General features: G+C 32.5%; 4 protein-coding genes across 4 annotated transcripts; 3 read left to right on the top strand and 1 right to left on the bottom strand.

Annotated features, from left to right (window-relative positions):
- The first annotated feature begins 1519 nt into the window (after positions 1-1519).
- On the top strand, positions 1520-14219 carry LOC139512587 (uncharacterized). The gene is made up of 3 exons (XM_071300310.1): positions 1520-1817; positions 3917-4063; positions 13539-14219. The coding sequence occupies exons 1-3, from the start codon at positions 1583-1585 to the stop codon at positions 13964-13966; spliced, it is 810 nt and encodes a 269-aa protein (XP_071156411.1). The 5' UTR covers positions 1520-1582; the 3' UTR covers positions 13967-14219.
- A 5727-nt stretch (positions 14220-19946) lies between these two features.
- LOC139510944 (uncharacterized) lies at positions 19947-23323 on the top strand. The gene is made up of 3 exons (XM_071297499.1): positions 19947-20135; positions 20355-22968; positions 23261-23323. Exons 2-3 carry the CDS (start codon positions 20647-20649, stop codon positions 23321-23323), a joined length of 2385 nt encoding a protein of 794 aa, XP_071153600.1. The 5' UTR covers positions 19947-20135; positions 20355-20646.
- A 61-nt stretch (positions 23324-23384) lies between these two features.
- LOC139512588 (uncharacterized) lies at positions 23385-27797 on the top strand. The gene is made up of 2 exons (XM_071300311.1): positions 23385-27507; positions 27727-27797. Exon 1 carries the CDS (start codon positions 23437-23439, stop codon positions 27217-27219), a length of 3783 nt encoding a protein of 1260 aa, XP_071156412.1. The 5' UTR covers positions 23385-23436; the 3' UTR covers positions 27220-27507; positions 27727-27797.
- A 29325-nt stretch (positions 27798-57122) lies between these two features.
- Positions 57123-68943, bottom strand: LOC139510945 (uncharacterized). Its single transcript, XM_071297500.1, has 4 exons — positions 68796-68943; positions 63130-63287; positions 58626-58768; positions 57123-57327 (listed from the first exon to the last, which is right to left on the bottom strand). The coding sequence occupies exons 1-4, from the start codon at positions 68941-68943 to the stop codon at positions 57123-57125; spliced, it is 654 nt and encodes a 217-aa protein (XP_071153601.1).
- Between the last annotated feature and the right edge of the window lie 3146 nt (positions 68944-72089).

Raw genomic sequence — 72089 nt, forward strand, 5'->3', positions numbered from 1 at the left:
GTCCGAATAGTTCAGCGAAGCACCCCGACAGTTATGTGCGTCCCGTAAAGCTGGGGTCACACATTCACGATTTTTACTGCCGTCCTTGACAGGACCATTCCCGATTAAAATTTATTAAAAGTCTGATCAAGATCCTATGAATCGTGGATGGAAATTCAAACTTTTAATTAAAATTTGAAGAAAAAAAAATCTAATCACGACAACAATCAGATATTGTTCAGGAAGCGTCGATATTCAACCGTTTCCAAGCAAATTTATCCCGATAATCCCGTTCTAAATCCGCTTCTAATCCGATTTGTATCTTTCGCCAGGTAAAATTCGACCGAGTCTGCCACGACTGCGTCCCGATTCTTCCGAATGTAATCCGACAGAGATCAGATAGTGACAAGACAGTGAACCGACGCTGACGGAAGTTATCCGTTCGAAAACTGTCGGCATCCTCGGGATGTTCAGGTACTGTCGGAACGTAATCCTATCTATCGCATTGCATACGGCTTTGTCTGGTCTCAGTCGTATTGTATTCTGTAATTGTCGGGACTCTGACGTGGGTATCATTGACGAATTTAGAATTAATAACGGGACTGTTTCGGAACGGTTTCGGCAAAAACGGTTCGCAATCGACAAGATCTGGATGCAATCTGGACTCAATCGGCAGAAAAAACAGCCCCGCATTAGATAGTCGATAGTTTTCGAACAGACTCGGTCGAATTTTACCAGGCGAAATATATATATTGGATTAGAAGCGGATTGAGAACGGGATTATCGGGATAAATTCGCTTGGAAACGGTTAAATATCGACGCTTCCTGAACATTATCTGATTGATGTCGTGATTAAATTATTTGTTTTACAAATTTTAATTAAAGTTTGAATTTCCATCCACGATTCACAGGATCTTGATCAGACTTTTGACAAATTTTAATCGGGAATGGTCCTGTCAAGGACGGCAATAAAAATCGTGAATGTGTGACCCTAGCTTAACAGAATTATTAAGTGGACAATAGAAATACTTTAAGGGTTATTTTCTTACGGCAAATTACAAACATCTTTTTTCTTTTAAAAGATAACAGTTTATTTAATTGATTTCTCAACGTCAGATTAATTGCTATGATCAAAAGATCTCTAGAAATAAGATTAACTATAATATTTACAAAAAGAGGAAACTATTTATAACTTAATCTTACGTCATCTACTTTGTCTTGGAGCTTTAGCAATGCGACTTAATTCAATTTTATTTATTTATTAGTTTATTCATCTAAGATTGTCTGTCGAACGTAATGATATATTATGAGTTTAACTTATATTTAGTTCTAAATCAAATAACTTTTAACGATAATGGTTCCTCTTAGTTGTAATGAAAACATTGGCATATGTGTACTTCTTTGTTGGGTAAAATTGTTCAGCTTCTATTTTATTAATTTATAAATTCTGAAATTAAGAAATACAATCCCAGAAGGAGTTTTCAATTGAATGGGGTTGAAAGGATAAAATTCAAAATTAATTCCATTTAAAGTAAAAAAAAAAAAAAATAGAATGCTAAATTATATATATATTCAAATGGTAAGCAATCGTTAGGAAATAATTATGACAACTGTTATAGAGAAATTAAAGAAAAATTACATTGCAAGAGTACGCTACAGAAAATGTATTTTATTGATAGAAGTGCTTGGATTCAGCTTATATCTAGCAGGATTCGCAACACCATACTGGGTATCATTTCTATCCGAAAATTCTAAACTGGATTCTACTAGTGGCCTGTTCGCGACATGTGTAAGAACAGCCGGGAAATTGAATTGTGCAGATATTCCAAAGTTTTCAGGTAATGTATTCATTTGAAAATCGTTCCCGTTTCTATAGGTATGTCCTACCAATGTTGATAGACTTTCAACGACCAATTGCCATTCGGAAGTATTTCTGACTTAAGGTTTAAGTTAAAGCCGATGGGTTATGTCACAGATTTTATAAGATTTTGCAATTTACTGCCGTATGTTGAACTAGGGGGGGGGGGGAGACCAAAACATAATGTCTTTTGTAAAATACAAGTGAATAAAATCCTTTAAAAAATGAATATTTGTACAGAAAGCACGTAATCTAAGTAAACGTAATGTTTTTTTCTCACTTCTTGTAATTTATACATTAAAACGAATTCGATGGCTGTGTTATCATTCAAAGGAAATATAACAGACAACAAGAAGTAGGTTTTTAATAAATATCTATGGACTATATTTTGGAGGAAGGAGTTTTAAAGATGACTTTGACATAAAAATATATTTTAGAAAAGCAAATCTTTACATATATTATATATTATAATAAATTATTTAATTTTCAATTAGAGATCAGGGGTGGTGTTCTCGAAGCTACCTTATGATAAGAACGTATCCTAAGACTATCTTATGACAAGTCTTTGTCTTAAGTCGTCTTTAGGACACCTAATTAGGAATTCTAAAGTTAGAACATATACTAAGGTAAAAGAGCTTCGAGCACACGACTTAGAACAACATAAGATGGTCTTAGGACACGTACTAATCCTGAGATAGCTTCGAGAACACCACCCCAGATTTATGTTTTAATTGTTTTGAATACGAAAAAAATGGTGATAACACATTTCGTCGCATATTTCTCAGGAACTGCATTACAAGGATTTCTGAAATTAAGTTTTAGTGTTATATGAGTCAGCTATACCGGTTGATGCACTTTCGGATTCACCAATCAACAACTTTCTGTTTACTTTATACCTTTAGCGGGCCGGAGTATCATTAATGAGCAGTAGCTCACAGATTCACTTGTTTATATAGATTAGACCGTTAGTTTTCCTGTTTGTCATTTTAGGAGCTCGATGATCGGTGTGAGCCAAAACTCCGTGTTGAAGGCCGGACAATCTAATTAAAATTAGTTCTCTGCACTTTCTCCTCGTTATTTATATGCTGCGCGACAAATAAACAACGAGGAGCAAGTGAGAGGAACTAATTTTAATTAGATCGAAGGCCGTATTATAATGTTTACTTTTACACATTGTGACTATGCTCTCTTACTGCATCTTCTTATATTTATTTGAATGTTATTAATAATTATGTTTCGATCGAATTCAAAAACCAGTTTTTTTATAGAAATTAAACCGAGTATTTCTCATTGAAATGAAAATAATTTGAAAATTACCATGATAAAGTACCGCTTTCAAAATTATACTTTTTTATTATTTTGATATAAATATACATGTGCAACAAAACAATAACACGAAACAACATTTTTTGTGACAAAAATTTACCTTAAAAGAATAGTGGAAACCATTCATGGTCACAGTTGTCTGAGAGTAGAGGTAATTGGAAGCTTAGTTTGTTAAAAGATTCTTAATCTCTAAACGGAAAAAATGTTATAAATCATGTCAATTTCGAAACACTGAAAAGTTTATGGATAGGAAATGTATCAAATTTGAAAGCTAGTGCCTATCGGGGAAAACAGACGCCACTTTCTTCACTCCCAAGACAAGAGTCTGTCGTTCAGTAATTGTCGTTCACTTGGTTCATGTTTGTCATTATTTGTTTTTTGTAAACTTTTTGTTGTAAATAAGGGTGTAACTTTTCTCAATTGAATTGTTTCATATTTTTCATGTCGGTGCCTTTTTATAGCAGACCATACGGTATGGGGTTTTATCATTTTTGACGACCGTACGGTAGCCTATTATTGCTTACATCCACTTCATTTAAACTTTGGTGTATAGTTGTCTCAGCATACCACATCTTATCAACAAAATGTAACGTTTGCGTACAAAACTGAAAATAAATGATCATGGGACAAAGTTAAGCAAAACAAATAAGCCTACATAGCAACAGGGTTTATGGAAGTAAAATAATTGTCATATTTAACCTAAAGATTTTAAAGTTAAAATATACATTTGTACTTATTTATTTTAATTTGCAGAAAAACTTATAATTTGTATAGTGTTTGCGTGTCTTGCTTTGATATCGTACATCGTAATGGTGGTGGCTTCTCTTCTTGTTATTAACTGGTTAAAGGAACAGCGAAATAGATGTACAATTGTTTCTATTGTTTCTAATGTGGCTACTGGTAAGTATGTTTATAAATGTTTCTGACAGACTACATATTTTTTGCCTATAAACATTGGTAAATATTTTGAGGTTAAAAATTGGACCTGAAACACCCTTTGTCAATTCCCGATTTAGAGATTTATAAAGTCAATCTGAAAAACGGAAACAATATCCGGACACCTATTTTGTCGTTTTTCTCCCAAAATAACTCAATCTGAATAATCATAAGAATGGATGACAAATGCGACTATGCAAGGTACATAAAGAACACAGAGGCATGATGATTGATTTATTGTGGAAATAGTATAGATAACACATTAAGTATGTACTCCTATAAGGAGACAAAAATTTCTAGAATCAAACTTTTTTTCTTAGATATAGGAAGATGTGGTGTGAGTGCCAATGAGACAACCCTCCATCCAAATAACAATTTAAAAAAAAGTAAACCATTATAGGTCAATGCAAGGCCTTTTTTCTTAACCTGATTTTTGGATTTATATGACTAAAAAGATAATTGGAAGAAAAAATCATATGGTGGCGCACTTCTTTTTTTTTCTACGGCCCTTTGAAATTACCCAATTTTGATGATTTTTTAATTTTTCATCAATTTTTACTCATTTTGGGACTATAATCTTGAAAAAATTCACAGTTCCACACTAAACTTTGTTTCATACTTTTAATAATGATGAAATGGACCAATCTGAATAAATTTAACTGAAAAAAACTAGAGTTAGGTGTTAATATAAGAAAGTTTTATCATATCTTGATGCGTTTTCGTGTAAAATGTATATAACCGGAAGAATAGTGACTTAAGGAACTTTTACAATAATTCGCAAAGTGCTATATATTAACTCTCGTTTTTATTTGAATATTTATATGAACTCTCATTTTGATTTGAATATGTATATGAACTCTCGTTTTTAATTGAATATTTCCCATTTTAGTTTTAATTTGAATATATCCCATTCTAGTTTTAAGTTGAATATTTCTTGTTTTAAATGTGTCTTTTTTCTTAAATATAATGTTCCTTTTATTTTAATTACCAAAAGAAATTATAGATTTGCTAATTTACAACTTAATCCGATGGCTGTCAAAAGTGCGAGCTAATACATGTATCTAACACTCGAACTACAAAAGCAATTATCGCAATTTTATAAAGTTTAGCCGGAGGACAATAATCCTATTATTATTGCATAGCATTGGACAATTATATTTATATTTTATGAGAACCTTTTATATGTTATACCCTTATCTTGGACTATTAGAAAAAGCAACAAAAGCTATGTACAACGTTATTAAAAAAGGGAGGCAGTGTAATTTATCAATTGAATGCCAATTAGAGTTATTTGACAAACTGGTGAAACCAATTCTTTTATACGGATGTGAAGTATGGGGATTTGAAAAAATGACATTATTGAACAAGTTCATCCCAAATTTTTAAAGCATTTACTACACCTCAAGAGATCTACCCCAAGCATGATTGTGTACGGTGAAACTGGACGATACCCATTGGAAATAAGCATTAAATTTCGAATGATATCATATTGGTGCAGGCTGCTTATAGATGAAAATAAGTTATCATCAATCTTATATAAATTTGTATATTCCCGATATCATACAAACAATGATGATATTTTATGGATAAAGAACATTAAAAATATATTGGACAATGCCGGATTTTCAAACTGATTTCATGTGCAAAATACAGACCTCACCAAATGGTTACCAAAAAGTATCAAACTTAGATTAATTGACCAGTTTAAACAAATTTGGAATTCAGCTATTCAGAACACATCAAAATGCATTACTTATAGGCTCTTTAAGAAAAATTTTGAATTTAAGAATTATTTTAACATCATAAATGACCGAGATATATATACACTTTGTAAATTCCGAACATCGAATCATTCACTGCCAATAGAAAAGGGGAGATGGCATAACATTGACAGAAGTGATAGAAAATGTTCAATATGTACGAAAAGAGATATCGGAGACAAATACCACTATATTTTTTTTGCCCGGCTTTATAAGATGAAAGAAGAAGATTTATTCAAAATAAACTAATACCAAGACATAACATTATTACATTCAACATACTGTTTAATTAACAAAAAAAAAACAAAGACACTAAGAAACCTTAAAAAAGAATTTTATAAGATGTATTAATAGTAAGCTCACTCCTTCTTAACAACCATAATTTATTTACCATATTTATACTTATAGAAAGTATTTCTTTGTACAATTTTAACTTTTACATTTGACTATATAAGTCTATATATATATATTCTTTTATATGTTTTGATTTTTGAATTTTATTCATTTTTAATGCATTTTTTATTTTTATGTACATTATTTTTTAACTTCTCTGTAACCTTTGTACTTGCATGGTTTTATGAGAATAAATTATCTATCCTAACTTAAATGTTTATTTTCACGGTAGGTATAGTAAGTGTCCGGCTAGGATCGAGGTTTTTCGAGTGATTCCGGCCATTTTTTCGAGTGTAGTTCGGGCTTTTTCGAGTGATAACACATGCGATTAGTTCAATTAACTGCTATTTCGTAATTATAATAGTTTTTTTTTACATTACTACCCATCTTATATTGAATACTTTACATGTTTCGATCAACAAAGAAGCACAATATCCTTGTATTTAAACCAAAAATTCAGTGTTTATTATTGTCCAGGTTTTTTCGAGAGTAACTGTGAAATCGTCCGGGTTTTTAGACAAATGGTCCGGTTTTTTTAAAGAAAATTTGAATAAGAAAAAAGGTATTCTAGACTTTAAAAAATGACTTTTCTAGTTTATACCTGTAATTTAATGAATGAAAATATTATCTATTCTCAATAAATCATAAAACATAATACTCCATTGATCAAAACTAACCTTTTTGAATTAAAGTTTTCTGTTCGGAAATCGTTCTACCACAACTTTCCAGTATTAAATTAGAATTTATTAGATCCTTTATAAAAGGTATTTACAACAAAGTGCAGGAGAATCATAATCTTTTTTACTTTCGTAGCTTTAAACATATTTATTAATATAGTTGATTGGGAAACAAGTTATTGCAACTTATATTAATCCCTTTCCACTTTAATACTTTTGTTGTCAAAGTAAATAAAAATTTCGTGGTGAACCATGAAGTTTTTATACGGGACGTATTATGGTACCCCGGTGTCCATTCCTCCATCGCCAGCATATCGTTTTACGTTTCCGAGTTATGAGATTTTCTTAAGAGCCTGTGTCACTCACCTTAGTCTATTTGCTGCAGTGCATGTCAAACAAAGGGAACTCTTCAACATTAAAGAGAAGTCAGAATAGAATTCATGCAAAATTATCTGTTTTGGTGATTGTGACTTGTTTGTAGATCTTATTTTACTGAACATTCTTGCTGTTTACAGTTATCTCTATCTATAATGAACTTGGTCAAGTAGTTTCAGACGAGAAGATTTTTGTAAAAGTTTGTAAAAGTTAAGTTTTTGACATTGAGAAATTATCTATAGGTGTCATAACGAGTGAGAATATAATTTCAATATAATTACTATTTGAATTAAATAACGAGAGTTGATATCAAGCGATATCCCATTCTCACAAGTTATTAAACCTAGTTGTTTTAAGACGGCCAACAATCTCATTGCGTTAAACTTAAAGGTCCGAGAATCGTTGTTTTAGCATTTTGCACACGAAATGTACATCGTCGTAACCTTTGAAGGTCATCAATGACCTAACGAATAGCCAGTGAAAATGCCGTAATATGGTCTTATGATGATGTATAAGGTGTCAGACCACCAATTAAAATTCCCTTTCTGTTCTACCAAATTTTGCAATTTTCACAGCTTTCTAAATATCTTACCCTAAGTTTAACTTCCTAAAAACCAGGTATATCCTGATATGTTCATGTATCATCTTTCTACGTGCCAATGAATACCCGTAAAGCCTTCTTCAAATAGAGGTACTCCAAAAATAACCCCTGGTTTTCTCGAAATCGTTAATTGGTATACCGTGGAGCGCAATAATCCTTAAATTTTTAATTCTAACTCACAGACAAGTAAATTTTGACTCCAAATGGTCTAAATATATTTCTTTTTCACCAAAAGTTTGATTTTTGAAAATTTGTTGGTTAGTTTAAGTTAACAAGGACATCGAAAGCACTATTTTGTGTCAGAGTAGGGCTACTTTTACATACGTTCTACATTGAAGGGAGTAATTGATGGTGTGACACCAGCAGATCAAATTAAGATTCTCGTATTTTCATATCACACTCTGTGATAGTGATGATACGAGAAATTTCTATTCATGCAAGAAATAGATAACAAGACACAACCATGCATAAGAGAAATGAACTTTGAAAACGTGACAGGTGTATCATGCGACCATGGCGCTGCTGTCTATCAATAAACGGAGTAAGCAACCTCAGTACTGGACAGCAAAGAAGAATCAGAAAATTGCTATGTATTAAAACACATTCTACTAATGGAGGCCTGACCCACGCCCCGACACAAAAAAAAAAAAAAATGAAAAATATAAATAAAAACCATAGACACAATTAGTCCGCTCGATTTTTTTTCCCATTTGACAAAAAATCATTTGAATTAGATTTTATACACAATAAACAATGAATTGAATAGCTCATCAGGAATACAAATATATGTATGTACGTCTTAATCCAAATTATTTATGCGTACAATATATTGTTGACATCACGAATATGTACTGTACACGAAAGTTATCAAATATGACAAACAGCAAAATATATACAAATGAACGAATGTTATAACATATAAGTGTTAGAACACCATTATCAAACTGACGAATGCATTGGTTCATGTCTGGAAAAGTGCTTAATTTGAAACTTGGTTTATTATTTTTAATCGTAAATACACTGACAAATAGAATTTTAAACTAAAAACAATTTGTATAATCACTCGAAAAATAATTGACACACTCGAAAAAGCCCAGACTGCTCTCGAAAAAACCCGAACATAAATAAATGAATTTAGTCTAAAAATGTCGTTTTCAATGCAAAAGAAGAATTTTTGTAAAGTGTCTGTATTTCTAAGGATATATAGATTCCATGTATGCATTTCCTTCAACATTATCAGTGTTATATGTATAAAAATGGCTTTATACTGTATTTTGGAATTAAAGCATTTTAAGGCTTATTTTAACTTTTTTTAACGGAAAATAATGTCGGGTTAGTAATATCTTTCTATATCAAATACTATCATACATAATATAACTTTGTATATTAAACACAAGCGTCTATAGCACGTCTGGTTAGAGATGAAGTCTGTTTGTTTACATTTTTGTTCATATTCACTCGAAAAAAAGTGGTCACACTCGAAAAAGCCCGATCAATTCACTCGAAAAACCACGATCCTAGCCGGACACTATACCTACCGTGATTTTGTAATTTGTTGCTCGGGCAGTCTTCCCCTAGCTTTCAAGCTGTAAACTTGGGTTACTAAAATTGTATATATTCTATACGGTCTTGCGTTTCAAGCAGCCATAGTGTCAATTGTAGACCTGATGACTTAATGTAACTCGTGCCGAAGTTCACGGAGTAAGACCGGAAATTCACGGGGTTATATTTACCATGCTGTCAATTTTGTATATTTGTAATTTTTATCTGTTTTAAGAACAAAATGCATATTTTTAAAACTTTTTTGTTATAAATGATTGAAAAATACATATCTAAGAAATTTGAAAAGTGATATGGGATGTACATGTTCCCGGTAAAATCATTTCTGGTACCTCTCATCCATTTTCACAAAATTTTGGCAAAAAAGACTGACTTGATTTGTAAAAAAATTTGAAAATTTAATTACTCAAAAACTGTTTATTGTAAATACACAATTTTTTTCACAGATTAGATTTTAGTTTGATTACAATATTTTTAAAATTCATTGATATTTTCCACTTGTATCACATGTTTTGGAAATAATTCTAGAATGAGATTTCAACGAGACTGAAACGTCAGAAGAAAACATCCTTATAGAACGAATTTGTAATAAATTGACCAATGCCTACTATATTTACTCTTATCAGATCTTATATGAAATAAAAGTAGCCAGTTAATGGGCATTGATTTTCTTTGGCATATTTTGTAGTTAAGTTGATTTTGTACTCCTGATATTTATTCTATACACCCATGAACAGTATAGACTTCTATTTGGCACATCATACAAATCAAAAAGTCTTTATTTACTGTGAAATGGTATAAATGTAAAGAAACTAGATTTATAGGCAAATAAGGAATTTATTGTTTGTCAATATTGATTGTGTATAATAATAATATACTTCATTCACTGGTGTTAAATGTAAAAAAAAAAAAAAAAATCAGATTAAAAATAATAATAGGTTCGTACAATTCTTTACATCCATTTTATTACATTTATGTCAAATAATCAAGACTTTAGAAGTACCTATTAACGATATGTAGTCTTTTAACTTATGTTAATTTGAAGTGCATATTCAACGTTTTCATTTGTTTTGTCCTGGGAAGGAATAAGAGTTCATTTACCAGACCATAGTATACATGTTAAACCAGTGCATACATACATTGTATATATGTCAAAAGGGGACCCGATTATTTGAGCAAACTATCAGAGCAAAACAATTGAAATATAATGTATATGTTGTAATCGCTAAAATAATTAAGCAACTAGAACCTGATTTTTTAGCAACGAAAATATGATATAATATAAAAAAGAAATTCTGGTATGATTGCCAATGAGACAACTCTCCACAAGAAACCAAATGACACAGAAATTAACAACTATAGGTCACCGTGCGGCCTTCAACAATGAACAAAACCCATACCGGATAGTCAGCAATAAAAGGCCACAAAATGACAATTTAAAACAATTCAAACGAGAAAACTAACGGCCTAATTTATATACCAAAAGTGAACGAAAAACAAATATGTTTACTACAGTTTGTACACAAATCCTTGATAGAACCACAGAACATGATTTTGAAATTTCTATAATTACATCAAAGTTCAGTTTAGCATTTTGTGTAAAAATTTATTTGTCTAATACTTTTAGGAAATTAATAATCGTACAATTGTTTTTTTTTTTTTACATTACTTCACTTATTTATTTCTGATTAAATTTAAAGAGACAAGTCCTAGTATTTTACTCCCATGATCGAAATTATAATGGTTTTTTTTTAATCTTTTTAAAAGTCTAAAAATATTAAAGAGTGTATACAATATAAAATGTTATTAGGTGCTTCAAAATTGGTTTAAAGACAGTATAACATATATTTTAATTTAATTTTTTTTATTGAATTATTGGATACTTTTGAATAAAACAAACTTAATATATTTATATCGAAAAGAAATTGTAAAATTATTTCAAATAGAATTTGATTTTGATTATAAGATTGCCTTTCTGATACATCTTTGGAGTACTCAAATTCCTACTCTATCAAAATAGATTTTTTTGACGGTTATCTTTCTATAAGTAAATTTTGGATGTAACGCGTCTTCTGATTGGCTGACGTTATTTTGTTTGTCAGCTCATATTAGGTTGGTCCCCTCCGTGAAATACCCAGTATGCCTTCGGAATATACAAATATTAACAAAAATTTCAATAAGTTAACGGGCGGGGAACAGACTAGCTCTTTCCTGTCTATTCGAAATAACACACTTTAAAATAATTTAATTTTGGATGCTACGCGGGTTATTCAGTTTGTACCACATTGTTTATGTTATTTCTTCATAGACAGAAGAAATATTACAGTCATTCCTTAAGTAGTTATAATTTGGGATAACGTTTGAAAATACGTCAAAATGTAGGTAAAACCATAACGCAAATGAAGATTAGAGGACTTGAAATAATCTCGAGAGTAACTAGCTCTATAATATTATGTATCTCTTTGGAAAAAAAAAAAGCTTCGTTATAAATATGTACCAGTTTTTATACGCCCGTCAAAATTTTGACGGGACGTATTATGGTATACAAATGTCCGGTGTCCGTCCGTCTGTCTGTCTGTCTGTCTGTCTGTTCGTCTGTCTGTCCGGCGTAAACATGTTGCACCGTAATTTGAGAACGACTTATCTAAATTTCATGAAACTTAATATAGTTGTTTTTTATGATGATCAAATGATCTGTATACTTTTTGGTGAAAATAAGATTAAAACTTTTTGAGTTACGGCGCTTTGTAACTAAAACAGGGGTGTGTTTTTTTTCACATGTCGCACCGTATCTCAAAAACGATTCTTGATTATTGCTTAAAACTTTACACACTTCTTAGTTATATTAATCTTAATATCTGTATACTTTTTGGTGATGATTCAAAATTTCATTTTTGAGTTATTGAGTATTTTGTAAAAAAGGGGGAGGGTTTTTTACATGTCGCGCCGTATCTCAAAAACGATTTATGATTATTGCTTAAAACTTTACACACTTCTTTGTTATATTAATCTAAAGATCTGTATACTTTTTGGTGATGATTCAAAATTTTATTTTTGAGTTATTGAGTATTTTGTAAAAAAGGGGGAGGGGTTTTTACATGTCGTGCCGTATCTCAAAAACGATTTATAATTATTGCTTAAAACTTTACACACTTCTTTGTTATATTAATCTAAAGATCTGTATACTTTTTGGTGATGACTCAAAATTTTATTTTTGAGTTAGTTGTAAAAAAGGGGAGGGTTTTTTTACATGTCGCGCCGTATCTCAAAAACAATTTATGATTATTGGTTGAAACTGTACACACTTCTTTGTTATATTAATCTAAAGATCTGTATACTTTTTGGTTTGATTCAAAATTTATTTTAGTGATATTTGTAAAAAAAAAAACAGGGGGGGGGGTCACATGTCCCGCCGTGTCTCAAAAGCAATAAATGGTAATTGCTTAAAACTTTCTCAGGCACTATTTATGATTATTGCATAAAACTTCCACACAAGACGTCGGGCGTATCATGCGCTCATGGCGCAGCTGTTTATTTTCTTTAATATCGTTCGATTATACAGTCAGTATTATATATATATTTCTTTAAATAAACGCAGATGTAGGTTATATCTCAATGAGACAGCAACCTATCAACATAGTTTTAAAAAATCGAAAAGACGTCTACATCTTCCAACCAATAGACAAATGTCTTTCCTGGATGACTGTAAGACGAGACTTTTGGTGATAGGTTAACGCCGACTATCAAAAGACAGAAAAAATTCGAAATTCTCCATGTACTAAAACATTAAGATGTGTTAAATAAAATGTTGAGATGTTATATGGTTGCCAATGAGACAACTATCCACCAGAGTTCAAATGAGGTGGATGTAAGCAATATTATACTAGGCAACTGTACGGCCTTCAACAATGATGACTACCTACACCGCATAGTCGGCTTTAAAACCACCAAATATGAAACATATAAAACTATTTAATTGAAAAAGTTAACTGCCCAATATTTAACAAAACAATTTACAAAAAACAAATATATATGTATTTATTTTAGATTAATCCAAACCAATTTTGTTGTAGGGATACTTATACCAGTTACTCTTGGTTTATACGTCGTGTACATGGAAGATAGAGGGTTTTCTTTAGAAGTGGTATATTTCTTGATGATCGTTAGTAATGTATTGGTGGTAATAACTGTGGTCCTGCGAATTTTCGACTTCAAGCTTCCGGAACCAAAGAAGCGAGGGATACCTTTCATTATGCCACCACTAACTACAATTAACCGACAGGTTAAAACACCGATGTCAAAGATTCAAAGGAAAACTGAAAAGAAGCTTAAGCCTGCAATTACACAACAACGATATTTCCCTAAACCTTCGGAAAAAAGACACACTCATCCTTTCTACAAAAAAGATGTGGATCCATTGTTTGTTAAAGTGTTATATGCAAAAGACAAAGATTCTGATACATTGACAGCAGTCAGGCCTTTCAATGTAAACGTCAAATGAAAATGTAGGACATCAATGGAGAATCGACAAAGGTTTTCTTATTTTAATAGATTGTTCAATGATCGATGGAGAATATTTTAGCTGAGATATTTTTTCGGTAAACGGGAGATAATCATATTTTAAATGTTGTTACTGTAATTTTACAATGTAGGTTATGCACTGTGAGGTTATGCCGCTTCTCTGAAGACCACAGGCACTTGTCTCAACAACAAAAAATCGTCTATACCTTAATATAACGAAGACATGCAATATTTTTTTGGTCACCGTACGGCCTTCAACAATGATAAAGCCCATATTACATAATCAGTTATAAAAGGTCCCGAAATCACAAGTGTAAAACAAACTAACGGCCTAATTAATGCACAACAAATAAACTAATAACAAATATGTAACACAGCAACAAATGACAACCACTGAATTACAGGCTCCTGACTTGGGACAGGCACATGGATCTAGAATTGGGCGGGGTTAAACATGTAAGCGGGATTCCAACCCTCCCCCTTATCTGGGACAGTGGTGTAACATTACAACGTAAGAACGAACTATAGAAATCATTTGAAAAAAAAGCTGAACTCATCAGATGGATACAAATAGAAATACATATACATGTTGCAAATAAAATGTGGACGTGACAGGGTATTTGTACATCACAAATACAAAAAGCCACTAAGTACGTAACAGTCAGAAAAACATGACCTTGTGCAATGCCAAGATATTATGTTGAAATAATACAAGTATTATTCAAACAAAACAGGCGTAAAATGCATTGTTTAGTGAGATATCTACCGTATCTACGATAGGAAAGAAAGGGGTATCCATCAATTACACATAATCAGTATGAACATTTCAAAAACTGAAAAATAAAAGGAACAACGCTTATATAACTGTTTTTTTTTACCTCAAAGTCACAGTGAGGCCTCCAACACGGAGCAAAACAAACCTCTTAACTAAAATTGTCCGTTTTTAAATTTTGAAATAATTAAGAAACTAAGGTTTCAACTCCCTCAGGCAAAGTTGGTTTCAGATGGATTTAGCTATTTATTTTAGGTATTTTTGACATATAGATTTTCAACGGTTTCGGTACTTGTACATCTTCGGATTTCAAATGTTTGGCTTTGAGCGTTCCTGATGAAGGTAAATCCAGAAAAGCGCTTCGGACGCAGAAATTTTTAAACGTGCTGTTTTCAATTTTTCACACATTGCAAGTTTGAAGTGACCTTATACTAGTATGTACATTCACGGCGCTTCAATTTGTCGATACTTATGTTTTGGCATTGTACAAGTTCGAGTATTTCTCTGATTGTTAATGATTATTGGGTGTGTACTCTCAGAACTGTACTTTGTGTATTTTATGTTTTTGTTACTTTTTGGTTGCCATGTATCGGACCTTTTCAACATTTCAATAATTTGTTCTTATGTAGTATTGTTACACCACTGTCGAAGATAGGTAGATATTTGGCGCCATCAAACATGTTAAACCCCGCAAAATTCTGTATGTGCCTGTCCCAAGTCAGAAGGCTGTATTTCAGTGGTTGTCGTTTGTTGCTGTATGTAATATTTATGTTTAAGTCTTTTGTACATAATTCTGAATTTTAGTTATCTCGTTTGCATTGTTTAACATCATTCTGTCCATTGGGTGCATTATGTAGCTTACTGTGCAGTATAGGTTTGCTCATTGTTGAATGTCTTACGATGACAAATAGTTGTTTTAAAGTGTCAGTCACTGTAAAAATCAGGACATTTAGAAGAATTCCAAAACATTGCCGAAAAAAACCCGCCAACCCAATCATCCTATTTGGATATTACCTTCATCCTGAGTTGGAAAAGGAAGGTCTTTCGTTTCTGCGTCTGGTAATTCGAGACATCTCTAGATAACGTTTGGCTAGAATAATATCATACTAGTTTTACTCTGTTATCTCCCCTTAATTGTTAATTTCTAGTGTATTTCAGCCAAAATATATCTCGTAATACCAAACCAGGAAAAGGAAACGAATATTATGTTCGTGCATGATCATACATTTGAACTTTAATTATTAATGTCAAATATAGCGACTTTTGTTTGTCATGTTTACTGAACTCCGAGGAAAATTCAAAATGGAAAGTCCCTTATCAAATGGCAAACACATCAAACGAATAGATAACAACTGTCATATTCCTGACTTGGTACAGGCATTTTCTAATGTTGAATGGTGAATTGGACCTAATTTTATAGCTAGCTAAACCTCTCACTAGTATGACAGTCGCATCTTATACCATTATATTGACAACGATGCTTGAACAAAACAAACAGACACAATAGGTACAAATGTCAGAAATAAGGGTCCAGAAGTCAACATTGTGTTATAATCTCAATCACTATAAAAAAAAACATATTTAACAAAGAAGTACAAAAAAGCATTTACCAAAATTAACAACCTCATTCTTTTTTTTATTTTCGATTTTATTTATCTGTGTTAAATCCATTCATAAAGGATTGAAAACATTTAAATACTGGGACCGAAAACTATCCTTAACCTGACAGGGACATGGTTAACTCTGACGTAGAATCGCCCGTTCGACGAACATCAGCTGATCATAATGTAAACGTTACACAGGCAGAGATATACAGTAATTTTATAAAAGACTTTTTCTATGAGTGGAAGCAAACAAATTTGAAACCATTGTAGATTTGATACATATCTGCTTATGTTAGCCTTCTAGAGCACACGAGAGACTACACCAGTTACAATGAATGTGACGTCATTAGTTTATTCAGCTTTATTGTAGTCTTCTGTAGACTGTAACTGTTACAGTTGGGTTTTATTTTATTTATTTATTTGTCAAATAAAATTGAGAATGGAAATGGGGAATGTGCCAAAGAGACAGCAACCCGACCATAGAAAAAAAAACAACAGCAGAAGGTCACCAACAGGTCTTCAATGTAGTGAGAAATTCCCGCACCCGGAGGCGTCCTTCAGCTGGCCCCTAAACAAATATATACTAGTTCAGTGATAATGAACGCCATACTAATTTCCAAATTGTACACAAGAAACTAAAATTAAAATAATACAAGACTAACAAAGGCCATTAAAATTCAGTTCAAGAGAAGTCTCAGTCTGATGTCAGAAGATGTAACCAAAGAAAATAAACAAAATGACAATAATACATACGTAACAATAGACTACTAGCAGTTAACTGACATACCAGCTCCAGACTTCAATTAAACTGACTGAAAGATTATGATTTCATCATATGAACATCAGGCACAATCCTTCCCGTTAGGGGTTTAGTATCATACCATCATAACATATATGAGAAGAACATAACCCGTGTCATGCCAACAACTGGTTTTTGAATAAATGTGTTTAGTTCCGATGCAAAGACCCTATAAGTGAATCAATATTAACGCCAAAATATGCAATCTTTAATGACCTGACAACAGTATCGTAACTACAACTGTTTTTTTAGGAACTAGTTGAAAGCACTGAAAGATTAGTCGAAGAACGCTTACTGCTGCACAATATAACAAGATATTGTATATACTACAGCTTGATATAACACACTATTGTACGTTCTGTGTGTGAAGTGTTGGTAACCAATACCAGAAACATAAAACAACATTGTATTAATTAAAGCGGGAGGTTTGGCATGCCATTAAATCAGGTTCAACCCACCATTTTCTTAAAATGTCCTGTACAAAGTCTGGAATATTGCATTTGTAATCAAACAGTTCGTTTTATGTGTGTTCGCGTTTGTTTTTGTTGGACTTCGGTATTCCTGTTATTCCCTTTTCCCTTCTTTTAGTTGATATGTTTCCCTCTGTTTTGATTTGTAACCCGGATTAGTTTTTTTCTCAATCGATTAAGAACTTTTGAACACCGGATTACTACTGTTGCGTTTATTTACAACCATTTACAAAACTTTAAAGACAAAATTTTGAATCGTTTGAATAGTCTCATGTTATCACAGCAGTTAGTACGGCGGCTTTGTGAAAAATTGTGCACATCCTGCTACAAGCATGAAATTTGGCATAGACCATCCTCAACTATTTCTGCTTTATTTCAGATAGGGAGGCATAAGTTAGTCCAGTTAATAAGAGTTAATTCCTGATTTAACCTACTCGTCCGTTTGGACTCTCGTACTAGAAAAAAATGGAACTTCAAGGTAGATTATGCAATAAATGTTGCTATGACAAAATATGATTTATGATCAATACAGACATTAAAAAAACATCCAGATTAACATAGACTTATAGTTTCTGGTACATATCATTAGGAATGTAATTTTTTCAAAGGTGAAATAGAGATTGAAAATATATATGCGATATAAAGTAATACGTTCCAACAAATTAAGATACATTAAATCAACCAAGCTCCAGATTCTTAATATCGTTTTTGTTATACTGTAACGCAAATACACAGTACAGGAATTAAAAGAAATATTTAGTGATTGGTCCATGTACACACCAATAAAATGGAAAGTTTACTATTGATCAAAAACAATAAACAAACGCGCATTAATCATTTGTCAATAAAATAAACATTAGTAAAGTTTAACTTTTTAAAAAGATAAGCTTGTTTACTGAAAAAGTCGCGACGTCATGTTACACTTGTATACATGTAGGAACATCGCGCGTAACGTCTATGTCATTTCAAAATTTCCAACAATTATATTAATTTATGCCAAATATTTTACATTATTATGGAATAGCGCACTCGCTTAATGAGTGGTTAAACACGATCAATATTGAAGTAAATGAGAACAAAATTCATGCAATACTACCTTTTAACATAAGTATCTTTTTTGAATCAAAAAAAAATTAAAGGAAATGTACAAAGTGTTGAATGAAAAATGTGTTACATTTGCTGCAAAGGAAAAATTGGAGAACCATCTTAATATGACTGGTATTAACTGGAAAAAAAATATACACTTCGTGTACAAAATATAGTAAAAGCACTAAGCTTTGATGGTTCCAATATAGAATTATCCATAGAATTTTGGGAACTAATTCACTACTTTACAAGATGAAAAGAAATAGTAACAACATATGTACATTTTCTAAACAAGGACCAGAGACCATAGAACATTTATTTTGTAGCTGTCCGATGGTTGCCAGTCTCTGGCATGCACTAAACATTTGGATTTTTGAAATCACAAATATTGAACTGCTTTTGAATATTATGATTATTTTATTTGGTATCTACGAAAATGTTAAATTGAATTTTGTTGAAAATAAGATTATTCTACTACAAAATATTATATTTACCGAACAAAACTACAAGAAGTTTTGCCAAATTTAAATGCTTTAAAAAAAACTATTTAAACGAACACTTGAACTTAGAAAAATATATTTCATTTAAAAATCTCTACGTAGAGGAATATAACAAATACTGGAGTCCCTGGGCCCCTATCATAGAATAAATAATAAATGTTAAAATGTGATTGAAACACCACTTATGTATATTGCAAGAACACATACGATTTCAATGTTATAAGATATTTATTTATTTTCAACCTATTATTGCACCATCATATATATTCAATTGTTATTTTATTATTTAATACTTCCTTTGTGTGAAAATGCCGTTCTGTACACCTTTGTTCATACATGTTGAGCTAGTCTATTTGTTACAATAACGAAAATTCATTATATAAAAAAACTATTTCAAATGTGATTATAAAATCACATATCCTTCCCTTACTACCTGTTATTTTTATTAAACAAAAATGTCTTTGATATCTATATAACCATGAAGTGTAAGACGTACAATTACTTTATAAGACCTACAATAATGTAAAATCCAGATTACAAAAACACTCAGGTAAAAACAATTCTTTAGATATGTCAAAAGTTTGTCAGTTATAGGAAGAATTAAATGAAGGTCTTTTACAGTTACTACTCAAGGAATGAATATATAATTGATGTGAGTAAAACAACGTGGAAATTAAAATTATTTCGTATATCATTAGATTTTATGAAAATCTTAAGTCCAAATATTCTGGATCACATACGCAACTGTATTTACTATAAAGTCTATTGGATTGAATTTTCAGACATTCATATTTTCCGGAAATAATCTGGACTTATCCGTATTTTCACTACCGTTTACTTTCTCTTCCTCACCTGTCTATTGCAAATGGATGCCACGACAAATCTGCTCCTGTGGATATTGTGACAAATCACCGTCAAGTACGTTTCAAATCGATTATAAACTGTTAAATATATATACCGTTAATTCCGTTAACTTGAATTCCACGTTTATTCAACAAATACGAACTGTAATTGTTTATTTCTATGAATTGACCTGAGAATTCTACTTTCGTTTTTGACTTGATATTATTATTGCATTGAACATTCATATATTTCTTTCGTACATATTGTAAAGTATTGTATTTTTATTTCTTTCAGTTTACCAAACAATACACACTCTGTAAAAACTCCTGTACCAATTCTGGTGGAATTATAATCTACAATCTTCACACACAAGTTGTTATTCTTTATAATTTGCCGAGATTGCGATACAGTCCCATGGTTATACTAGCTGAGTCAGGCTCAGCATAGTAAATTGACGACAACCTGTCTTTACATATCCAGACAAGGAACGACAACGTAGCAACGTACATACGTACATACCTTTACACTGACAGTGGACTACATATCTTGTGTGAACTCGACAGCAACCCAACAACGTTGAGTCAACATGGATCCCAGTCATGTAGAACAACAAGAAGAGATTCAGCCCCAAGAAGGAGATGTCCCTGAACTATTAGAAAATCCGTCTAATACATCACAGTCAGATGAAACTCCCGAGGCTAGGCGAGTACGTGACCTCACGGAAAAAGGACAAGGGGCTTTCACTGAAAAACGTGACAAGTTCTGTCAGGAACTAGAGGCTCTCTGGGCAGACATTGAATCCCAGTTATTGGAAGTAATAACGCCTCCTAACGATCTCCAGCAACTCCTAACAGTCCAGGACAAACTTGTTAAAGCCTGTAATAATTATCGTAGGCTCACAGATGAATACCTAGACTTTCTGAAAAGGACCCGAACATTGGAGAGTCAAAAAGAAATTGATGCATGTAAACTCTCTTTGGATTTACGTCTGTCCAAAGTGGAGCTAGTTATGGAAAAACTACACGAGCATCGCCTCGCTCTAACAAAGGCCAAATCCACTAAAACAAAGACCTCAAGGGGTAAGAAAACCTCTCACAGCGGTAGCTCTAACGTGTCAGACATGTCAAGCCTGGCACGGAGAAAGCGAGCCAAGGCAGAGGCTGCAAAGTCTAAGATAGCATTTGTCGAAAAACATGCCCTTATCCTACAACAGGAAGCAATGTTAGAAGAACAAGCCCTGTTCAGACAAAATGAAATGGAACAGGAAGCAGCACGCAAAAAAGCTGAAATGGAACAGGAAGCAGCACACAAAAAGGCTGAAATGGAACAGGAAGCCAGTCGTAAACAGGCAGAAATGGAACAAGAAGTCGCTCAACGTAAACATGAGGCCGCACAGAGAACAGTTCAGCTAGAACAGGAGGCTGCTCACAGAAAAGTGCAATTAGAACAAGAGGCCGCTCACAGAAAAACGCAATTAGAACAAGAAGCTATGCGCAGGAAGGCTCAAATGCAACAAGAAGCCGCACGAGTAAGCCGGGAAAAGGCCGAGCTTAAAGCCAAATTTAACCTTATTGAAGCACAAAGAGAAGCTGCAGCCGCAGAAGCCGAGGCTCGTATCCTGGAATACGATGATAGCCAAGCGTATAGCGATCTCCCTGACGAAAAGGAAGACCCGCTCCAGCGTGTGCAAGATTTCGTCAATAAACTTCCTGTATCAACTGTTGTTAAGGAAGTAACAGGACCTCAAAAGAAAAAACAAATTCCTGTTAAGATCGAGCTGAGTCACGAAGCACCAGCGTTCGTGCCATCCGTGGCATCGAACTTGCTGTCACAGACATCTGCCGTCTTGCCTTCCGATAAGTCACCGGAAGTTACCTTTATCCCAGATCTGGGATTAGTAACCGGCATACAAAAACTAGGTCTTTCAGATGAGAGCCCTACTGAACACCAAAAACAGGGTGTTAAAGAAGCGATCCCTGTCTTACGCACAAAACAAGACGTTATAGAAGAGATCCCTGTTTCGCACAAAAAACAAGACGTAATAGAAGAGATCCCTGTTGCACACCAGCAACAAATCAACCTTACATCAGAGATAACTAGATTCCTCTTACGCAAGGACCTGCTTTTCTCCCGATTAACAAGCTTTAACGATCGGGCAGAATCCTTTCATACTTGGAAAGCAAGCTTCAAGAACGTGACTGATGAGTTACAAGTCTCTGACTCAGAACAGATCGATTTACTGATCAAGTGGCTCGGTCCAGAGTCTGCTAAACACGCCATTAGCATAAGAGCGTCGAACGCCAATAATCCTTCAATAGGTATACAGAGACTATGGAAGAGGCTTGACGAGCGGTATGGTGCTCCAGAAATGTTGGAAGCCTCTCTCATGAGTAAACTTGCCAAATTCCCTACATTGACGAATAAGGACAACGCACGTCTCTACGAACTATCAGAAATAGAATATCACAAGGAAAATCCCAAGCTGGGATGTTTGCTAGCATACTTTGACTCTTCGTCCGGGATAAATCCAATTGTTGAAAAATTACCGTACGGACTCCAAGAAAAGTGGACAACGAGGGCTACAAGATACAAGTCTAAATATGAAGTTGCCTTTCCACCTTTCACAGAATTCTCTGCCTTCATCAGGGAAATAAGCAAAACAAAGAACGATCCTGGGTTCATCTTTGGGTCAAAAGTCACACCAAATACAAAAGGTGCTGCGCCAAGGTCTACGTCTTACCCTAAGACTAAAGTTGGTGCTCATAAAACAGCAGTTGAGCAGCAATCTGGTGAAGCCAGCAAACAAGGTCTTTGTATTCTGCACAATACAAAGCATTCCTTAAATGAATGTCGAGCGTTCCGAGCCAAGTCAATAGAGGAGCGCAAAGGTCTTTTGAAAGAAAACAATGTATGTTACAAGTGTTGTGATTCTACCACACACAGGAGCCGGGAATGCAATGCACGCATAAGTTGTAAAGAATGTGGAAGTAAACAACACACTACCGCACTTCACATCACTAGACCACAGCAACCTGCAAGTTCTCAATCTAGCCCGCTTAAGCAAGCCTACGGCGGGGAGCCTATAGAATCGGCTGAAACTAAGGCAACCTCAGTTAACTCTACCTGTACTGAGATCTGCAAAGATACATATAGCGGGAAATCTTGTGCTAAAATACTGCCTGTGAATGTTTATCACAAAGATAACCAGGACAAAGTTATTCGCATGTACGCCATCATTGATGACCAAAGCAACCGGTCACTAGCATCGCCCGAATTCTTTAATCTTTTCGACGTCAAAAATAAACCGGAGAACTATACTTTATCAACATGCTCCGGCAAAGTAGTCACCTCCGGGAAAAGAGGAAGAGGTTTCATCATGGAATCAATCAACTGTAATGACAAGTTTGACCTTCCTGTACTGATTGAATGTGATCATATTCCAAATAATAGGGAAGAAATACCTACTCCTGAAGTAACAATGCATCACCCTCATTTAAAAGAACTTAGGGGTAGCATTCCACCTATAGAGAAAAATTGGCAAATTCTTCTCTTAATTGGCAGAGACCTTATAGAGGCACACCATGTCCTCGACCAGCGCATAGGACCATCCAGAACTCCATATGCACAACAATTGAAACTTGGTTGGGTAGTGATAGGAGAAACCTGCATTAACAAGCAGCATGTTCCTCTTGAGTTAAATGTTAAAATAACCAACATTTTACCTACAGGACAACCTTCAACCTTTCAACCATGCACAAGCCAGTTTGACATCCGGGAAAACTACACAGACCCTGTAACGAAAGATTTACAATCGCCACTCTTTGAAAAAACAAGGGACGATGATAAGCCTGGACAGTCATATGAGGACAAAATGTTCATGAAACAGATGGACAACGAATTTGTCAGAGACTCGAAAGGAAGTTGGGTAGCACCGTTACCGTTCCGAGTGCCAAGACAGCCATTGCCAAGCAACAGACCCCAGGCTCTTCACCGTGCTAACATGTTAGACGCCAGTCTGAATAGAAACCCAGTGAAGCGGGAACATTTTCTTACTTTTATGAGTAAAATCTTAGATAATAATCATGCAGAGCTCGCTCCACCATTGCACGAACATGAGGAGTGCTGGTATTTGCCATTGTTTGGTGTTTACCATCCGAAGAAACCCGATCAGATAAGAGGTGTGTTTGATTCTTCCGCCAAATGTAACGGAGTTTCACTTAACAGCGTCCTGCTTACAGGTCCAGACTTGACCAATGATCTCTTGGGAGTATTGCTGCGTTTCAGGAAAGAAATGGTCGCAGTTACTGCAGACGTTCAACATATGTTTCACTGCTTTGTTGTCAGAAAAGACCACCGTAATTATCTGAGATTTTTATGGCATAAAGACAATGACCTACAGAAGAACCTTGTCGAATACCGCATGAGAGTTCATGTTTTCGGAAATAGTCCGTCACCTGCCGTTGCTACGCTTGGACTCAGAAAAGCAGCTCAAGCATCAGAACAAGAGTTTGGCAGTCACGTGACTAGCTTTGTTACAAGAGACTTCTATGTCGACGACGGTCTAACGTCATGTCCTACTAAAGAGGAAGCTGTTAAGCTCATGAAGGATACACAGCAAGCATTAGCAAAATATGGAAACTTACGCCTTCACAAGTTTGCCTCTAATTGTGCGGAAGTTATGTCTGCATTTCATGCCAGTGATTTGGCTTCAAATCTTAAAGATCTAGACTTAGAATGCGACAGCAAACCCCTACAACGTAGTCTTGGTCTCAGCTGGGACGTAAACACTGATAACGTCTTATTTCAATTATCATCAGAAAACAAACCGATCACTCGGAGAGGAATTTTATCAACGATAAACAGTCTCTACGATCCTCTGGGATTTTTGGCTCCGGTGATTATACAAGGGAAACTCCTATTAAGGAAAATAGTATCAGAAACCGTCGATTGGGACCAACCTCTCACTGATGAGACAGCAGATGAGTGGAAATCTTGGAGAGATACTCTTATTGCTATCGAAACATTGCGCATTCCACGTACCTACGTGCCGTATCTTAGCAAAACCACCACAAAAGAGTTACATGTCTTCTCTGATGCATCAGAAAAAGCCATAGCAGCTGTTGCATATCTACGCACGACCGATAGTAGTGGTGAACCAAACATAGGTTTCATTCTTGGGAAAGCTAAAGTTGCACCAACAAGTGGTCATACTATTCCACGCCTTGAACTATCTGCTGCAGTATTAGCAGTCGAGATAACACAGACCATCATGGATAATTTAGATTTACATATAGACACCGTAAAATTCTACACAGACAGTAAAGTAGTCCTAGGCTACATCAGTAACGAGACAAGAAGGTTCTTTATCTATGTCGCCAATAGAGTAGAGAAAATAAGAAAATTTAGCTCTCCAAGTCAATGGAATTATGTACCAACTAACCGTAATCCCGCAGACTTGGGAACAAGGTCCGTACCTGCTCACGAAATTCATAGCAGCGAATGGTTATTAGGACCAAGACAACTTCTTTTCTCAGAACAAAAGAATTCTGAGGACATATATCAGCTAATAGACCCAGAGGAAGATGGAGAAATACGTGCAACTGTTAATGTTGCAAAAACATTTGCCACACTTGAGCATAAAGGTATCGGAACTGATAGATTCAACAGATTCTCCAACTGGACATCACTTGTGCGAGCGATAGCCTTTTTGGAACGTTTCTCCCGTTTACACGGGTCTAAACAGACAGCACCAGTGACTTCTCTGGAAGGCTTTTCGAATGCCGAAAATTTCATCTTAATATCTGCTCAATATGAAGTTTATGGAGATGAAATAGATTGCATTAAACGTCAGGAACAAATTCATAAGCGGAGTCCGATAGCTAACCTTAATCCGTTTTTGGACAAACAAGGACTATTACGAGTAGGAGGCCGTATCGCCAAATCTGACTTAAACCTCCGTGAAAAGAAACCATTGATCGTCCCTGGACGCCATCATATAGCGACATTATTAGTTCGACACTACCACAACAAGATAAAACATCAAGGTCGCCATTTCACAGATGGAGCGATTCGATCCGCAGGATTTTGGATCGTAGGAGCAAAACGCTTGATCTCATCTATTATTCACAAATGTGTGACATGCCGCAAACTCAGAGGAAAAACCGAGTATCAAATCATGTCTGATTTGCCAGAGGACCGTCTTGAACCTTCACCTCCGTTTACTAACGTTGGAATAGACACCTTTGGACCCTGGACAATTGTTTCACGTAAAACACGTGGTGGATACGCTAACTCAAAGCGTTGGGCAATTTTATTCACATGCTTAGTGACAAGAGCTATTCACATCGAATTAATCGAGGAAATGAGTTCTTCAGCCTTCATAAACGCTGTCAGGAGATTCACCGCTATAAGAGGCCAAGTTAAGATTTTCCGATCTGACCGTGGAACGAACTTTATCGGCGCAATCGACGATTTAAAGATTGACTCAATCAACGTTGAAGATGGACCCTTCAATAACTTTCTGTATAATTCTGGTACAACTTGGATCTTCAATCCGCCGCATTCGTCCCACATGGGTGGAGCCTGGGAAAGAATGATTGGTATCACTAGGAGAATTCTTGATTCTATGCTTCTTAACGCAGCCGGAAGAAGCCTAACACATGACGTGCTCAACACACTAATGGCAGAAGTTTCAGCAATAGTGAACTCTAGACCTCTGGTACCGGTATCAACAGATCCAGAGAATCCGTTAATATTAACTCCGGCTATGTTATTGGCGCAGAAAACCGACTACATTTTCACTTCAGACCATCTTGGGGAATTCGACAAACGAGATCTCTGTCTTGCCGAATGGAGACGAGTACAGGCTCTAGCCAGTGTTTTCTGGTCCCGTTGGAGGAAGGAGTACCTGCCGTTACTACAACAACGACGAAAATGGACCGAAGATCGCCGTGATCTCATCGAAGGAGACGTCATTCTTCTAAAGGACAAAAACATTTGCCGTACGCAATGGCCCGTTGGAATTATAGTGAACTCTTTTAAAAGTTCAGACGAACATGTCCGAAAAGCAGAAGTGCGAGTAATCGTTAATGGAAAAGCCACAACCTACACACGCCCTATCGTGGACATGATTCTTCTCATAGAGAACAAACCTGTGTAATTATATGTATATATTTTGGATTAATATAGTGACATTCACATTTGGAATTATACTTTCTGGAATAGTGATATCAGGTAGATTTCAGACGGGGAGTATTCTGGATCACATACGCAACTGTATTTACTATAAAGTCTATTGGATTGAATTTTCAGACATTCATATTTTCCGGAAATAATCTGGACTTATCCGTATTTTCACTACCGTTTACTTTCTCTTCCTCACCTGTCTATTGCAAATGGATGCCACGACAAATCTGCTCCTGTGGATATTGTGACAAATCACCGTCAAGTACGTTTCAAATCGATTATAAACTGTTAAATATATATACCGTTAATTCCGTTAACTTGAATTCCACGTTTATTCAACAAATACGAACTGTAATTGTTTATTTCTATGAATTGACCTGAGAATTCTACTTTCGTTTTTGACTTGATATTATTATTGCATTGAACATTCATATATTTCTTTCGTACATATTGTAAAGTATTGTATTTTTATTTCTTTCAGTTTACCAAACAATACACACTCTGTAAAAACTCCTGTACCAATTCTGGTGGAATTATAATCTACAATCTTCACACACAAGTTGTTATTCTTTATAATTTGCCGAGATTGCGATACAGTCCCATGGTTATACTAGCTGAGTCAGGCTCAGCATACCAAATGATTTTTTTGTGCGAATTTTGTCACTTCGTCTGGCAAACCTTTTCAAAAGAAGATATCTGCATTATAACGTTCAGACGATATTCTCTATAAACCCATCCATAATTCTATTTTTTCAAATTATCAAAGATCTTGTTAAATATTTTTTAATGTGTCAAAAGAGAGATTTTTTTTTTAAATAATCCTGAAATTATTATTCTCTTTTTATTAGCTCCAATGATAATCCTTTGTGACTTTTTATATAATTTTGATTTTTATTTTGCTCATTATATTTATACAATCACAAAATGTCTTGTTGCACTTTATTTCTGCTAGTACAGTGTACACTTAAATGAATAATTTTTTGGTGTAATATTTTATAATTCAGAACATTCCATGGAATTGGTTGGCTTTTAAATTCACCATTGTCTCTAAAAATATTTTTCGTGGCCGTGCTGTCTTAAAAAGTAAATACCGTTTAATTGGAGTTGTTCTGTTTGTATAAACAAATGTCGTTTAAGCATAGTTCGTTTCTTTCAATGGTATTTTTTTTAATTGATAAAAAAGATAATTGTTCATTGATCCGTTTGATTGCAGTTTACACACGGTCAATTTGTTCAGTAGTAAAGATTTCATTATTTTTTTTTTCAATATATTTTTTAGCAAAGCTTTCGTACGTTGCAGTTCTGTGTTACAAAAAAAGAAAAGATGTTTTGTAATAATTTTTAGACACATCTTGTTTCATGAATTCTTCAGAATTGAAGTGCGATTGAAGGTTTTTTACAGTATTTTTTGTTAACCCTTGTTTATATATTGACTGAATTTTTACCTCATCGAGGAAATATTTCACTTTATACGGTCTGTACTATCTACGACAAAAACTTTTTTCTTGACGTCTTTTTTTTTTTGCATCAATTTTAATGCTTGCTTGATTTTTTTGTCCGTTGTGTTGTTTGTCACTGGTTGTATTGATTTTTTTGTCCGTTGTGTTGTTTGTAACTAGTTGTTTTGATTTTTTTGTCCGTTGTGTTATTTTTCACTGGTTGTATTGATTTTTTTGTCCGTTGTGTTGTTTGTCACTGGTTGTATTGATTTTTTTGTCCGTTGTGTTGTTTGTCACTGGTTGTATTGATTTTTTTGTTCTATTGACTGAGAGCGTTTGATTTTTTCAATTTCATTGACCATTTTTTTAAAATTTTCCTTGGAGTTCGAGTTTTGGTCATACTTTTTTCTTGACCTTTACTTAGATTAAAACTTCAAGTGACTTATAGGCCAATATTTCCATGCTTGAACTATATCGTTTTAAATTACACACTCAACTAATAAATCGCATGTTCTGCTCTAAACTTTTGTAATTTTTGTGTGTCAGCTGAAGGAAATGTACTATAAAGAAAAAACAACACTTAAACGTAATATTTTGCACGAAGAAAACTTTGATGACGTCAATTGTTCCTCGACTTTTCAAGGACATCACTGTGAAATCTATTCTGGCGCTTCGCTTGCATCTTGAGTCTCATTTAGATTGCAATTCACAAGTAATTGCTTTTGTTTTTAAAGGGGGAAACTCCCAATTATAATTCATCAGGTAAGAATTCTTTTTTTTATTGATTGAATTCATGTAAGATTTAAAAGATATTAAGAAATCATAAAAAAGGTATTCTTCTGGTCTTTACATTTTGCAACTGTGTCAAAGAGGACGAAACACACTTACATGAATGAATAGTAAAAAAAATATTATTGAGGTTAATGAAATGTGCTTTATTAATTAAAAAAAACCACATATTTGAATTTTCAAATTTTGTACAGGTGTAAACGATTTACATGCAATATTGTGTACATGATATCAAATGTACGAGGTATTTTTTTAACATGTTAAAACTTGTTTATTTTTGTCATTGTACAAGACATAAAAGAGGGACGAAAGATACCAGAGGGACAGTAAAAACATAACATGTACACTAGTTTTGTAATAGATTAAATAAATTGCAACGTGTACACGACATATACATTAGTATGTTCATGATATCTAATGTCTGAAATACATTGTATATCGAAAAATTATGAAGTATGTCAAAATTTGATAATAAGGCTAAGTTTACTCATAAATAAACTGATTATCGATGTCAGAATCCTAATTTTGAAGACGCGCGTTTATGCTTAAAAAAACTTCGTTAAGTAAGCATCATTACTAGAAATTAGACTTGCGGAAGTCTTTCTTGTGATTTTAAGATAAAGAACAGTAATATTAGCACTTTAACTTTGGATTTTGTTTGGGTATTGTTGTTGTGTATGACTGAATTGGTGTTTTGGATAGATACCTAAAATCCTTTCTTTTTCTATTACATTTACGGAGGAGTATGTCTCTCGTGCTGTGCTAAAGTCATACAACGTTTCCTAGTGGTTGAGGTGTCCGTTTCTTTTGTTGAAGTTGCACAATGATCACCAGGCCTTTACCTTTCATTTTATAACCTAACTACCAAAATATATTCTATATAGAAATAAGAAGATGTGAGAATTATTAGGAAATGTTACAACCTTCAATAATGAGAAAACCACATACCGTGTGATCGGCTGTAGTAGTTTACATAATTTGATATTTGCAACTATGTGTGGGAACAATTTTGTTTTAAATTTGAACTACAATACAACGTTCTTTTTGACCGCGCCCGATTTTATTGTAATTCAAAGTCTATTCGAGTTATGTTGCAAAGAATTCAGTTCAAACTGGTGATAAGAGCCGTCATAACTTGCAGGTGGGTGAAGTTGGTAGTTTATTTTTGTCTGTGTTGAAGGCCTCACTGAGATCTTAAGTTGAAGACCAACAATTCAAGCGTTGTTCCGTTGCTTTTGTGTTTTTATGATTACAGTTATTGATTTTGTGTCATTAACGGATACCCAATTTCCTTTTGTGTTTTTTTTGGAAATCCTGTCATCATTGTCTTTCATTAAATGTATGCAATATTTTAATAAAGATATCATGTTTTCATCAGATTTGGTAAGAGTAACATTATTTCTTCTTTTAATTGAAAATCATGTAAAACTGTTTCATATCAGTAGACTTGCAAAATAAACACGAACAAATTTTTATAAAGTAACGACTATATATTAATGAATAAACATTGTAACCCGAAATTATTTTTTTTTTTTTATATAAAGATGTCAATATTTCTTTTTTATTGGAACAATGAGGTTCAATTTGAAATCACTAATCTTTTTAACTTGTTGCATTATTGGCTACTTTTTTGAAAGGTCATTCGAACTGAGAGCATGGTATCATTGTAACATGGCTATTGAATATTGTAAAGATGTATACTGATCACTTACGACTTTATGGCTGTTGTTTTGTTTTTATATACTGTCTCGTTTTACTTTGTTTTACTTGGTTGTTTATTGTTTGTTTAAACTTCCATTGCCACACACATTGTATATGTTTTATGACAATACAATTTAATTTGAATATGACTGTATAACTTGTACAACAAACAGTTTCAATGTCATAAATAAAAGATGCAAAATGCGTTTGGTTCTTTTAATCAAAAATAATTTAATGGTATTATAAATGCGAATATGCATGAAATATTCAACACTGATCGAAACCAAAACCATCCATCACCAATCTGATTATAGATCTGGGAAAATTAAATTGTGGTGCTTTCTGTTGAAGTCGGATAAAACAATGCAATTTATTCTCTGACAAAATATGTAGTAGAGGCTTTAGTGGCATAAAATGGCCCCAGATGTACAAAATAATAACAAATTTAAACTGTGAAGATTTTTCTCCATGAATTGTTAGAATATGAGTCAATGATTATTTTTTATTGCACAAACATTGTTTAATGAAGTCATAATGAAAAGTGTACATGATGTAATGATTGGCGAACCCCCCCCCCCCAAAAAAAACCAACAAAAAATAAAAAAAAAAAACCAACAAAAAACCCAAAGGAAATAAATTGGGATGGTTTTCTGCAATTTTATTCTTCTAACAAATTTATATAATACATTATTATGCCAAGACGGATATTACTTTTTTCAAAGTTTTTTTGTTGAAAATATGAAAATTTAGCTAGATATATAATTTTAAAAAAAACTGGGATCCTTTCGTTCGTTTCTGCTAATCTTAATTCAAAATGTGGTGTTCTTCGTAATTGGATAAACTTCTCTAAGTAGTAAGGTCGGATTCAATATTTATGAAAGGAGGGAGAATACCATTCTATAAATGATAAATAACTAAAAAAGATTTTTATGTTTAAAAGTAACATAACAAAAATACCGAACTCCGAAGAAAATTCAAAATCAAGAGCTGTAACACATCAAACAAATGGATAACAACTGTCATATTCCTGACTTAGTACAGGGATAATCTGGTGTAGAAAATGCTGGATTAAACCTGGTTCTATAGCGTTCTAAACCTCTAATTTGTTTGACAGTCGCATAAAATATTATTATATTGACAACAATTCGTGAACAAAACAAACAGACTTATTAAGTAAAAATATGAAAATAGGGATACAACAGTAAACATAGTGTTATAACCTTAATCAATATAAAAACATACAAATATGTAACAAAGAAACACAGAAGGGCATATAGACAAAGCACATAAGCAAACAAGAAAGGCAAAAATAAAAAATATAATACCAGAGCAGAATAACACAATGAAGGGTTGTACAAGTACCGAGTCACGTCAAATGGATATCACAAATAATACACTAAACAGAAAAGGTAATCTTCAAAAAGACAAAAAAATAAATAAAATAGAACACGTTATTAAGATGATAAACAACGTCAGTACCCATTATCTACACTTCAAGCCTATTGTGTATTATTTATTAAGTTAAAAAAGGAACATTTATCAACAAGGTTTAGGTATCTTCCGATGAACTTTGTTAAAAAAGGACGAGACGTATTCTGCTTCTGCTCAGACACTGTTAACGTTTTACAAAATCTGAGTAGCAACTACAAGCTCTTGAATACCGAATAAGTTGGGAAATATTAATTTACATAGTTGGTGTGAAACATGAAATTGATTTTGTTAGCCATTGGTTGTTGATTGTGACAAAGTTAAGTTAGAGAACGGAAACCAAATTAGGACGTACGGATGGACAATGGTAAAACGTCATACCCCTTTCGCCATGGCAAAAGTATTGCAAACTTAAAAAGACTTCATCTGGCACTAGAGACAAAATACGTTAACCTCGTGAAGCCAGATATAAAGGAAAAGAGAACAACGTATTGACCCTGTTAAAAGATGATACTATTTGGACGTCGCCAGTGCCAAACTCTTAAGAATTCGACTTTCAACAAATGTTATATACTTAACCAGTTGTTTTTACATATGTTAACTGCATATATTTATACAAGATGTGACCAAAAGAAAATTTTGATAGTGATAAATTGACTGATTAAATTGTTTCTATACAATTCTCCGAAACGAGGAATGTGACTTGAACTGCTTCAAATAATGTTGCATTTGGGGATTTAACGTTTTTCTAGCTGTTTATTTCACATGTTTATTCTTTCACGTGGTAAGTCTTACCGAATTCATCATGTGAAAGTCAAATGCCAAGCCAAAATACAAAAAAGTTCTTTTTTTAATTGCAAGATAATATTGTAAAAGATGGTCGAAAGATACCAGAGGGACAGTCAAAGCTAAGTGATATGCAATACGTATTTGCCACCTACAATTGAATATTTCAAGTAATAATAGTTTTAAAAAAAATATTACGAGGTCGCGGATCATAACAAACCATGTGTTTAAGGACAAAGAAATGTCAGAATTATATGTTTTTTTAGGTTATTATCGTGTCTTTCACTGTTCCCTGATGTAAACTTATATAAACGTATAATAATATTTTGCGAACTTATTTGGTTTTAAAAAATATGAAATATATAGCAAATTTCAGGATAAATTTAAGTAATTGTGTTTATATCATTAGTAAAAGAAAATTCTTCACAGATATTTACATTTAAGTACGTCTAAACAAATGACAACTCTACGCCAATATATCCATTGGATCACTTGTGAAGGTGATACACTGCTGAAAACACATATTATATTCATTATTACAAACACATTAATGTGATAATTTTGCTGCTATTAGTACCAAACTGATTGACATCCAACTATATATAATAAATGTCTTCATCAGATTGAATTAAAAACGTAGTTTTGTATGTAATACCTAGCAAAAAATTGTGCAGAACGAATACTTTTTCGCCACGGGTTGTTTTTTCTAATGGTAAATATTGATTAGGTATAACTTCAATACACTGGCTAAAACTTATTTTGAATCTTTTTTACCCAAATCTCTTACTAAATGAAGTTTTATAAAGAAGCTTGCCTATTGTTTGTCGACTTCTACAAGTATAATTTTATTTATTTATTGTCTCTTTTGATAATTGATGTCTCGTTGTTGTAGGCCTATACTTGGCACTTTATTTTACCTCAACTGGGGTCTTGAAAATAACTAGTTTCCTTACGTGTATGCATCTGAAGAAAAACTAATAAGAAAAGCAGACCAAAATTTAAGCCAGTAAAACAAAAGGTATTCTCCGTATTTATATTATGATCGGGAACTATTTTAATGTCAATGCCTCCCCTTGTATCATCTGAAACACCCCGTATATTATTTTAAAATGTTTTCAAATACATTTGTTCCACTAGAGTGTGACTCCTTTAATCTTTTAGTGAATTCTTCTAAAGAACGAAAAAATGGAGGTTCATTTTTCAATGTTTTCAATGTGAATCATGGCACAGAGAAATACACAATACAAATCATTTTAAATAAACGAAAAGAATTTCTAACATGTAGAAAACATTATTTGATCATTTCATTCTCTATAACTTAATTATAGATTCTGTGGTATACGTTTCGGAAATTCAGATCATCAGAATGACTTCTGTTTACCCCGAAAAAGGCAGACTCAAAGTATAAAGCACTGTTTCAAGTTAAAAAAATATCTGCAAAGGGTCTATTAGAAATAATCTGATTCCTAAATGCTTAAAAATATCACAATTCAAGCAATCATATTGAAAACAGTCGTAGAGAACCGAGAACATCTAAAAACATACAAAATAAATCTCCCATTCTTATTATATTCGATAATTAAACAGTTTAGTGCAATTCTTGTACACATGTATGAATCTACTATATATATAGATGTCATAAATTAGGCCGTTACTTTGCTCAAATGAATTATTTCACATTTTTCCTGCCGCGGCCTTGTACAGCCGATTTCACTATACGATGTGAGGTTTTCTAATTGTTGCAAGTCGTACGTTTGCTTATAGTTGCTTACATCCACTTCATTTTAAGTTTAGTGGATGTTTGTTCTAGCGCCTATCATATTATATTTGATACTGTATGCATAAAATATGTGTCGCTGAACTAACTGACATTCAATTAATTACACGTAAATTCATTTAAACTTAGGAGGTAAAATCATCAACAGACTTAGGTTAATATTTATTAGTTATTTCGTCCTTCAACTATACGAAGACGACGTGAACTGCTTGCCAATAAGGCAATATACCTTTGAATATGATTTTTATTGCCTAAATAATGATTTTATTATCACTAGATTCAAACCATACTAAATAATAATGTAATACACATATACAAAATTTAGTCCTGGTATTTATGATGAGTTTATTTACACATATGCATTTTCATAGAACTCTATTTTGTGGATACAACTGTATGATGACAATGCATAAAATGAGTTTTTTTCTGACTGTTAATGATGTTTTCACACTTAATCCGTTAGATGTTGGAATGTACTTTTACTCTTAGATACATGTTTTTGTATTACTTTTTGTTGGTTTTAACAACTTGTCAGTTACTGAGACTTTCTGATGTGTTTTTTTGTGTTTTTGTTGTTTTTTTTTATGTATAAATTCCCTGTTCTGTGTTTTTTCAGCTTTTTGTAGATCTGACTTAATTGTTTTCACTTGATTTTTATAGTTTGTTCTTATGTTATACTGCAACACCACTGTCCAAGGTCACGGTTGTTTTGAGCGCTTACAAATATGTTTAACCCCGCGACATTCTTTGTGTTCTGTTTAGTCAGGACCCTGTAGTTCAGTGCATGGTTGTTGTTGTTTCATGTGTGTTGTATTTGTTTTTTATAAATCGTATTGTTCATAACACAACATAAGAAAAAACTATAAAAATTAGAAATACATGACTTGAATCAGTGTATCGGCACGAAGCATAAATAAACCAATTTCCATAAAAACAATAGATACTAAGCACAAATACAAGAGTACTAAAAGCTAGTTCAAAGCCAATTACAACTTGAAACAAATCATATTTTCAAGAACACAAGTATCAATCAATACAACTACAACAGATTTAGTGTACGAATGTCATAATCAGTCTGAGAAACGCATGGCCTTGTGAAATGCAAATGTTTAATTGATAACCTTTAAGAATGGGTGTATTCAAAAGATTTCTGAGATTACACGGATCGAAATATCGTAATATGGGATTCATTAACAATATAAAAGTAATATCCCGTTTTGAAAAAGAATCCTGCAGATACAGTCAAACTTCAGAACCACATCTTTGCATCGGCGGAAAAATTAAGTAACAGTGTACATTTGTGTTTTTGTGTTTTTGTATGGTTGATTGTTATTTTTTCTCCAGATGACACTGTCGGTTTCGGTTCGAATGTTTCTTTTTCATTTTTCTCTTTCTATGATACCATAACAGGGAAACTTTAAAATTTATTCAAAAGGGCTTTACTCGTAAAAATTAAAATTTAATCCAACTTATCAGTTTAGAGATCACACAAATCTATTCCATTTCAATCACTCAAAAAAGTCTGTCTTTTTATACTCTGTTTGGTACTTGTTTTTATCAAATATCCTGTTATGCTATAACAGGCAACTTATTATCGATTACTCTTCACCAGTAACTCTAACACTCAAACATATACCGAAGACATTAACATTTTCTGAATATAAAGCATATATGTGCTGAAGGTATTGGTATAATATTTCATATTTTAACCATCACATTCTGTTATAAGTTCATTTAAAAAAAAGTCGACTGATTGTACAATAATTTTATTCCAAATTCTATTGTATTTCATACACTCTTGATGGCATTTGTCCTAACTACTACATGTTTTAATCATGTTTGGTTTGGCCTAAAAAGAAAAGAAAAACAAATGACATATATTAGAAGTATTCTTCATGTATGGTTTTCAATATATATCATAATAAAAGGTAAGCTTTTATTAATGTATTTTCTTATCTTAATCTTTCTATTTTGTAGATGTGATAACCACTCTATCAGTTCCAATATTTGTCCATGTAACATTTTCTATTTAGTATAAAAAACACACAATTAGAAAAAAAAACTAAATTCAAATATCATGTGTCGTAGATGACGGTGATCTACAGTTGTTAATATTTGTTGTATATGATCTCTTCTTTCAAGTTGTCTCATTGGTAATCCTATCACATCTTATTATTTTCAGTAGATCAATAAAATATCAATTATTGGATAAAATAGTTTGCAATATGAAAGAGTTCGAATAAATTTATTGTTAGGACTTAAGAGACCATGCGTAAAACTTTCCCTTTGAATGTAACTTACCACAATTCCTGAAACGAACGTGTTTAATGGTACACTATAAGTGTATATAGAAATGTATTTTCTGTGGAAAATCCTAGACTTTTTATTTAACACTGAGACGTGTCATGTGCATATCGATTTTCTTTGCTCAATGACATATACATAGTTTTTTTTTATACAATTTAGATGCCGTTAATTTGACCAATCAATGCATTTAACATTCAATTCAAATTTCTTTATTATCTTACCTAATTTATGGAACAGGATCTTTGGTGATGGTATAGCTTGCCATGGCACCTTTAAACATATTTTCACCTACATGGTTACTAAAAAGCCATGTACTGGCATGGTCAGCCAACATTTCCGCTGTATAATAAGTGCCTGCCTCAACACTTATCACACTTGTCTGTTTAGTGCTACCAAACACATTCATGGTTAGTGCTTGTCCGTTGAATTTAACGGAATGTTGAGATGCTTTGTCGCCAGTTGACATTATGTACCAAGAAACCTGTTCTCCGACAGAAATATTCATGGCGGGTGTATTGAAAAACATGAAACCATTAATTGCGCGTTTTTGGTTTGCTTCAACAAAATCAGGATCATTACAATCTTTTCAACCAGGTGCATATGAATGAGTATTTAACTTGAAAAAGTGACTTTTTGTTTCATCGTAGGTCTCAAAGTTTAGAGCAAATTCACGATCAACATTATCATTCCTGTAACCATCCTTATCAAGTGCGCCCTTTCTACAAACTACCAAAGGTCCGAAAAGGCCAGTATTCGAGTCTTTCAGAGGATTAGTTGTAGAATCATAGGATCTTCCAACGCAATTCGGGTCACACGGACCCGATCTTTCTGGAACATACCATCTCAAAGTTGTAGTTTTACCAGGTGGTACTCCATTTTTCTGCTTGTCCGCGCACCATGTGGTTATCGCCTTTAAGATTTCTCATATTGATTGTATTCGGAAAATTGACCATATTTTTATATACTATTTCAAGGGTATCACCAACTTGAACTCGGACAAATGAGCCTAATATTCCTAAATGGTAATCTCTGAAACCTCGTTTTACTAAATGCTTAAATGATCCGTCTGTAAATTCTCTGTACACCGCTTTGATATATTTTGTTCAAATGAATTGCCTGTTGTCTCTTATATAAATATTACCATCTCTGAAATATGAAATAACTAAAGATTGCATGAACGTAAGAAAGGTTAAAACAAACGATAGCGTAAACAGTTAGAAAGGTTAAAAGACACATGAGGGTTCAAACAGTTTGAAAACGAGGTAAAAAATACATAAACTGCGAGAAAAGTTAAAAACGACAATATGTGAATAAAACAGTTGGAAAAAGTGAATCAAACTTATGAGTGAAAACAGTACAAAACTAAAATGAGTGAAAACAGCACAAAACTAAAATGAGTGAAATCAGCTGGATAATTTCAAGAAAAGATACGAAACAGGTAAAGTCATTGAAACAAACACGAGGGTGAAAATGGTTGAAAGTCAAGGTATAAAAACAAGATAAAACATGAGTGTGAAAACAAGATAAAAACAAAACGACTCATCAGAGAAAATAATTTGGAAAAGGTGAAACAAACATGAGAGTGAAAACTATTAGAAAGGATAAAACAACAAAAATATTGTAAGGAAATATGAATCAAACGTACTGATGAAAAAAGTAAAGAAAGGTAAAAAACATGATTGTGAAAATGGTAAGGAAAGAAGAAAAAACAAGAGTATGACAACAGTTGGAATCCCACCAACTATGATTTTTGCAGCGAATTGCTGATAGATATTTGAAAACATAACGATTAAATTCAAAATAAAAATAATGCTACAAGTCTCACTGCGCCAGATGCGCATTAGGACAACCAAATTCAGGTAAGTGATCCTCGAAACCATAATATTTGAACATTTTAATTTTACTTCCTACGTTGAATAGCTGGCAAAACCAATAAAACAATATCCGTATAAATATATGCAATCTGCCAAAATTGAGCTTATGGGCCTAACTGTTAAATGATAACCTTAGAAATCAAAGATATAATAACTACTTACAAATATAAGAGGAAGGCACAACAAAGAATAATTTAAACATTTTGATACTTATATAAGAATTACACATAACGCAACGCAATTTTCCTCAGTAGTACAATAATTATGCCTTCCAGTATGTCTTTAGCGAAGCATTATTTAGCTTCCCTAAATTTTCAAATTTAAATTTCTATCTCTGTATAGTTAAAGTACGTTAGTAATTTTATTAACATCCTTGAAATATTTATTAATAGACTATATTTGAACCAACGTTGATTTAAATTTGGACATTCATATGTAGTTTAATATTAATATTACGTAAAATAACTAATGACGAGAAGCATGAAATATGTTGTTTCGTATTGAATATATCTTTTTATAGTACAAGTAGTATCAATTAATGATTTAAAAGTTCCATAATAATAGACATCCCAACAATTGAATCACAATTTTTTGGTATTATAGGCGTAAAACATATCTCACGTGGTTGGATCTCGCATATCTCCAAGTGTGACAGCATGAATTTTTCTTTCAGAGAAATCCCATTCAACGTCTACGGCAGCTATGTAGTATCTCCATAGTTTACCACCTGACTGTATTGACTTTGGTACATATGATTTGATTCCACAGTCTTTAACAGTGTATGTAGCGATCATTCCATCTTCTTGTAAATTGGTCTGACCACTCTTTATCAGCCAAACCCCTAATTATTGATACATGCAATTGATAAGTAAACGGTTGTAATATTGTACTGACATTTTAAGGCAGACTGCATCTTTGAACGGCAATATTCTGGAAATTAATCCCGATTAGTTATCAAAGGTACCAGGCTTATAATTTCAGACGCCAGACGCACGTTTTGTCTACATAAAAGTCATCAGTGACGCTCAAAAATAGTTATAAAGCCAACCAGTATAAAGTTGAAGAACATTAAGACGTCAATTGTTTAGATTTCTTTCAATAAACCTATTAATTAATATTTAAGCAATAAGCAAATGAATTCTTAAGATGTACGAAAAGTAACATTCTTTTATTAGCAATTAATCATATACTCTGTTTTGTCTCGAATACATGTTTTTTCAAAGATTAAGATCCAGGATAAACATAACTTAGACCCCTTTTAAAAAACGTGGCTGTTCCCCCAATTGTATCTTCAAAAAATGCCTGAAAGAAATAAATCCTTATAAGCATATAAATACTGATGACCAACCGTTACAGTTCGTTCGATGGTTCTCGTTTTGTTTTGTTTTTATTTCAATCTCTACTTGTTTCATAACCAATACAAGATAGGGGAAAATAACAAAAAAAAAAGCTTTGTTCAAGTTAAAGTAGTATATTTTATAGCAAATCGAGAGCGATAGAAATTTTCATGGTGCGTATTACATAAGTATGATGAGTTCGTATCTGTTTACGCAGGTCAAAGATACTATACGTATAAGATTAATTTGTGTTAGAATACGAGTTACTGTAAGTGAGCATGATGAACCAGTTTACAAGAAGGGACCTGCAATTTTTGGAAAACCTTTTTTTTTTTTCAATACCTCAAAATGCTTAACTTTTTTTATTTTCATATCACAATAAGATAATAGAGACATTTACAAGAACTTCCCATAGAAATTAAACAGATATAAGGCTGACTACTTTGTGTTGCAGTGCATTTGTTATTCCTCTTTCTTACCAATATTGTCCGGTGTCATGGTAACTGTGACTGCCTCTCCATTCCCAACAATTAGTTTTAAAAGAAAAATATATTTATGTTACTTGGCGAAAAAAATAATAAAGTGGCGAAAAATATATTGTTTTGGCGAAAGAGGTGGCGAATAAAATAATTGACCCAGGGGAAACCCTGATTATACGGAATGAAATCTCTATTTACGTGAGTATTTGTTAAAGTTGGAAAAACGGCAAGAGTTATTCACATAACATAAGTAAAAGTTGGTGATACTGCCATCAACTAAAAAATATTTTCGAATTGATTAAAATAACATACAGCAGCTGGTCAGATATAACAATGATTTTGGCTATTAAAAAAATGAAATTCCGGAAAAGCTTCCTTATGGTAGTATTTATCGTGTGACTGATCATTTATATATGACATATATATTCACTGCGTAGACCCTTCACTTTTGATGCATTGGATGGATGTTTGGTTGAGTTTTTACTTGTTTAGACGTACTTATCAAAATAATTATTTGTACAAATTATTAGTTCAGTCTAGGTGGCAGATTAGTTTATCTAGCAATAGACACAGTGCAGGTGGTGGTGTCTCGATATCCCAATAGCATCAGTACGGATCCCGACGAGGGAAGTAAAAACATTTGCTTCCTCAAATTTGCAAATGTAACATTGTTGTGCTGATATTTAGAGTAATAATTAATTTTATCGTCCTTCCCTCCGCCTATATCACCCTGCTCTGTTGCTCCGTAATTTTCGTATCAAGACTTCAAAACGAGACCAGGCATTATCAGCGACGTCACAATGTGAGAAGAGAAGTTATTAGTGACGTCACAATGCGAGAGGAGACGTTATCAAGCTTGCTTTTGTCAAGCGTAAAACTGTCTTAAGGAGAAAGAAACGACCAGTTATAGAACGATAAAAAGATAATCGGGTTTTCTTCGTATAGATATCGTAAAATATCAGCCGCTCGACACAATGTGAAACTTTTTAGCTCGTTCGCTACGCTCACTCGCCAAAAAGGTTCACATTGTGGCTCGCGGCTGATATTTTACGATATCAATGTATAGAAAACCCGATAATCTATACATAAATATAAAATGTATTTTTAGCCGTGTATCACCTTCTCTTGAGAGCCGTTGGGTGCATCTTTCGAAGAAACAAACTTATCAAAATAAAATAATTTGGATCCTTTACGATAGATATTTAGCATACCTGCACTCAACTCGATCTTCATGGCTTATATATCATGTACTGTGTAACAACTTTACATTCTACTGACAAGGTAAGGTAACACTATGCCACCTGCACTGATTATTAGTTCAGTCTAGGTGAACGAATGGTCTAGAGCGATGGACAAAGAGCAGGTGGTGTTGTAATGATATTCCAATATGTAGTAAATGTCTAACATATTATTTCCTCAGTGTAGATTGTTTGAGTTTCAAAATCATCGAAAGCATCCACAGATGGAATTACATGAACTCAAAATGGAGCACTTCTGGTGGATTTTACAGGGTAAAAAAGGAAAACATTACTATAACAATACTATGATTTTTGTGCTTCCAAATCTCTTTTCTGGATTTACCTTCACCACGAACTTTCAAAGCCGAAAAAATTGAAAGTCATATATTTATATGAAGCTATATAATATAAAAAGACCATAAAAATAATAGCCCAATTCATTTAAGGTTACCTTTGCCTGAAGGAGTTAAAAATTAGAAATGGACAATTTAAGAAAGATTTGTTGTAAATCATGTCCGTACCGAATTTATGACTTTTAAGCTGACGATACCCTCGGAACTGGTAGTCCACCAAGCGTTGCCTGATATTCACAAATCACCCATCATTCGAATCGAGACTCCAATTTTCAATAGAGGGAATATAACATATTAAGTTTATTTACAGATCATCTGAATATACTGCCGTCAGATTATCTTAAAATTCAAGGCTACGAGAACATGCCTCTTAGCCGATAATATATGTTAATTGTAACATGAATTTGCTCTTCCTTTTTACAGTTAAAAGCAAAAGTTTTACAATGCATGCAACGAATCTAATACTGTAAGGTGTGGTAGTCTTTAAAACACCCCAGTATGTTAAAAGTTAAATCTCAAAAATACTGAATTCCAAGGAAAATTCAAACCGAAAGTCCCTAATCAAATGGTAAAATTAAAAGCTCAAACACATCAAACGAATGAACAAGAACTGTCATATTCCTGACTTAGTAAATGCATTTTCCTAAGTAGAAAATGGTGGATTAAACCTGCTTTTATAGCTAGCGAAACTTCAAACTTGTATGACAGTCGCATTAAATTTCTTTATATTGACAACGATGTGTGAATAAAACAGACATAATAGGTAAAAATGTCAAAAATATGGATACAGAAGTCAACATTGTGTTATTCTCTTAATCACTATAAAAACAAACAAATATGTAAACTAACTTTGACACAAAAACACAATGACAGGATGTATACGTACATATGTATCAAAGAAACACAAAAAGGCATACAGATTTTACTTGAATTAAGATATGATTTACAACAAAACCGTGATGATGAAAAACACACTTTGTTATGAAAAGAACACATCATAATATGATATAAGGAGACAATTTCAAAAATGTTTCCTGTCCGCAAAAGAACAGTTCTGGTCTTATATTTTCTATACTATGTATTTTTATTAATTCTTCTACATGTATTGATATGCCTTTTGATAGAGGTTAGATCCAACATTACGAAACAGCACAGGAATAACACTAAAATCAAAAGCATACCAGCTCCTATTGATTGCGAGGATATCCTGTCATCGGGGGCACTTAAAAATTTGTTGAGATAAGACGAAATATTTTGTTTATCCACCTTAAGCAAATCTTCAATTTCCTTTAGTTTAGGTGATAGAATAAGGCGAAGTTCATCCATTGTATAGTTGGTAACAGTTTGATTACTCCAATAGTCTAGTCGTGCCTTATATTCACAACTGCATGCACATTGTGGCACCCCTACAAAATATACGAATATAGTACATAAGAAATATATGTCACAGTTTACATATGCATCAGAATAAACTTAAACTTGATTTTTGAAATCACGAATAAACGGTAAGTTCAACTGTACACACATTACTTGTTTCGATTACACATAGTATATATTATTTTTATAGTTACAAGAAAGAATATATGAGAATTCCTGTACTTCAAATTTTTAAAATAAGAGTTAAAGAATGGATCCTTGCGATTTCGAAACATAACCTTGAGGCCAAATACAAAAAAAGAAGATATGGTATAATTGCCTAAAAGACCAAAATTTCATTATCAACTATATGTCACCGTACGGCCTTCAACAATAAGCAAAGCCTTTGCCACTTAGTCAGCAAAGGTCTATGTCATCAATTTCCATATTTACTTTATAGACAGCGCTCTTATGTCAATCGACCTCAGCAAGTACTACCTGTCAAATATTGGTAGGATATAACTCAAATCAATGCTACGAATATCGGAAACACTTGAGTAATGTGCTTCATGCAGTAAAGTAAATCTGAACCTACTTAAAGGAAGTAAAACTGTTCCATTTATATTTTAGTTAATCAGATATACAAATTCTATCCAAAATCAAATGCATGCTTTTCACAGATGTTTTATACAAACGGACGGGTAAATTTAGCTCAAAATTACACTGAACCTTGCTTTTTACACAATAAAAATTAAAAGCCAGATTTACAATTGCTTTCTTAACTTTCCTGTGGGTGCTCCTGATGGTAACATTGAAGAGGCATGATTGTCAGATAATAGGGATTGAGTTATGCCTTACTTACTTGTGTTGTCTCCTTCGGTCATTCCCATGGTAGTACTAGGAGATATAACATTAGCTGTGATGTCTTTATCGGTCGTTTCCGTGGTAATAGATAAAACATTAGTCGTGATGTTTCCATTGGTCGTTTCCATAGTTAATGGTAACACATAAGTCATTATGTCACTATTTATCGTTTCCGTGGTAGTAGATAAACCATCAGTCGTGATTTTTCCGCTTGTTGACATAATATCGGTTGTTCTTTTCGACGTTGTTTTATCATTCGAAGAAATTATCTCCACTGAAGTTCTATCGACTGTTGTTGATGGTACAGTTGTGAATACCAGGTCTTCACTCGTCGTGTCTGTTAGAATAACTGTTGAGGCTTTAAAAGAAAGGAGAGAGAGATTTTACGTTACGACGGGATTTCGTAGATTATGTATGTTATGTTCATATATTTGAAAAAATACAATTAAAAAAAAATTACATGATAAGAATAAAATAATGGTATCGACCAAACGCATAAAACTTATTAACTTGCGCGTCCGATGCGCTTTTCTTGATTTAAGTTAATCAGGTACGCTCAAATTCAAAAATTTGAAAGTCATGAATGTCATTCCTTATATGGTTGCAAGAATTCAATTAAATGCAATGATATCTTTTAAAAAAAAAAATATCATGCGGCAAAGGCTGACCAGAATGCAGTTGATAATAACGTTTAATTCTAGTACTAAATACACATTATTAATGTTTGTTTCGTAAATGCATGGTATATATGTTTTACACGGTATTAGATATGTATTTAAGTTTCTGGATATTAAAACCTAATGGATGAGTTTTCAATTTTAAATAAACACAACTAGAACACACCCGCGAAATCGCGGGCATTGAGAGCGTGGTTGGAAGTGTGTAAAGTGTTGTAGGAAAAATTTTGTAAAAATTTAATGACTGGAGAATTTCAGGAATAGTATCAAAAGTTAAAGGTACTTGGGGACAGGACAAAGTTTTTTTTATCCTTCCTCCTTTATTTCCGTTTTTTTCTGTTAATTTCAATATGAACATTCAATTAGTATATTATGAACATTCAATTAGTATATTATGAACATTCAATTAGTATATTATGAACATTCAAGTCAAGAGCCTGTAATTCAGTTGTAGTCGTTTGTTTATGTGTTACATATTTGTTTTTCGATCATTTTTTGTACATAGATAAGGCCGTTAGTTTTCTCCTTTAAATTGTTCTACATTGTCATTTCGGGGCCGTTTATATCTGACTATGTGGTATGGGGTTTGCTCATTGTTGAAGGCCGTACGGTGACTTATAGTTGTTAATTTCTGTGTCATTTTGGTCTCTTGTGAACAGTGTTGTATCATTGGCAATCATATCACATCTTTTTTTTATAATCAATGTTTTTTTGTAATTAAGATTTAATGACTCGAGAATTTCAGTAAAGGTATCAAATGTCTTAGGTACTTTAGGACAGGGCGATTGTTTTTCTAGCTACTCCTTGTTTTACCTCCAGAATTCCCATTGTTTCCTTTTAATTGTATTAAGAATAAGAATTATGCAAGCGCTTATCTGTATATTATGAACATTCATTACTATAAATAAAGTGTATTTGCTTCAGTTTTACTTTCAATTCTCAGTTTACGTTGGTCATTGATAAAATATACAGACCGTATAATTTAATAAACTCTGTGACCGCGGTGGATAGTAAACTTAAAAATGATACCAGATAGAAAATAATCTGTATTCGTATTATATTTATGTTTAGTATCCAGAAAAACGCAAACCGGAAGTATAATCCGACTTAAAATTTCGTGCAATGACGGAAATATATCCGGACGCCTTTTTTCTTGTTTTTCTCCCCAAATAAATTAATCTGAATAATCATATGAATGGATGACAAATGCGAATATGCACTGTACCTATAGGACACAGAGGCATGATGATTAATTTATTGTGGAAAGAAGAGAAGCGACACACACAATGAGGTCTTCTCGTTTAATAGTATAGATATTGTATTCTGAGTACCAACTTATGGTCAGAATGTTACCAGTAAATTGTGAACAAATGTTTACGTTCTTGTAACTACCAGTATGTATTGCATTCCACATAAATTCTTTAAATGGGCATAAGCTGACAATTAGACTTTCATACAAGTGAGAGGTTTAGCGCTATAAAACCAGGTTCAATCCACCATTTTCTACATTTGAAAATGCCTGTACCAAGTTAAGAATATGACAGTTGTTGTCTATTTGTTTGTTGTGTTTTGTCCTTTGATTAGGGACTTTCCTATTGAATTTTCCTCGGAGTTTAGTATTGGTTCAATGTGGTCAAATAACGGTCGATAACAATGCAAATGCATTAATGATTTGCAAGTCAATAATAAATTTCAATTTTGTATTTATGAACCATAATTTGACATTAAGCTTAAAATGAATAATGCATGCCTAAGCGTGTGCAGTTATTATAAAGAAAATAAACGTAATATTGAAAACTGAAACATAGGATTCACCATTAAAAAAGACATATCGTTGACTGATTAGGCCCACAAACAATCATTCATATTCTATATGTATACCGGGCAATAGAAATTGCTAATTACGATACCCGATATCAAGACTCTGAAATGCTAGATGTTTACTGGATAAATTCTCATTTATCGCTACTTTAATTCTATATCGTCAACAAACTTCTTATAATTTAGTAACATATTTGAAAGGGTTAGTTAGCATCCGTTTCTTTTCATATCTTCCAAGACAATAACACGATATAGAAAATTAACAATTTTAAATAAAGAATTATTTTTCTAGGACTTGATTGTATCTTACCTTGAATCATCACAAGTTGAATGTCTACTCCGGTATCTGTACCAAAGCTATTAATTGCTGAACATGTGTATATACCCTCGTCATAGAAACCAAAATTATTGACTATCAATGAAGGAATGTGTACAGTAGAGCCACTGTATTTAGACACGTTTGTGCCATCTGGTATTATATATGAAACATCAGACTTGTCTTTGAATGTCCATTCAACATTCGTTGCCAGACCATACGCGGTGTATGAACAGTCAATGGTTACACTTTCACCAGCTGGAACTTCAATATATGTATCTGTATTGTGGACGCTGAGAGTTCCATGGTCTATCAAAATTAAAATAAAGAAGTTTGACAAATATATCCCTAAAAAATAAAATCACAAAAAATACTCAACTCCGATGAAAATTAAATTTGAAAAGTCCCTAATCAAAATTGATAAATTACGTCAAACGAATGGACAGCAACTGTCATATTCCTGACTTGGTACAGGCACTTTCAAAAATGGAAAATCCGAACAATTACTATAAAATTTTGATTTTAAAGAGTTTCAAAAACATGTTATATATGCTATAAATAAAAGATTTGATTTAACAATTTCTTAAACATACATTAATTAAAATGTTATTCAGAGAAATACATATTTGTTGTTGGAGGCAGATACGTATGAAATTCATATATTTAGTTAAGTGATTGAAGTTTTTGCAGCAACGTTCATCAATAATTTATTCAGCTTCGCTTTCGATAACGTTTGGTTATGGTTGAGAATATGCTTAATCATTTATGTAAATACTTAAAATTCGTGAAAATTTAGCAAAATCAAGTTTTTATGAGCTTTTAGTATGAACAATTTTGTAATATTCTCATAAATTCGATATATACATATATGAAATATTGACATGACGTTAAAGTAACAAATAAAGCTATGTTACTGCTATTTAAGTAAAAATTGGATGACATTTTTAAAATGAATATTTGGAAATATTGTCCCTCGTAGAACATATATTGCACTCTCCAGCTCGTGTAAAATATAAAATTCTACTTGGGACAATATTCCCAAATTCATGCAATAACCCTATAGTACTGATGTTATTTGATGTTGTCTGCACTCATCCGTTTTATGATATTTAGTAAAAAAGAATTTGTGTTTAAATCAAGTTGTAATTATAAACATAACTGAGCACCATTTATATATTACATGATTGAATTCGAGGTGTAATTAACCATAAGGAATATTTGAATACATTGAACTTTAAAAGCATGTATAAAAGGAAAATACCTTCATTATTGAATAAAGTCAGTTTAAACAATAAGACATAAAAAAAATTAACGCAGTTTAGTGTATTGTGTTAATTAATAAAAGCACACAGCATGAAAGACTTTTTATAACGACGATATTAACGTTTTCCCTATCTAGCTATTCCGTGAAAATGTTCAGTTTACTCTTAATCAATCTGTTATTTAATTTCAATATTTTGCGTCATACATGTAATTTATAAAAGCTTGTGAAAGCAAACTGGGCTACCTAACATTTATCAATACATTATATCATTAATTGTTGAAATAATCAAAGGATTTCACAACTGAACACAAAATAGCAAATTAAACTAAACCATACAATATATTTACATCTGACTGATATTGATGATTGAGCTGTCCTCAATTTATAGCTTTATAGCACAAAAACGACAAGCAGCATCATTTCTTCAATATATCAACCTAAGGACCATGATTTATAAGTTGAACATATTAAAGAAGTTGCAAGCAAACAGATTTGTTCTGCATTTTACCAACTCCTTGTCCGACCATAAGTCAATCCGTTGTATTACACCCGTGCAAACAACCAGAGTAGAAAGGAAGCAGCAAAAAGGAGCCTGTCGTTCAGTGGTTGTCGTTTTTTTACATGGTTCATAAGTGTTTTTCTTTTTCTTTTTCGTTTTAGTATATATTAGACCGTAGGTTTTCCTGTTTGAAATGTTTTACCCTAGCCATATTGGGTACCTTAAGATTTTGTTGTTAGATGTGATCCAATGCTCCATGTTGAATGCCGTACTTTAACCTATAACTCTATTTATACTTTGTGACTTGGATAGAGAGTTGTCTCATTGGCACTCATTTCACATCTTCTTAGATATACATAATGTAAATACTTCATTCTGCTATCGATCGATTTTGTATTAGACTGAACTATTTCATGACTAATTTAAAAAAAAAAGGAAAAAATCTTGAAGTTATCACTCTATCATAGTCATAGAATAACGATAAAACGTTGAGTAACAAACAATCTAAACGTCCACAGTATGACATTCTCTATTCATTGCCTGTGTGTAATTACATTGTATTCTGTCTTTATGCTTTTGTATAGCAGTTAGGATTGTAATCAGACCCCCTTATTAGGCCTAGATCATGATATCAGCCTGGTGGGATGATTTTGACCATGGACTGATAAGGGGTCTGGTATGAAAAATGACATGTTATGTTCTTTTTATCATAAACTTCAACATAAGACATACAGACAAAAACTATTTTTTTAATCTTTGAAAAAATGCATTTGTTGTAATATTTGTTTTGCATTTTAAATAATATATTTTCCTGATTTTTAATATTTTTTTTGGATTCAACTTTGTTATGTTTTAAACAAAGAAACGTAACAGTGAGGTATATTTTCCGAGATTTGCCGAACTACGTCGAAATGTCATCCTATAACGTTACAGCAAAGCATGCGATAATAACCTGAAGCAGTTGATATGAAACGGAAACAGTTGATATAAACCCGAAGCAGTTGGTAGCAAAAGTCATATCACACGGCGAAGGCAATTCTTAAAATTTAATGAATAAATATATGTACAAAATTATTTTCTTTAAGTTTTTGATAAAACGTTAAGTAACACACAATCAAAACGTCGCAGTATGACATTCTCTATTCATTGCCTATGTGTACCTACATTGCATGTCTGTCTTTATGCTTTGAAATAGAAGTTAGGATTGTAAAATACGATGTTTGCTTTAATATGTTGCTATGACATTTTGAAACATTGACAAATGACCATACACATTTTTAACAATATAAATATTTTCTTACCTGGACAGGTGTATTGTCTACTTGTACTTGGTGCAAAGATACAATGGTCTAAAGAAACAATGCTAGATAATTACATTTAGGATTTGAAAAAAACGATACTTTTCAATGCTTATGCAAGATATATAACTATAAACAAATATGATTTTTATGCCCAACCTACGATAGTAGAGGGGACATTATTTTTTCTGGTCTGTGGGTCCGTTCGTCATTCTGTTCGTTCGTCTGTTCGTTCGTCTGTTCGTCCGTCCGTTCGTTAGGCCCGCTTCATGTATAAGTTTTTGGTCAAGGTAGTTTTTGATGAAGTTGAAGTTCAATCAACTTGAAACTTAGTACACATGTTAACTATGATATGATCTTTCTAATTTTAATGCCAAATTAGAGTTTTTATCCCATTTTCACGGTCCATTGAACAAAGAAAATATTAGTGCGAGTGGGGCATCCGTGTACTTGTGACATATTCTTGTTTTCTTTTTTAAAATATTAGACTGTTATTCCATGGTCGTTGTTTGTTGCTGTATACCATATTTGTTTCATCTATTGTTTTGTTTCTAAATCAGGTCGTTAGTTTTCTGGTTAAATAAAGGCAACAGTAGTATACCGCTGTTAAAAACTAATAAATCTATGGACAAAAAACAAAATCGGGGTAACAAACTAAAACTGAGGTAAACGCATTAAATATTAGAGGAGAACAACGACACAACATTAAAACGTAACACACACAGCAACGGACTAAGCATTAGACAACATCCGATGAGAATAACCAATATAACATCAAAACCAAATACATGAATTTGGGATAGAAAGTACCGTGACACGTCTTATAGTAATGTGAATTCACACTCAAAAATAGGAGAAAACAAACGACGCAACGGAAACACAACGTAAAATGTTACACACACAGAAACGAACTAAAATTGTTTAAAATTTGTCATTTCGAGGCCTTTTTTAGATTTGCTATGCGATATGGAGGCCGTCATTTATCTCTGGTGGAAATTTTTTCCGTCGACAATCATACCATATCTTGTTTTGTTTATGAAGAGTACCAAAAACAAAACTATTTTTTGACAAACAAATATCTAAGTTGTATCTTCAAACCAAGTGTGTGTTTGTCTGATGTTTAAATGTATAGAAATATAAATGTCGTAGGATGTTACATGAGATAAATAATATATATGTTGTACACATGCTTGCAATTTTCCCTTTTGGTTTATATTAATTAATGAATTGTTCTAGAAGGTAGCAAAGCAATCCTTTACTATACCCATTTGTGTATCATAAAGTAGACAACTCTTGATGTGACAAATAAAACGTTATGTGTCTGGACTAACATTCAAAGAGAAACCTTGCCACCATTGGGAAGGGAAAACATCCATAAATAAATAACTTAAAGCTTCGAATTTGATATTCGAATAGACATAAAACAGCAGCCATCAGATCAACTATGCCAATGCAATAAACCTCAGTTTTTGTTAATTATTTTATTGTTTTAGAACTGAGATTTGTTTTTAAAATATTCCTCAAATAAATGCAATATAAAGACATCAACTACTGACAGAGTGAATAGCTTTTGAGGGACAAATCGCCAACACCAGTATAGTGGTAATTATGCATATTAGAAAACTAAGCAATTATTCCGACCATCCATCAAAATTGCGAAATTGCAGAATGAAAGAAATTATGTTTGCCATCATCACGACTCTATTGTCATCATGCAGAAGGACAAACAACAGACAGTCTATGTAATATATATCGAAAACTAGCGTTTGAACAAAACTAACCAAACATCAAACCTGAAGATAAATCTTTCAATGAAATCCTAATATAAAAGACAAGTTCTACAAGATCATTTCTAACATCAAACGAAAGCAGAAGCATTGACTCAAAATGAAGAAGGTGCTTCTGGAATAAGGTTGAATAAATTTGAAGAGAAAAAACATGAACATCATTGATTTTTATCGCATAATCAATGTCGGTCTGTTGTTTTCAGCCGCAGTTTGAAGGACAATATACACGTGATTATTGGAAAATGTGTTTGTTGACTTTTTGATATTTTGTTTTTGAAATTTTATTGTTAGACTGTTGTATACTTTGTGTTTTTCAATTTCCTTTTATTCATATAGACCTGTAAACTTCCATGTAAAACGTGAGCATGGTGAAAGGGATAACAATGAAAAAGTACAGGGATTTCTCGATTGAATTTTAACTGACAATATGGTATTGGCTTTTCTCATTGTTGACGGACGTACGGTAAGCGATTATGGTTAATTCTGTGTCTTTTGATCTATTGTTATTATACCATATCTTCTTTTTATATGTTACATTGGGGAATTGTTAGTGTTGTATGGTAAATGGTGTAATTGTTGGTTGGAATTGGGATTGTTAGTGGTGGAAATGGAAAGAGATATCGTGAAATACAGAACAATTTGTGGCGTTTAAACCAGCTTAATAAACAAAGTTTAAGATATATCTACTCTGTTAATCATAATGTGTCTTTGCCATCCAATTTGTATAAACAATGATGGGTTATTTTGAATTTGGCAGCATCATGAATGATTCCGTGGTGTTCAGAGAAATGGTTTATTTGGGAAGGTTTTAGTCATAGCAGATGATTTCCATTATAAAAACATCTATAATAAAATCACTGAAATAAATCAGAACATATGGTGCTTAAAGAATACAGTGTTCACCAAGGTACAAAATTAATACCAATATAGAAAGCTATAAAAGACATGGCAAAATTAATATACGAGTGGTTTTCCAAGTCAAATGTGTCACTATCTGAATATGATAGTTATCAAAGGTACCTGGCTACCTACGTTATTTATGCATGTATGACAAAGAGGTAGAAAAAAAATGAATTGTTATCTATGATCAGTGTTAAAGATTAGAATCAAGAAAAAGTAGAAAAATATAGAAGTATTTATATTGTTTCGCTCACCTTTGGTTAACTTTGGTCAAGTAGTTCAGAGGAGAAAAGAATTTTAAAAATTAACGACTACGACTGACGACGACGGACGACGGACTCCAAGTGATGAGAACAACACATTTTTCTCTTGTAAGTGCTGTTAGTCTACATATTGCCGAAATTATTATCAACAGGCATTTCATTGAACATAATTTTATATTATCGTGATGTACATACATACGCTATTCCATCTACTTAGACACCAAATAGACGTCATTCTAAAGTACAAACAACAGACAGTCTATATAATATAAATTGAAAACTAGCGTTTGAACACAACTAACCAAACAACAAACCGGAGGATAACTCCTACAAGGAGATCCTCGTAGAAAAGACAAGTTCTACAATATAATTTCTAACATCAGACAAAGCAGAAGCATTAACGCAGTATGAAGAATGATGCTTCTGGAATAAGGTTGAATAAATTTAGAGCTATTCTGTCTACTTTCGACACCAAATTTATAAGCGATATGTACGTACGCGTCTTAGTCTCTGTAGGTGTGTGTTGCATTTTTATTCATAAACATTAAACTTGAATTTGTATCATTACAATCATATTTAATTCGTTCTAAAGGCGCATGGCTTTTATGCTGTCGTATTTATTTCAAAGTTATGTGTTATCAACTTTGTAAGAAACCAACAACTTGGTATTGTTCATTCATGCAGACATTTATAAAGAAATCATATAATCATATATTTCATTATAGCATAAGATATTTTCTTATTAACAGAATTTTAACTGAAATTGGTAATCGAACGAACTTACCTTTAATTGACAATACTATCTCAACATCGTTTGCTGCGTTTATATCGTTAAAACCTGTAGGGTCGTCATCAACTTAATAAGAAGGAGAAATGTAAAACAATTTTAAACATTGATATTACAAAAATACTGAACTTCGCAGAATATTCAAAACGGAAAGTTCCTAATCAAATGGTCAAATCAAAATATTATATTTGATTTGTGGTGAATTAACGTCACTTTTAAGCACCGCATTTAGGCTATTTCGTGGCGGCCACTTTTTATTTGTGGAGGAAGCCAGAAAGCCCGATGAAAATCACCGACTTTTAATAGGAAATCAAATCAAAAGATAAAACACATCAAACGCATGGATAACAACAGTCATATTCCTGACTTGGTAATAGCATTTTCTTCTGTAGAAAATCGTGAATTGAACCTGGTTTTATAGCAAGCTAAACCTCTCACTTGTGTGACAGTCACATCAAATTCCATTATATTTACAACAATGCGTAAACATGACAAACATACATATTAGGTAAAAAGGTCAAAAATAGGGGAACAGCAGTCAACATTGTGTTATAATCGTAATCCTTTTAAAAACAATATGTAACAAAGAAGCAAAAAATGGAATATAGACCAAGCATATTAGCAAAAATTAAAGACTAGAAAAAAACAAATTTACTATAATACAATAACACAATGTCGGAATTTATCATTACAGAGCCACGTCTTATAAGTATCAAATACACATAGATAGGCATATAGACAAAGCATATAGCAAAAATAAACTAAAAGCAAACATATCATCATGACTTCACAATCTAATATTACTGGATTATTGATGTGATAACAATATGCAACAAATGTCTACGATATCACAAGAATTTATTTTATTGTACCAAAGTATGGGTGTGGCATGAATAAATTAAGAACATTTCGCATAGTTTAGTTGCAATCTTCAAATGTTGTCGCGGTGTTAACACTTCAAGACTGAACTGTTTTGCTTCCACCATATGTCTTGGGACGATGAATACACATAAAGTTATTCGGTATGCACGGAAAAGTTTTGTCCGGTTTTTTTTTCCAAATCTTTTATGTTTTAATGGATCTTTGTCAATTTTAAAATAAGGAAACTTCAATGGGATTGTGGTAACTTGACTTGTCACGGTAACGTTTTTTAAAAGGTAGCAACATACAAAGATTTTTCATCCCAAATCAGACAATTTTAAACTGATGTTATTCCTTTCATCCTTCTTTAAATTTTACAAATGAGGTACCAGAAGAAAGAAGAATGATTAATCTTTCAAATCGAATAATTTCATTATGACATACTTTTTACATAATTTTAAATTGTTATGTAATTAGTTGTTATATTGTGATGTCCACACTTGAATGAATTAAGCTTCTTTAATATTCATAGCATCCCCAAATATTTTATAGATTCTTGTACAACACAGTTCGACCTCCTCAGATTTTACTATTGTATTTCATTCTATCATAAACCTTTAATGAGGTTTGCAACATCAGTTCATAAGAGTTCACTCAATTTAAATGGGTATAAAATTTGTTCTATTGATGTTTTTGGAAATCTGAGACACGGTTTTGGAGTTCAAGCTGTGTTATGCAAGACTCAATAAAATATTTTGGGATTCTATGAATAACAAAGAAGCTTAATTCATTCAAGTGTGGACATCACAATATAGCACATAATTACATAACAATTAATTATGTGATAATTATGTCATAATGAAATTATCACAATTTGAAAAATTAATCCTTCTTCTTTCTTTTTGTACCTCATTTATAAAATTTAAAGAAGGATAAAATGAATAACATCAGTTTAAAGTTGTCTGATTGGGAGTGAACAAATCTTTGTATTGGGCTACCTTAAATAAAGGTCGGTCATTTAAAGACGTATCAACTGTATCATATACGTTGACGTATACGCGTCCGCAGATTTACCAATAAACATTATGTGATACCGAGCTTTAGTTGTATAATACTTTCAATAATGCAGATGGGCAACTGATTAATTTCTAGTGCTAGTATTTAATTGTGCAGTTGACTTAATTGTTGGAAAAGAGGGACGAAAGATACCTAAGGGACAGAGGGAAAACGTATAATAGTCTTTAGCTCGGTATCACAAAATACTTTTGGTTTTTCTGCAGTGCGTATACGTCAACGTATATGATACGGTTGATACGTTTTTAAATGACCGACATCTATTACCATTGAAATTTGGCATACATAGACGACGTTTTAAAAGTCCAGTGTAAAAATTGCCTTTTATACATCCTTTATGCTGAACAAAGACATATTTTCTTCACAACTTTGACGATTTTTCTTGGTCTCTCTGATTTTTATAGATAGAAAATATATGTGAATCATGGTTTTACCTGCATAAGAATGAATTTGTTGATCAGAAACACAATTGTTATTCCTTTTGGTTTATTTGTTTTACTTTTCAATGTTGATATTCTGTTCTTTTTAATAAGTGAACATTCTATTTGGTGCTTGATAAGTGTTTTATTCATATTGAATATTATCTAAATTAATCTTGTATGTTAATTGTCCTCTGCATTATTGTGCGAGTGAGTGTATGTGTGTGAGCGTGTGTGGATTCTTACAGACCTACCGGTGTATGGTGAACTTGAAGCCACATTGTACACATACTGCGGCGCTTTACCGGCCTCAGTGCTATGGTATATACCAGCATATAGAGTACTATTAGAGCTATCTAACCATAGAAACTCATATCTGTTATTTGTGCTAAAACAAATTTGATGAAAAAAATTAACATATCCAGTTATATTCTTCCATTATCTTTATGGACGATGGGCAATTTGATACATTGTTCTACTACATATTTGAATACAAAAACATTTACAACCCTTTATAACATAATGCAGATATTATCAATACGTATACGAACCATACAGAATATATAACATTAAAGATGTAGTTATTCTGGGAGAACATGATTTATTTATTGGTCAATGTTTGCGGGTACTTTATATCTTAGGTCAGTACTGGTGTATATTGTCTTTACGCTTCTTGCCTTTCTGATGAGATAAGACATTTCCATCTGATTTTTACTATTTTTCAAATATTGTACTACCACATCATTATCTTATCTTAAGGAAAGATTGAGAGCTGACAGACATATGAAAAACTGTCACATTCGTTGCATGCCTGTCCCCAGTCAGTAGCCTGTAATTTAGTGGTTGTCGTTTGTTGCTGAATATCATATTTGTTCTTAGTTTATTGTTTGTTGTTGCTTTTACGTTTTAATTGTTTCCCATTTTGTCATCTCAGGGCATTCTATATCAGAACGTTCCATGTACATGTAGAATGAATTTCTTGTATAACTCTGTATGAATAGAAAGTTATGTGTATGTATATCATAATTTTTTTTCTGTGCATTATTGTGAATAGACAAAATTCATTGAATTAACAGCTAGGTATATGACTCAAATTAAATTTATTTCAAAATGTGACAAACTGCAGCAATATAACAGTTAATTTCCAGAAATACACGCTGAATGGAATAGTATTGTTTAAAAGTTGCATTTCTCAGGAATTCAGGGGGGATTATTTTTTATTCTCCTCTCAGTTAATATATGTATATAGTATATATAATGTATTCAGAGTATAGGATACTTATGATGATAGACTATCTCAAATCTGTTAAAATCTAGAGAGGTTTATAGAGGATAGGTACTTCAAACGATATTGAACGTTAAAATGTTGTTATATTGTGCCAAGTTCCTTCTATGCCAGTTGGTCTCTTGTGGACAGTTGTTTCATTGGCAATCATACCACATTTTTTTATTTTATTATTTATACACACGATCGCGTTCCAAACACGATCACGGGAACATAACTTAGTTTGGTTTGTGTTTTTTAAAAAGATCAATTCGATTGAAAACATAAATGACATACAATAATAAACTGTATCAATTTTCATAAAGTAAAAGTTTTATTTTTAACCAATACTATTTCCTGTTCTTAAAACTTTGCCATTTAAAGTAATAGAACCTTTACATACTAAAAGTTATAATTCTTACTTTGTCATAAAATGATCCGTAGGTGATGGAGTCCTGCCAGGAGAACTACTGTCCGGTTTACGGCTTAGAATGCTTTCTATCCTATCAGTGATGGGATTGTCATATCTCAGGGTAAGTTTGTCTGTCTCAAATCTCATTTCCAGCTGAAATGTTCAATGGGTGATATTACAAATTTGATATAGATTTAATCAAGTTAAGCTGAAAAATGAAACAGACAAAATAGACTTTACACTTAACTGGTTTAATATGTAATTGGTTCATATAAAAAAAAAAGTTAACACAAAATATTTCGAATTGTTAAGCATAGGTATACATCAATTAGACAACACCCTTAAGTTGGGGATCTCGATATAACAAATTACTTAACACCTGTACTGAATTCTTGTTTTCCTGTTCCTGTAGAAAACTTGTTTCAAACGGATTCCGAAAATATCAACCTTAAGTTTAATGGTTATGTTGTTAACTGAGCCCATAAATTTAGATACGATCCAGTTAAACTAATCAATCCTTGAAAAAAAATATATCCTAAAAGGTATATTTGAACATTACTTTTAATGATATAAATAAATACTGATTTCGTTATCAGTAAATTATCCCATTGTCGTCATGAATATCCGAACAGAACAGTTGGCCTACATAGACCCCACAAGTTAAACAAGAGACTCTTTTGTTAACGACAACAGATGACAGCGAAAAGATAAAACCGTGTGTATTAAATAGAATTTCGAAAATAATCGATATATCAAGATTCTCGTCATTGAAGTTACTACGAGATACATGCTACGTGTTTAAATTTGTCAATATATGTAAAGATCAAATCGACCGCGCAACTCGTACATGGATTACAGATATTCAAAATGTAAAATTCAGTAGTGAAAAGAGGCAACTCGCAAACCCGTCACATGACAAGAATCTACCGTTAGTAAGACAATTGCGCTTGTTCATAGATACAGAAGGTGTCATTAGATGCACCGGGCGCATACACAATTCACAGTTAGACGACTCCGCGGAGTTTCCAGTGTTACTACCGAAGAAAAATCAATTTACGGACTTAATTATATTGAACGCGCACCTGCAGATGTTGCATTCTGGTTCTGGACAGACAATTACGCAAATCCGCCAATCATATTGGATACCTTCCATTAGACAATGCGTTAACCACATCGTTCAGAAATGTGTAAAGTGCCGAAAAGTGACCGGAAAAGCATTTCCACAGCAAATTTCGCCTCCGCTACCAAAGGATAGAGTCACCGATATGATTCCATTTACGACAACTGGTGTTGATTTCGCTGGACCACTATTCGTTAAAGATAATGGAATTGTTACGAAATCGTATATTTGCCAATTTACATGCGCTTGTATTAGTGCCGTACACCTAGAACTTGTTACAGATATGACAATCGAATAATTCAAATTAGCATTGAGACGATTCGTTAGTAGGAGAGTAATTCCCAGTACTGTGTATTCCGACAATGCACCAACTTTTGTTTCCGCTTCACATGATATTCCAAAGGAAATGAATATTCAGAGTAATTGGAAATTTATTCCGAAAGCAGCAACGTGGTACGGTGGATGGTGGGAGAGACTAGTTGGAATTACGAAAACGACATTGAAAAAAGTGCTCGGGAAATCTCAAGCAAATTCTGACGTATTACGAACAACTTTGATAGAAATTGAACGTGTAATCAACGATCGTCCGATTACATTTGTGTCGTCCGACATCCGAGATCCAGAGCCGCTAACACCGTCACATCTACTGCAGGGAAGAAGATCATCGCAAGGGAATAATTCTGATTCAGAGATCCATTATTCACATTTTGATTTTACAGAAGCAAACAAACGTTACAACCATAAAGTAACTTTATTGAACACTTTGCAAAACGATGGAGAATGGAATACCTCACCGGATTAAGAGAATTTCATCGCGTCGCCGGAGACCAAAGCGCACATGTGAAAATCGGTTCCGTCGTACAAATCATGGACAATTCACCGAGAATGATGTGAAAACTAGCAGTTATAGAAGATTTGATCACCGGAAATGATGGAGTAGTTAGAGCAGTCAAACTTCGAACATCAAATGGACTGATTACCACGAGACCAATTGTGAAACTGGTGCCATTATAAATATGAACTTTAATTGTTAAAAGTGTTTTCAATACCCTTTTTATGAACAATACATGAACAGTAATTGCATTTTGCGTCCCCCAGAATGTTGTGAATTAGTTATAATTTCAGTTTAGTATTGTATACTCTTTTATTTGAATTACGTTTTACCGCCATTTACGTAACAATAGGCCCGCAACGTCGTCACTTGCCGACGTCTCTTTGTAAATCTTAGACTCTGGTAAAGCATACGAAACATTGAAGACGCTTTTGTGTTTACTCGCCTTTATTATCGATACGTTCAAAACAATTACTGTTATAAACTTATGCACTTTCCTGATTGTGGATGTGTATTGATTTATATTTTAGTCCTAGATACATGTTTTTTTTAATAAGTTGTTGTTGGCTTTGAAAAAGCTGTAAGTGACATCGAGTTCTCTCAGATCTTAGAGTTAACTATTGTCTTACTAGTGACTTTTTTATGTTAGGGATGAGGGAGGTATATATACTCTGCAACGCCTGGTATGGGTATTTGTTTGATGTCTTTCTGCTTTATATCCATATAATAAGTTAAGCCTTTTTCAAATGATTTTTATAGTTTGTATTTGTTGTTGTGATGTTACACCCTTGTCCCCGGTAGGGGAGGATTGAGCGATAACAAACATATTTAATCCGATGCATTCTTTAGGAAACAACAATTCAACTTCAAAAGGAGGGGTGTTTATGTTTTTTATGTCTGAGTCGAAGTTTTTATTTCAATCAAAGCGTCACATTTTGCACATATACACATATGTTTCTACAATAGGTAATCATGTTCAAATTTTGAATTGAGACTAGACAAGAATTTGAAAATCATCCGTCATCTCGAAAACAATATTAAATAAATTACATCCACATCCTATTCTCTTGATGACAAAACATTAGATGATACAAAAATATTTTCTGTTTGTGTCATTTGTTTCACGTTACATTAATTGGTCAATTTGTCAAACTTGATAATCGATACTGTAAAACGAACGAATTCGAACTTGCAGGAAAACGCGTCGTACTTTTGAATTTACAGGTTGTTCTCGCAATAGCATACCTAAACATTTCTCTTACAGGCAAGAACTTTCTTAAGTCGTGTTTCTTTGAAAATACATTATCATTATGCACTTTAAAAAAAGTAATCTTCCAGCTTTAATGTTTTCGCATTCGTTGACTAGGCAAATATTTATACTAGGGGTGTTGAGTAAGCTACAAATTTCATCCTGTTAGATCCTTTTGATCTCGTCTTAGCAATTAAAAAATCCAATCTTTCCGATACCAATACTTATGTAATTAGAATTGAAATTCTTACAGATTGCTCATTCAAGAGGTAATATAAAACATATCGATTGAATTGTGTGTCAACAAAATGATATGTTGTTTTTCCTGAGCAACAGAACTGTGGTTTAAGCTAATGTTAATTAACAGATTATGTACATTTCGGTTGCGTTATGCGTCACTTTTGAATATTTAAATAAAAACTTAATTAGTAATTAAGTTGTCAGTATTTCGGTGTTGACATGAATATCAATAATGTGGTCATTTTAAAAAATTTCCTGTTTACAAAACTAAGAATTTTTTGAAAAATTAAGGCTTAAATTACCTTACCCGTATTTGGCACAACTTTTTGGAATTTTGGATCCTCAATGCTCTTCATCTTTGTATTTGTTTGACTTTATAGATATTTTGATATGAGCGTCACTGAATAGTCTTATGTAGACGAAACGCGCGTCTGGCGTACTAAATTATAATCCTGGTACCTTTGATAACTATTAATTTAGATATAAACAAATATTTAACATCAACTTAAATTTGAAATATCAGTTTTTTCATTCTTTATGAGAATAGTTATTTGATATCATCTCAAACATTGATTGTTTCATTTCGCTACATACATTAATCACCGTGAGGTTGTTGTACTGAGTCTGGTAAATTCACACATATCTACATGTATCTTTAATGTCTCATGTTTCTTTCTAGTACATTATTTTGTTTAGATAGAGAATGTGTCTATGGGACACAGAGGAAGCACCTGCTTGCATATAACGTTTCAAAGGAATATAACTCAAGAACGGTATAACCTTAATTCAAACTTTCATCTGTGTTTTGTGGTTAAAAGCATTCTGTTAAAGTTTCATAACATTTAATTGAGACAATCTAAAAAGAGTGAAAGAATGGAATCCGATTTCGGGACGTTCACGAACAAAGGTAACAATTACTGCACCTTTTACTGCGACTGGGGCATAATGATAATTAGAAAAAGAAATAAAAACACTCTATGAATTTGATGTCACAAATTAAAACCTTTTGTCAAAAGAATGCATTACTTTTCACAACAGAACAAGCAAATAAGCAAACATATAATTCTACTTACATAAGAGACACATGTAAGGTCAATATTATCTATATAATCATGACGATATATTTCAGTGTTGCCTGCTGATCCACAGTATACATGCTTTAGATTCCATACATCAAATACTTCATATCCACATTCTTTAATCATCTTTAAAACTGTGTGTACAGTGTCACCTATCGAGAAGAGTATGAAAATATTAACACAACTATCTTCAAAAGACCATAGGACGAGGGTATTAACAACTATAGGAACACGTGAGGAACCCATTGGTTAACATGTTGACGTGTTGTTTTTTTTTTTATAAAAGCAGAAGTATATTTAATAGTATGCTAAAATGAAAAATATTCTGCTACACTTCTATTTTGGCATAGACCACCCTAAACAATAACCGAATCCAACACCATATGGTTACTTTATTAGATCCAAACTAGACATAATTTGAAACAATTCAATCGGGAAAAAAAACGACAAATATAAAGAAGATGTGGTATGATTGCCATTAAAACAACTCTCAACAAAACACCAAATGACACAGAAATTAACAACTATAGGTCACCGTAAGACTGGTTACGTATCGCAGCATCTTCTCATCATTCATATCATTAAATAGATAAAACATTGGATATGCACAGGATGACAAGCGTTTCAGAAATAAACGTTTACATCGGTTTATCTTATATTTAGTACTAAATACAGTAATTTTGTATATCTAATTAATGTTCTTTTTTCAATTCTGTATCACCTTTGGATTTGTATTTGACTAGGGACTCTCCTTTTTAAATTTTCCTTGAAGTTCAGTATTTTTGGGATTTTAATTTATACTTTTGTTGCCTTTATTTGGCAAATCTGATTCAAGACTTTTTCAACAATCGAAATCTAAGCTTTATGAGATGTCTTAGAAACTAGAACTAAGATAAAAGGATAAAATTCCACAACAAGAACATATGAGCCAGTCCATGCGAAAAGGTACAAAAGTCCTTTTGGTAAACTTTACAGGACACGTTATCAACGTTTGTTATAGTATTTTTGAAAAACGATTTTATCCGGAAAAAAAAATACATTAATGTAAACATTCATAAGATTGTCAATTCTATCCCGAATTTGTCAACTAAAACAGAAAAAAGACGTAGAAATATCTGACTTTTTGGTATTTGAGCAAGTGAAAAATCATTTGTTCCCCGGACTAATGCTATACCGACCAGAAACTATAAAAATGTATGACATTTCAGAGACAAAAGTCAAGGATTTCCGTCAGTTCTACAGGTTTAAAGAAAGTAAGACAACATTAAAACATGAGGGAAATACAAAAACTATGACATCTTGTGTTTTAGAAATTGAAATTTAAATTTAAGTTAAGTTATTTAATATTAAATAAATCAACCTTAGTTGCACGGGATTCGAACCGTTGCCCGGTTTGATTGCATTGATATTCGCATCGTAAGCGGGCGCCTTATCCCCACTGCTACCGGGGTTAACATTATCAATTGGCATATCAAGCCATTTAAACTGTACTTTGAAAATGATTGAAATATATGAAATAATTCACTAAAAATCTTGATAAAACTAAATGGGGGGGGGGGGGGGGTATCAACACTCGCAGGTGCGTGTAGCTCACAGCTTGATGATATGAGGGAAAGTAAATGTGTTTTATAAATCACAAGTCTACTACCAATAATTATGCACACTTTTTAGAATTTTGTAAATTTTTCGTTTTTGTACCTTTTCACATGGACTGGCTCATATGATCTGGATTATTCAAAATAAAATTTAGCATTTTTAAGCAAAGCTAGCCTGTCTTCTTTACCAACGGTTCTTCTAATATCAATACAACTGCATATTGAAAATGAGTTCAATTATCTTTATATCTTGTTATCGACCCAAGTTGTTTAAAAGACTATTTATACGCAATTTTGGTAGAAATAACGAATTTAAAGATTTTAAATACTTGCATAGTTTTATAATTTAACTTAATTTGAGTTGTTGACGTCAGATTGAACTAAAGATTTTGTAAAAAAAATTATCGAATTCCGGCGCTAACCAAAATGAATAAGCTTTACTTTCCGCAGTATTTTGGGTTATGTTAACTATTTTCTTTTATCAATTTATGGAATCAATACTCAAAATGTGCCATAATCTGTCAAAATTGGTTGTTTTGGTTATTTTGAGGCACTCAATATTTTGTTATTTGTTTATAAATAAGCTATTATATTGGTAGAATCTAAAATCACTAGTAAGTAGCCATATTATGCTATGATATATTATATTGAAGAACTTTGAAAATGCCATTGCTGTGAAATATATATATATAGTCTTGTGAAGTTTGCATTACATCTTTTCCCATGTAGAGACGGTAAAAGAACAGAGGTCGTGGTTTTTCTTTTGTCCCGGGTATAAAACCCAGCACAAAGATTCTTCAGTTTAAAAATAATGATTTTTGATTTTTTTCTGTTTAATTTCTCTGGAGAATAAGAGCTTTTAACATGTTGTATAGATGATATATGTTTATTGTTGCGGAATTTTTTATTATCTTCTTAACGTCCTTTTGTTATTTTGTCATAATGTTGCAATGCAGTTAACTTCCTGCAGTAACCAGCACGTCTCCTTCTGTTTTTATTTATAAAATGTATATCACTAGTCGTTATTCATGATATTGTAATTTTCATGAAGAATTGTAAACTAGTCGTACAATGTATTGTTCTAAAACGTTTTATAGCTCTTAATAGATAAAACAAAATGCGTTGATTTTTAACTTTCTAATTTTAAATATTGCGAGTTTGACGTGAATACAATACCTCATACATTGTTGTATGCTGTATAGCACTAAAACAATCGATTGGGAGAGCAACATAACAAAATCATGACCAACAGGACACAATCACTGTAATACACGCTCCTTGATTTGACGAAAGTACTTCCTGATAATGCACGAAAAAAAGTTTATATGAACTGACACTAGTTATATATCTACAAACCAGAGGGGTTCCACATTCATTGTATCGTTGTGTTTCATCAAAAACAAAATTAGTACATATATAACATGAATATTCGAAAATGTGGATTATACGTCAATGAGACAACAACCAATCGATGCAAACAATAACAAAAATCATGAATGTTAACAGGGTATAAAGGTTACAATATTCTTATTTATTCATTTGTAATGGGACTTCCTGTTTTGAATTTTCCTTGGAGTTCAGTGGTTTTACTTTTTGACAAATTCGTCGGTAGCGCGCCGATAAATATATTTAACTAATAGGATGTTTCTATAACAATTATAGAACAGTGTCTGGATTTAATTTCGTACTGAAAACGATATAATAATAGAAAAGATTGTCAAATGAAGGATACCGCTGTTCGAAAGTAAAAAATCGATTGAGAGGAACAAATTATGGTTACAAACTAAATTCGAGGGAAATACATCAACTATAACTATAAAAGAAAAACAACAGAAACAACAGAAACACTGAAGTGCAACAAAAAAAAAGACTTTTGCATGAACCTCGTCTTGATTTATTACCACCGACATGAGATTGACACGCAGAGGCTGTGTACAATTATGAAATTAGAAATCTCTCTTACTATCATCCTCTGAATTGAAATACATTTACAGTCGACATTATTTCAGAAATTTTTCTTCAAGAACTTCGACAATGCTCCGGTGATAAAATGTCATATTCCTTGTTCCCAAGCGCAAACATGAAATGAATTTGTCTGATTTTGAAAATAGTCTTAATATAAATTGTCACTAATTCATTGAATTGATGATGTAGCTAGAGTCTGTCTGTATTTCAGTGCATAAACTAGTTTGATAGTAAATGCTATCTTGAAAAAAATCAAGAAGGAATTTAATATTTTCAATCTATCCAAAATGTATTTAAATTTGCTTTTAAATTTAATAATCTTTTAGCATCCGAAAATCCTCAACTTTAGGCAACTGCGTTATAATCTCATACTTGTTTTATGTCTGCAGACGAAACATTCTGTGTTTCTAAATTGAGTATAAAATCAATGCAAAGTACTTGTTGGCAAACTGAAAGAAAATAGATTTCTAAATTAATGCAAATCATCAAGTAAGACAAATATTTTTTTTCAGTTTATCCAAATTGCTCAATATTTTCTATTTTATTTATATACGGAAAACCCATGGAGCAATATATAAACTATGATGTTAAGCTTCATATCGGTAACATAATATTAATCACGATTTTGAAATCTTTTACCATTTCAGATCATCGTCGGAATTCAGTTTTTTTTTAATGATTTTACTTTTTGACAAATTCATCATCGATAGCGTGCCGAAATATATTTAACCAATAGGCAGTTCTATTACAATTGGTCTAGTTTTAACTTTGTACTGAAAACGATGTAATAAGAGAAAATGTTGTTAAAAGTTAGCCCTTCGTCTTTATTTCTTTCCACCGATAGGAGATTGACAAAAGATAACATGCATTGGTTTTGTACAATTATAATGTTTTAAAATCATTAAATTGGAAATGTTCCTTAATATCGTGAATGGAAATACATTTACAGTCTACATTATTTCAGAAAGGGAAATTCTTCGTTAAGGACTTTGACAATGCTCGGATGCTGAAATGTCACAGAGATACTCCTTGTTCCCAAGCACAAACATGAAAAGCATTCGTTTGATTCTGAAAATAGTTTAATTATAAATTGTCACTTATCAATTCATTTTATTGATCATATACCAAGAGTCTGATTGTATTCTGGTGCACATACTAATTTGATAGTAACTGTTATCATGAATCTCTTTTTAACATAAATAGTAGTTTGAGAATCTGTTTAATAAACATTTGTTTAGAGATTCGTGGTTACATTCACCCGTTTTGAATCATCCATTTTCAGATTCTAGTTTTCATGCATAGTTTTTTTTTACGATTTTGATTTTACAATTATGGCTAAAATTCATTCATTTGAAAATTACAGTTGGCATTCATTGGTATTAAGCTTCTAATTTAGTTTTTGAGATTCTGGATTCATGCATCGGTTTTAAAATTCTGGTTTATATACATCGGCTTTCGATTCATTTTGGTTTGCACACATTAATGTTGAAATATGGAATCAGGATTTAATATTCATGTTAACATTCATCGGTTTAAAGATTTTAGTTTACATTCATTGATTTGATATCCTTGTTAACAATCAACGGTTTGAAGATTCTAGTTTACATTCATTAGTTTTGATTTGCAGTTTAACAATAATTGTTTTTTTCAGATTCAGTTTTTATATTCTGGTTTTCATGCATCTGATTTAGGATTCTGGATTACATATATCAGTTAAAGATTCATTCTGGTTTACAAATCATCGGTTCTTCGATTCTGGTTTACATTTATAGATACATTTGTTTTCAGTTTTTTGTTCACATTATCGGTTGTGATTCTGGTTTGTAGTCATCGGTTTAAATATTCATGTTGTCATAAATCGATCCTGATAATCTGGTTTAAATTCATCGTTTTCACGTTTACATAAAATTGTTCTGAGAATCGGGTTTCTATACATCGGTTTTTAGAATCTAGTTTACATTGATCGGTTTTGAAATTCAGGTTTGAATTCATCGGTTTTGAAATTCTGGTTTAAATTCATCGGTTTCAAAACTACTTTATATACAGCGGTTTTGAGAGTCTGGTTTACATTCATCCATTTCAAGATCCTGGTTAACATACATCGGTTTTGTGAGTCTTGTTTACATTCACCCATTTCAAGATTCTTGTCTTTTCGACTGCCACTTCGCTTTCTATCCATCCTTTTTAAATCATTTCTGTAACTCTTTTGTTCTTTATTCAGAACTTTTAAATAGTGGCTTTCTGCCATTTTATAAAATGAAATTCTTTACGAGTAATCTTTTACATTTGTAGGGAGTATAAAGTCTATTCAACTGCTTTAAGAAAACATTTTCCGTTCTATGTTAGTTCACCATAGCTTGAGACACATAACCTGGAGACGCACCCGTTTGTGCTGATTTTGGACTTCATAACTGTGATGTCTTCAGTATTTGTTTGTTACATCGATTTGTCTACGTAGTCGATTTACAGATTCGCAATCATCGGCTAACGGTAAACCAGTGTTGACTTAATCAAAACATAAGAATTAATAATTTTAATAAAGTGGGCCACTGAATGATATTTTAAAAAAAATAACATTCACCACAATTTATGTAAATGCTTATCTCATAATCAACATTAATTGATAAAAAAGAAACCAAATAATGATGTTTTTCTTGAATTTGTTTTTTACGATGACGTATAAGGAAACCAATTACATCTGACCATCTTAAATGATTTCACAGATTTACTCAGCACTTACTTGTTCGGTGTGCTAATGAATACAAACAAATATCAAAATAGTGAATAAGCCTGCTAATTTTAATTTATAAAATAACAGATTTCATACTACTTTGTTGATTGAAATCAATAAAAAATGTATTTCAAAGCCGCCAACAGATATTTAGTAATTATGATATACGTTGTGTAATGCTATAGCTTTAAACGAATACAGGAAATCTGCATTTTTGTATTGCTGCAAAGATTAGTCAATTGCGCTGGAAGAATACAACTTCAAAGATGACTTTAATACTATGACTGTCAGAATTATTCATCGATTTTCTTACAATAAGCCGAGCTATTCTACCTTGGGTATATAATTCCCAACGTTTTATATATTCTGATGTCAGGAAAACGATTTCTTGAATGTATTGCATCACTTTTGTGATAGGTAATTTGGTGTTCATTAAATTTAAACTGACTAACTACATTAGGAATACGATAAACAAGGGACTGAATTTACCAGAAGGTATCGCAATGGCAAAAAAACAACGCTAGCCATGTGTTCCGACTAAACCGGACTCATCAGTAGCGCTAGATTCAAAACAGTAAGAAGGCTTAATAAATTGAAAATATTGAGAGCATCTTCTTGTATATAGACGAATTTGAAGTCAAATAAGATTCTACCTTTTATTCTTCTTAAGAAACCACTGTATGAAATCTAACTCATTTGAATAAAGGATCAAGTCTACAAGAAAAGATTAAAAAGTTTTTATTTGTTGAAAGCACGTCCTTCTAAACTTAAAAAAAATAGTTTGATCTTTTAAGAAATGAAGCATCAATGTATGTTTCATAAAATTGTTTTGGGGTTCAGGATGTTTTTTTTTTCTTTCAAAAATTGATGAATCTCCTCCAAAACAAATGGTTGGTATCTATGTTAATCTTTCAATGAAGGGAATTGAATCAATGTTTGTTTTCATTTTTCGTAAAGTTTGGGATGGGAGATAGTTGTGAAAAGGATAAAAAAGTTGTTAAATATTTTTTGCAAGATACAAGAGACTACGTGTACTTTATTGTATAAAATTTAACAAATATTTAGATATTTGGTGGGATGAACATTGTTTTATGGCTAGCCAAACCTTGCGCTTTTAGGGCAATGTTAAATATAAAACTAAAATGACAACATTATATGACAGGACTACAGTACAAATAAATGCAAGAACATTCAGGACAGAGAAATATACAAACAAACAATACAAAAGTACATTTCGATATCAACGCGGAATGAGAGTTCATAGTCCTATAAAATTGTCTATTCTTAATTGAATACTAGTAATCAAAAGAAACTAGTTATGTTTTGTTTTTGATTTCACTGCATAGCAATATAACATTTCCCACAGAAAGTAACCAATAGTAAGCATGCAATAAATTCCAATATTGCACTAGTACAATAAATCTTCAAAATTCATGACGTCATCAACGACAAAATCTTAGTTTAAACCAATTTTTACTTTCAAATATTATATTGATATACAATAAAAGGGTTATTGCATAAATATTGGGGAATATTGTCCCTCGTAAAACATATATTGCACTCACAAGCTCGTGCAATATAAAATTCTATTCTGGACAATATTCCCCAATATTCACGCAATAACCCTATATTATTAAACAAACTATTAGAATGATCACATTTACTTGTTCAATTCATTCAACGAAATGATAAAGAACCGTTTATCTTTATTATCCAGTTTTGATCTGAAAAATAATAGATAAAACAATGTTTATAATTAGCGTGCATAAATGATCTTCTGTTTTTTGTTTATCATTTAGGACCGAAATTCTTATATCGATTTTTTTCTTTTATTCTAGGCTCACCAACTAGCCAAACTGAATGTTTTGTTGACATTGATATGCAATACTTCAACTTCAACACTTGTATTTCAGGAACCAAATAATTTTTTTTTTGGCGTTCAAATACTAGTCTGTTATTTTGTTTGTTTATTTATTTGTGTTGCTATGGTTCGACTGATAAGACGAAAAATAGACAAAACTTTACATTTTGTTATCATAAAACACGCATTTGATAACGCGTCCTCTATTGCCTCATAAGGTGTAACACCACTAATTCGGGCCCGGCCAGAAAGCACATACCAGAAAGTAGTACATATTTAACACAAAATAATTCCTACGCATGAGTGTAACTTTCAGAATATGTAAGATATTTAGGTATTTTTGGCATCAAATGAAAGCTGAAGGACTGGTGATTACTGTAGAACACTTTTGGACTTTTAATTTCAATTATTAAAAAAAACTGCATCAAATTTTAAAAAGAGGGTACATTTTGTCTGTTTGTCAGATCTGAAGTACCTGTTTTGGTACATCCGAAGTTCCGGGAACCAGTTCTTTCTTATATGCCATTAAAGGTATGTTGATTTTTTCAGTACAAGACACCATAAAGTGTTGCTTTGACATGTAATGATTTGAATTTAAAATAAAAGAGGTGTGCCTACTAGAAAATGGAGGAATTTAACATAGAAAGCAATGGGACCATGAATTAGTGGTGTAATTCCATAAGATCCGACGCTATCCTAGTGTATCGGCAGATAAGGCTTTGTCAATTTTAGATTCATTACGTTTAAGTTATCAAAGTTTAATACTTAAAGAATTCGTATACATAAATAGGTTTGTATCTAA

The sequence above is a fragment of the Mytilus edulis genome, chromosome 2 (genome assembly GCF_963676685.1).
Source record: "Mytilus edulis chromosome 2, xbMytEdul2.2, whole genome shotgun sequence".
Taxonomy (NCBI): domain Eukaryota; kingdom Metazoa; phylum Mollusca; class Bivalvia; order Mytilida; family Mytilidae; genus Mytilus; species Mytilus edulis.

Bases quoted from the DNA above. Each gene is read 5' to 3' on its own strand.
- LOC139512587 (XM_071300310.1), top strand. From the start codon at position 1,583: ATGACAACTGTTATAGAGAAATTAAAGAAAAATTACATTGCAAGAGTA. The intron at 1,818-3,916 runs GTAATGTATTCA...TTTAATTTGCAG, and splicing joins AGATATTCCAAAGTTTTCAG to AAAAACTTATAATTTGTATA. The intron at 4,064-13,538 runs GTAAGTATGTTT...ATTTTGTTGTAG, and splicing joins TGTTTCTAATGTGGCTACTG to GGATACTTATACCAGTTACT.
- LOC139512588 (XM_071300311.1), top strand. From the start codon at position 23,437: ATGGAATCAATCAACTGTAATGACAAGTTTGACCTTCCTGTACTGATT.
- LOC139510945 (XM_071297500.1), bottom strand. From the start codon at position 68,943: ATGGCAGAAAGCCACTATTTAAAAGTTCTGAATAAAGAACAAAAGAGT. The intron at 58,769-63,129 runs GTAAGTAGAATT...TGAACATTTCAG, and splicing joins ACCTTACATGTGTCTCTTAT to CTGGAAATGAGATTTGAGAC. The intron at 57,328-58,625 runs GTAAGAATTATA...AATTTGTTTTAG, and splicing joins ACGGATCATTTTATGACAAA to CACAAATAACAGATATGAGT.
- LOC139510944 (XM_071297499.1), top strand. From the start codon at position 20,647: ATGGATCCCAGTCATGTAGAACAACAAGAAGAGATTCAGCCCCAAGAA. The intron at 22,969-23,260 runs GTATGTTACAAG...TTTATCACAAAG, and splicing joins GTCTTTTGAAAGAAAACAAT to ATAACCAGGACAAAGTTATT.